Genomic DNA, 72,089 nt, shown 5'->3' with positions numbered 1-72,089 from the left:
TTAATATTATATTTTGTTATCTATCACCATAATATATAATATATATATATATTATTACTACTAATTTATAGTTTATTATTATTATATTATCATTATTATTATTATTTTATTAATAAAAATATAGGGTATTACACTTGTATTCTCTAATTGAGAGACATTATATAAAGGGAATTAATTATCTCATGCAACATAAGATTGATAGATCCCTTATATAAAATGCAGAGTTCGATCTCCACCGATGCTTTGTCTCCTTCCCATTGACCATCACTACCCCTCTCTTTTTGTAAAGACTTTTGTTGGTACCAATAAGGAGTAGGCCAGCCTTAGACCCAAATATATATGGGTTTGCATTTTGTCATTTAACATGACACAACAAACTTTCCTTCACACACAACATTTTGTGAGTCCTACACACTTGTTAAGATGCTCTTGAACCATGATGGTCCTTCCATTCTCTCTCCTCTCTTCTCAATTTCTCTTTCACTCTCTTTTCTCCACCCCACCCAATTCCTTGCGAGCCGAGAGTGCCAAATTTCATCTCTCACTGTGGGATGATCAGGAGAAACAAGCTTTATCACATTCGGAGAAGCTTTTCCACAATTAGAAGGCAAGACCATCAAATTACAAGCTAGCAACATTACTATTGTGCCAACTGCCAAGGCTCCTTAACTTTCAAGAGGATTGGTACTTTTCGACTGAAATTTTTAATTTGAGTTTATTAGTTCCAACAAGGGTTTTCAAGACTATTTTAAGGTAACGATACTTTCATAAGCTTACATTCACACACTCCTTGTATACTTCCATATATCAATGATTCAACTTATACACATACCTCACATAGTTATGCAAGTATGTTTTCCCAAATTTAATATGTCAAGACAAGTTTTCATAGAGCTATGGTCGATTCCCAAACACGTCACCTTTCCTAAATAATAATTTCTATATGTTGGGCCAAGCCCATTTAGAGTTGCATCCATGTGTTGGTTAAGGGATTTGGACCTGGACCTTTGTGTATTGGGCCTTAAGAGTATTTGGCCCATGACACTTGTCCTCATCAACTCTTACTCTCTAAAATAATGAAGCATTTTCCTAAATTAAAGGCTAAGTGTTAGTATCAATGATGGGAAGTGCGGAGTCTTGAGATGGATCCTATGTTGGAGATACCATAATTTGCTTATCAAAGCAGAAGATGCGGTGGCTTATAACACAAACAAATAAACGACACTTTTAAATTTTCAGCCACTCTTCAGGTCTTACGACGTTTGTTATAGGAGAAATTTTTATTTGTCTGGAAATCTCGAATTTCAAAAATATAATTTTTACATTCAGTTTACGATAATATCTGAAAATTTAAAATTTAGAAAAATTCAGTTTTCCGAGAATCCTACGAAATGTCGCGTACCAAACTGCCCCTTAAGTCATTCTTTGTTGTTAGGATTCAAAGAAGAAAATAGGGAATGCATTGAAAAGGCAAAAAAGAAAGGCTGAGATGATCATGATAAATTGGGAATTTTCAATTGCTGGAAATCTTGATTAGAAAGTTGAAGCTACTGTACTATGCCATCTTGACTATACGTTCTTGTTGGGCCCTACTGTCCTGGTGTTGGGTAAAAGGGTAATCTTGTTGATATTCCCTAACTTTACTGGGGCAAAAGAATAATCTTGGTGAGATTCGTGATGGATCCTCTCAGTGGTCTTGGTCCGTCTTTTCTATTTTGTACAATGTTATATGCAGTCTATCATTATTTCATTCCATAAGTAATGAAACAAATCCAAGCATTAAACAATTAAAATTAAAATTATTCCCAATACCATGTCTTCTTGAATGTGTTATCTTTTTACAGAGTCAAATCAAATATTTAACTGTTAAGAATGCATTATAATGGGAATTTTAGGCATGAGCATTAGTTGGCCTGTGTTGGATGGAATAAATATCATTAGACCGGTATTTTTTTATTTTTTAATATTACAAGAATGCTAAAGAAAAATGATGTGGAATCGGACATGTACAGGAAGTGATTAACCCCAGATCTCTAAGGAAAGAGAAAATTGATGAAAGCTGCAATATTATTAGTTTTTTAGGCTATAGACTCCTGAAACAATCAGACTAGAAAGACAAAGGGTTTTATTACTGTTATGTTACATGATTTAAGTGTTATTTTTAACACACACAAAAAATGGAGAGAGAAAGTAGAATGATGAATGAGAAAGAAAAATATGTGGACCCCACCTCTTTAATGTGTGTGTAGAAAAGTAATGTTATATTATGTTACATGATAAACATAAAACCCAAAGACTAATGAAGCATTTAGAAATGTTGTTTTGAATCAGCACGCTAGTGTGGCTAACAGTAAAATAAAAAATGAAAGGTTAAATCAAATTGTAGCCCAAATCAACGGAAAATGTCAAGGATTGAGAGAATTAGAGGTTGAGGGAAGCAGAGATTATCTTCTTCGGATAGGGATGTTCATCAACCAATCCAAACTGATTCAAACTGCAGTGACCGAACCGAAAAATCGATAACCGAATAAACCGAAAACCGAAAAATTGAAAATCGAAAAAAACCCACAAATTTTAATTGGATTGGATTGGATTTCGGATGGATTGATTAAAACCGATCCAATCCAAACCGATCCAATATATTAATTTTATTCTATCTACTTGGGTCTTTTCTCAATCATAACCCTAAATTTTTAAACCCAAGACCCATTAAATTAACCTATCAACTAAACCCAAGAAAAAACTTAATCACATCTCATCAACAAAATTTCATCTATGAAGAGCTTCATATCACATTGTAAAAAAAAACTATATTACCGTTTCCTAATGCTTTTGTATTTTAAAAAAAATAAAAATTACAAAGCCAATATATACAAAAGATGTTATTTGTACAATAATCATGAAACAAATTTTAAGATTTTCAAAAAATCGAAAACCGATCCAATACAAACCGAAAAAAATTGGATTGGATCGGATCGGATTTGAAAAAAAATTCAAACCGAATGGATGATTACATGATCAAACCGAAAGGATTGGATCGGATGAATTTTGCTTCCAAAACCGATCCAATCCAGACCGCGAACACCCCTATCTTCGGATACCATATCATGGGTAGGGGTGTTTATCAACCCATTCAAATCGCGGTGATCAAACCGAAAAATTGAAAATCGAAAAAAAATCCGCAAAATTTAATTGAATTGAATCGATTTTCGGTTTGGTTGATGAAAATGGATTCAATCTAAACCGATCCAATGATTTCCAACCTTATCCTCTACCTAGTTGGGTCTTTCCTCAATCATAACACAAAAATCATATAGCAAAATTTTAAACCCAAAACTCATTAACTCATCATGTTTGAAAAAGTGGGTTGTGTTTGATCTATGTTATGTTCTATTTTTGATGAGATACATTATGTATTTTTATTTCATGAGTTATTGTTGTATAGCAGCTTCTCTAGGATGAAAATTTGAGTTACTATGTATTTCAGACAACCACATTATAAATTTTTTGTTGGACGTAAAAGATGATAATTGAACTTTTTTGTTGTACTATATTGAAAATTAGATTTAAAAAAAATCCAAACCAAATAGATGCTTACATGATCAAACAGAAATGATTGAATCAAATGATTTTTGCTTTCAAAACTAATCCAATCCAGACTACAAACACCCCTAATCACGAGGAAAATTCTAGAGAGAAAAATACAAGAGAAATTGTAGAGAATAAGAATTTATTTTCTTGTGTTAAGATTTCATGTGATTCACTTATGTAAAAATTTTATATTTATCTTTCATTTATTTTTATGTTTAAGTGACAAAAAGAATTCTATAAAAAAATTGCAACAAAAATAAATATATTAAATTCAATATATATAAAAAATGGGAAAATGATTTCAGCATTTACTGCAAAAATCTTCTCTTTGCCACATATATCAAATTTGAGAAAGAGAAACTATATTCTACGAAATGAAGATTTGTATCTGTGATAGAGGAAAAATTTCTACAGTAAATACATAAATCATTTTCCCATAAAAAATATAAGTAGTCTTTATTTTTATTTTAAAAACAATTTGTTACATGAAATTTATGAATTTGACAGAATTTATAGAGCCTAACATGCTTTTCCATCATAAATATCCAATTTACAGTATCTCCTTGTTCCTAAACTGTTCAATTGTTTATATAGGTTGTTCATTTTCATGTTGAACATGTCCTGTTAAATTCTTCAATTGTTCTCGCATGTATGACAAGATACAGCATTAAGTTATTGCGATTTTTATTGTACTAATTGTCAAGAAAGAGAAAATAAAAAAATAATATTTCCTAATAATGATATAATTATGTGTGAGTATTATTTTATATCAGTATAAATCACACTATTAATTTTGATTATTGATTTTATTTTTATTTAATGGCTCTGATTTATTAAATATTTAAACGGTTAGATATAAGTAAATTATTAATAAAAATTTGATATAAGAGTTCTTATTTTTATATGGGTGTAAAGATATCATGAGGTCATGCTATTACACAAAAAATCTCAAATCACGGTCTTCTGTTCCCAGTTAAGTATTTGAATACTGTTTGTCATTTCAGCAGTCCAACAAAAAGAAATTAAACAGATATAAAACCATAAACATAAAAATGGAAACTTTGTAATTGAGTGCCATAATCAATCTAATAATATTTTTTCCAACTTCTATTACTTTAAACGTTCAAAATTCTCAAATCTGAATACTCAATTCTTCGACCCAAAAAATTTAATTTTCTTAACAAATTATAAAACATAATTAAATATACTAATTTTTGCCTACCATTCATATAGGGATAGATTATTCTCTCTCCTATTTAGATTCTGATCTAATGGTCTTAAGATTCTGATCTAATAGTCTTTTAAAGTAGTAGACAAAAATAACCAAAAACAAAATAGACAGAATAACCTATCTCATATTTTTAAAGGGTTCTATTTTTCTCATATTATTGGAGATAAGTGTCTCATATCATAGACACATGATGTGATGTGGTCCACCATCCGTTAAAAAATAAAGTGGTGAGACAATTTTTTATATGAAAGGAACATGAGATAGTTATCTCATGTAAAATGAGACAATGATTTCTGTTTTATAAAACATAATCTCAATACATGAATTGTAGGGCGGACACAAATCGGAGAGATAAACCGACGCGCGATTAAATTAGCTCATGCCATATGAAAGTCCTGGTACACTAGGGTAGTGTTTGGTTGAAGATTTATTTTGGGATTGATAAAAAGTGTAAGTGGATATTGGAAAATATCACGTTTGGTTCAGGTTTTTAAAAAAAATACTAGGCAAATAGGATAGATGGAGAAATTACTTTTGTGTGTGATTTTTGGATGAAATTCACTGTTACAGAATACCACTTGAGATGTGATATTTTGAGATAAATGAAGAAGTGAAAAAACAGGTGCGAAGTTTCTTCTGAACATAGATTTTACAAATTTAAATAAATTTTCCTGGTAATATTTCGGTCAACCAAACAATTTTTTTTACATTTTCTTACCAAACTCACTTTCCAACAATTTTCTTAGTAATTACATTTTCCTACTATTCACAAAATTTCTCCACAATAATATTTTTCTTCGAGTGCAAACGTGAGTTTTGGTGGTCATAGTAATAATGTGGGACACTTGGACTGTTGTTTCTTTTTCTTTTTCTAATTTTTTATCCACTTTAATTTGTTCTTGAAAAAGAAAAGAAAAAAAACTTCGACTTTTTCGTTGAATATGAAGAAACCCTTACGTCGAGATGCCAGCTAAATTCGTACTTTACATTCAAATACTTCTCTTGATATACTGTCAATATAAGTGTGTTGATGAATAAATAATATAAAAATTTGATATTATACACTTACTCAAATAATTAGCGTAAGACTTTTTTTAGTCGTTTACAATTTTTTGAATTATTAATTTAATAGGAAGTACACATGAATTGCCATTATATGCATAATACATGTAATAGCGAGTAACAAAGTATGTGATTAATTAATCAAATAATCTCATCAATATATCTAGAACATCTTAAAAATTTCAAATGTAAAATTAAGTACACAACTTTTAAAATTCATGATAAATTATCAATACAATATTTCATCAAATAATAAAAACCATTTACTTATAACATGTACATTAAACTCAAACCCAACAAATACGCAATTAGCACGCTTACCAATCAAGCTCCAACCCAACAAATAAATATACAGAGATTTCTAAACTCATAATGAATTAATTTCATGATTATATTGACTATTAAGAAAAATATCAAGTTATTTATGATAGAAAATTTAAATTTCTATATTATTGTAGCTACATATTTAATTATCAATTATATCACGTTATTTAATTAAGAGAGGTTATACTTACTAATGAAAATTTTTACTACTCTTACTACTAAATTAATCACAGTAGATTTCCGTCAACCTAACGGTTATAATTTATTGCATTACACTTATTAATTCTGAATAAATCATAATCATTAGATTAATGAATATCAACAGTGATTAATTTAACAGTAAGAGTAGTAAAACTTTTCAGTAGTAAGTATAACCGCTCCCTATTTAATTATTGGATAAATAATTAAGTGATCTGTTCAATAACCTAATTAGATTTCAAAATGAGTATGCGTTAAATGAGCCGGTACCCACATTGGCCCAACATGGTATAATGGGAGCCTCGTGAGCCCAATGATAAGGAATGAAGAAAAAGGTTATGGTCTCCAATATGTCAAATCAGTAAGATGGTTTTCTCCTCCCCATCAAGAGAGAACTTCCGCATAAGGATTCGGCACTCTAGTGATTTGACTGAGGAAGACTATCAATCCCAAAATTCAAAGGCATCAAGAAACTACAATCGTTACGATGGAATCAGATACGCCTTAATTATTTTTTAAGTTCTCAATGATCCAATATGATATATCCGAGGGTTTGCGGTGATGGTTTTCACCATAAGAATTTAGGAATAATTTTCAGAGACTAGTTCATATTGAGTCATTATGATTTATTGTTTAAACTTTTGAATCTGCATAAAGGTGTCATCTTTGGAAGAATTTGACTTCATAATTTATAAGGGTTCGTTGTTTGAATTAAGAATTTAAATTAACAATGATTTCTTTTAGGAAATTATGGACTGGTTTGAAAGAAATCAAATATTTATGGTCTTTGGTTTTGAGATTTTCTTAGATTTGATATTCTTTGTTAAAAACTAAATATGAAATTTTTATTAGTATGATGTTTTCATATATATTTAGAACCAATGGAAAAGGTAATTTTTTGTTAGGTATCGGGCCCCTAGGCATCATACGTGGGGCACCCATGCGGTCAGGATAAAGAAATTTTAAAGGTTCAATGCAATTAATCTTATATCATTGATAGGAAAGATTGATTGTATGACTCTAAAATGTGTTTGTTATTTCTCATTGTTTGCTTTTAGAATTAAGTATGGTGGATTCATTAGCCATAAAGATGTTCAAATCCTATAAAGTTGATTTAATTCCAAACGATTGATCAAATTTATATTTATTGTTCATGCAAATAATGATCGGCTCATAGGAAGGTTATTATTTGGCCGAGCAATAAATGTAGTGTGGTCATGTGTGTATCTATTGTTTATGCAAATAATAGTTGACCCAAAAGAATGGTATTATTTGGCCAAACAATGGATGCACTTGTGGTAATAACTGTATGACAATCATAAAGAAATTTCTATGTGAATAATAGTTGGTCTAAATGAAGGCTATGGTTTGACAGGATTGATTGTCAATGCTTGATACTACACTAAGAGTATCACTTGGAAGTTGATATTTCTTGTTCAAAGACTAGATTTCAAAGTTGTGCTAGGTATCTCATTGATGAACCCATTTTTCTTCGGATTTTTGGTCAATGTCATGTATGTATATTGCATTGTTTGATTATACACATGATATGACATTAATGTTGAGCATGTTTTTCTCGAATTAACAACAATTTGTTGGAATTTTTTAGTAATTTATTTATATTTAAGAATTATTATTGTCAGCAATTAAAACTTTATATAAATACATAATTTTCTACCAGGATTGACAGTCAATCTATTATGATAAAGTTTGGGTAATTTTATTATAATCTCATTTATAAAATTGAAAGCAATAAAATTATGGAACTCAGGTATTTAATTAAATAAAATAAATCTTTGATTTATGTTTGTTTTATTTAATTATTATTGCTTTTAATTGTCTTGTATTTTATAATAAATTATTTGAAACAATATTGTTGCCAAAGTAACCTTTATTGTGGATAATAATTTATTATAAGATATACAGATAAGTATATTTATTATTTATACGAATAATCATCAGCCTAAAAGAAGGTTATTATTTGGCGAAATAATTTATATATATATATATGTGTGTGGTAATAAATATGTGACGATTATAAAGATTTTCCATGTGAGCTATAGTCGGCTCAAAGGAAGGCTATAACTTGACAAGATTTATTGTTAATATTTGATTGCTACCACTTACAAATTGATACTTTTGGTCCAAAGATTAAATGGCAATGTTGTGCTAAGTATCTTGTAAATGGGCCCACTTTGCTTTGGATTGTTTGTTAATGTCATGTATGTGCATTTAATTTTAATTGCGCATTTGGTAAAAGATGGATGTTAAGTAGGTTATGCGTTATTTAAAGAGGATGAAGGATTACATGCTCACCTATCGAAGGTCAGACAAACTAGAGATCATTGGGTATACTAATTTTGATTTCGCTAGATGCCAAGATAGTAGGCAATCCACCTCAAGCTATGTTTACATGTTGGCAAAAGGAGTAATTTCTTATAGGAGTGCCAAATAGACACTCGTAGCTTCATATACCATGGCAGTAGAATTCATAGCTTGTTTTGAGGCATCCGGTTATAGGATATGGATACGAAATATTGTCACAGGGCTGCGTATGGTTAATGGTATTGAAAGACCATTAAAGTTACATTGTGATAATAAATCAGCAGTATTATATTCCAACAACAACAAAAGCTCCTCAAAATCAAAGCACACTTATATTTTGTTTCTGGTTGTTAAGTAAAGAATTCAAAGTGGTTAGATTTTTATAGAACACATTGGGATGATCTCCATGCTTGCAGATCTGCTGACAAAGGGCTTGGTGCCCAAGGTTTTTCTTGAGCATACTGCTCATATAAGTATTATTTTATTTGAGGACATTATGGTTTAGTGGGAGCTCATTTGGGTGTTCTATGTGTTAAAATATTTATTTGTTTGATTTCTGCAGAATAAAGGATATGTTTATTCCCTCTAAATCTATTTTGTTTTCTATTTGCGACTTTTCATTTAGTATAGGAAACTATGAATTGATCTCATAAGGATTAGAGTAGGATCAGTTGAAAATAAGCATGATACAGATCACATTGCATGTAATTCCAATGCCACTCATCCGTACTTGATCTATGTCATTAACTATATTGGGATGATGACCATGGAAGGTTTAGTTAAGTATTGAAAATGACAAAAGTCGTCATGATCTCATATTGATATAGAAGATGGACCAAATTGTACCTAAAGTGAAATCTAAAGATACACGTTAAAGAACATATGATATAATTGTTTCAGGTTCATATGCAGCTCAAGTGGGAGATTGTTAAAAAATTTTATTTTATACATTATTGTGTACTACATATATAATTATCAATTATATCATGTTATTAATTATTGGGTAAATTAAGTGATCTGTTTAGGAACCCAATTAGATTTCAAAATGAGTATGGCTTAAATGAGTGGATACCCACACTGGCCAAACATGGTATAATGGGATCCTGATGGGCCCAATCAGTGGCGGAGCCGGGCTCCAATTTGAACCCGGGCCAAAAAAATTATATGAGTATTTATTTTTCTTAATTTTAGTTACTTCATATCATAATATATTTAAATTATATTAAATACAGAGCACCTGAGCAGGAAGCACCAAGAAGAGTTATAATTTTATTAAATATTTTTAATTTTACTAAAAAATATTTTATTTTTTTTATACAAATGAAAATTGAACACATGACCTAATATAACTTACCCAAATCTTTCACCAAAAATATTTTAAGTTTTAATTAGGGCCAAATTATAAATTGTAGCCCGGGCCAAATTATAATTTTAACCCAGGCCAAATTATAATTAATTATATAATTATATATAATAAGTACAATTTGTTAAAATTTAGTCAGAACCGAGGCCACACCCAGCTTATACGTGGCTCCGCCATTGAGCCCAATCATAAGGAATGAGGAAAATTGTTATGGTCCCTAATATATCAAATCAATAAGATGGTTTTATCCTCTCCATCAAGAATGAGCTTCCGCATAAGGATTCAGCACTCTGGTGATTTGAGTGAGGAAGACCACCAATCCCAAAATTCAAAGGTATTAAGAAACTACACTTTAATTCCTTTTTGATTCCTTGATGATCCAATATGATGTATCCTAGGGTTTGCGGAGATGGTTTTCACCATAAAGACTTAGCTTGAGCTCAACCCGACTTTGATACCACTATCAGACGGGTCCAGGAGAAGCCCACCACCAATAGACTAAGCAACTATACCATAAAATCAAATAGATGTGACATCATGTCTCTACCCACAACCACTACTAAAAAAGGCTCTCGGCATGAAACTTCTCCGTAAGAGGGACAACCCTCAGTAAAAGGTAACATCTACTTGCGGCTATTAATCAAAAGCATAACTATTTGTGTTCCCGTATTTGATTATATCAAAATGAAGCTTTAGGTTTTAATGACATCATTACCGTGTGATAACTTACTTTCAAATAAAAAATGACAGTGATACAAATGAGAAGTTTTGGATTTCTTTTTTAATATATAAATACCCAGTCAATTGTTCAGATTTTTTTATTAATTTTATCTTAATTGCTTTGATTTTTAGAAATTTTTCTTGAGATTCCAGCACTTAAGACACACAACGAGGATCAAGTCGACGATGATGATTGTGATGTCAAGTTACACAAGGATAGTTAATAGACATTGTTTTTTTTTTTTTTTTTAATACAGTACTTGTAAGTTGATACAATTATTGGATACATTTTTTATTTTTGTTTCTTAAACACTTTTGATATTAAGACTTCTTCCCAGCTTACATGATTGTTACTATAATGGTTTATATGATTATAATTATTGTAATTTCATACTACCTTACATTAGTTATCTGACTTTGATGCTTTATATTGGGTGATGACTATTAGGTGATTTTTTTAAAAATAAAAACTGAAATATCTTTATTAAATAATTAAAAAAAAAACAAAATTAGGGACGAAATTTGTTCGTTAATAATAAAGTTATACAAGTCATGTTTAAATATATACGTAGGTTTAAAAATTATCTATACACATGTTAATTTATTTGATTCTTCAACTGAAATCATCAATTAAGGGCCCGGATGTGGTTATGTGGTATGGTTCATCTTCTACTTGCTTATTTCTCATTCCCCTAGTTAGTTCCTACAGAACCTCTCTATTTGATATATTAGTTTCAAGCACCATTTGGAACTGAATTTTTTTTCCACCCTATTCCCATTATTTACCTTGCTGTTAGGCTTTTTCAAGCAAAAAAGTTGTGACTTTATTACTTGTCACGTGAGAGAGGGTGTGGGGTGTGTGAGGTCACGCGTAATGGGAGCTCTTGGCCAGCATTGATTCATGCAAATTAACAGTGCCATGAATGAATAATGACTATGTTGTTGTTTTCTTCATGTATAACGGAGGATGTTTTTTTTGTTTGTGTCCGAAATTCAGTGTGTGGGGCTCAAAAGTTTCAACCATATGTGATTATTAGACACACACACCTTAATCACACATATAAACACTGTTAGAGGGAGCTTTATAAACAAGAATTTGGCTTTCAAGTTTCAACCTTACCCGCTCGAGGTGAAGGGTCAATGAAACAAAACAACAAAGCAAGAAAGCTCGTGGGCAAAGAAAAAGCCTTAAAGAAAGCTGATTACATAAAGCAATAACTTTTTTTCCTCTTTTTCTCTCTCTCTTTCTATCTCTTTTCCCTTCTGTTGTTGCCACTATCATTTCTCATTTTCTTTCTACGAGTAAAGCTGAAACCCACTACACTATTACAAAGTCTCCACACCAGTACTATCTGGTTTGTGGGAATTAACTGTGTTTAAGCTTTCTCAACATATATTCCTCAAAGCACACACAAAAAAATTCCACCCATGTTAGACAACAGTGCCTCTTGTGATGCACCACCATCTTCTTCTGATTCCCCCTTTGCATTATCAGAAAATGAAAATGGAGCAGCTAACAAAAGAAAAAGAAGACCAGCAGGCACACCTGGTAAGATAGCTACAGAAAAAATAAAAATAAAAAGTTTCCTTTTTTTCTTCCCTTAAGTTTCAAGCTTTTATTTATAATCTCCTTTGTATATATGCAGATCCAGGTGCTGAGGTTGTGTCTCTCTCACCCAAGACCTTACTGGAATCTGACAGGTATGTGTGTGAGATCTGCAACCAAGGTTTTCAGAGAGACCAGAACCTTCAAATGCATAGGAGAAGGCATAAGGTACCATGGAAATTGCTGAAAAGGGAAACACAAGGGCAGAAGAGGAGGGTGTTTGTTTGCCCAGAGTCAAGCTGTTTGCACCATGATCCATGTCATGCCCTTGGTGACCTTGTTGGAATCAAGAAGCACTTCAGAAGGAAGCATAGCAATCATAAGCAGTGGGTTTGTGACAAGTGCTCAAAAGGGTATGCAGTTCAATCTGATTACAAAGCACACATCAAAACCTGTGGCACCAGAGGCCATTCGTGTGACTGTGGCCGTGTCTTTTCCAGGTTTCTGTTTTCCCTCTTCTACACTTCTCTCTCTCACACACACATACTATGTCCATTCTAAGTTTTCAACTTTCTCTCTCTCTTTCTCGGTTTGTGTGTGTGGCTCATCAGATTCAGCCCCTGCTGAGTTATTGTTTTTATTCTTAACGGGAAACCAAATTTTTATTATTATTTTACTTCTTAAGTTTTATATATATAGATCATTGTTCTTCTGCAGCTTCATTGGAAGTCAAACCCTAAAAAACTAGTTACAAGGATGGTAGAGAGATTTTTATTTTTATTTTTTCGTAGTTCTCAGATACCTTTCATATAAAAGATTTTCCATCTTCTTTGAGGTTATATTAGTATATCAATTCTTTATTTTCGAAATTCTAAAACATAAGTTGACAATTTTCAAATTCATAAGCACATCTTATGAATAGTACATACACACCTGATCCACCTCATTCTAGGTGAGCCAATGGCTGCTTTAATTTTAACGATAGTGTATCAGTATATCTCCGCATTTTTATTGTTAAACTAAACAAGATACCCAATAAACAGATATATAGGATGGAACATTTTCTTTTTCTTTTTCTTTTTCTTGGTTTCACCCCATTTGATCACTCTGTGTCTTATTTTATTCATTAATTATACTTTTCAATTTGAACTTACCCACATAATCCAAAGACCAGATCTTTGATTGATTAATTTTTATATTGCTTTATGTTTGATTTATAAGCACTACATGAAACCAAGTTAATCTTCCCTAGCCACTACTTATTCAGAGACAATAAGATGAAGCCATAACATATATATTTACATATATCATAATCTAATCTAATATATTATCTGTTATAGTAACATAAACTTTTGTCCTATCAGGGTTGAGAGTTTCATAGAACATCAAGATGCCTGCACTGTCCGGCAATACAGGCCAGAGTTACAAGCACTTCAACCTGCTTGCTCTTCTCGAACAGCTTCAAGCACAAGTCCATCTAGTGAGGCAAATTTTAGCATAACCCCATTGCAAGGACTACCACTGCTAAAACCAGTTGATCAGATACACAATAAGCTCAGCACCACGAATAACCAGCATAACTTAGAACTTCAGCTCTTACCTTCTTCAATAAATTCTCAAGAAAAAAGAAACTCAAAGGAAAACTTTGAAACCCACTTGAAACTTTCAATAGGTTCATGTAGTAATGACAAAGCAAGTGAATCAGAGAGACCAGGGTCAGAAACAAATAGGAGCCCACCAGCTGCAGAAATGCATGTGAATGATTCCACATTGGAAGTAGCGAGTTTGAAAGAGTTTGCTGGTGAAGAACTCAAGTTGGCCATGGCAGAAAATGCTTATGCAGAAGAGGCTAGACGAGAAGCTAAACGTCAAATTGAGATAGCTGAACTTGAGTTTGAGAATGCCAAAAGGATAAGGAAACAAGCACAAAGTGAGCTTGGAAAAGCTGAAGCTTTGAGAAAGCAAGCCATTAAGAAGATAAGCTCCACCGTTATGGAAATAACGTGCCAATCTTGCAAGCAACAGTTCCAATCTTCAACTGCTGGGGTTCCATCAGAAGAGACATCCATTGTAATGAGTTATATGTCCTCAGCCACCACAGAAGGGGAAGCAGAATGACATATACAGTAACCAAAATCTGCCTAAGGGAAAGACAATATTGCTGGAAACGTTAACCACAAGAAGTTCTTTTCTGATTCTTTTTCCTTCCTTTTTTTTTTTATTTCTTTTATTTTTTTTTGGCTCTTGACTCTAGCTGAGATTTGTATTATTTAAAGAAAGTTCACATTCTTTATTAATATTGCTGTTGAGATGCAGTGTTTATTAGGAGTTTGATTCTGACAATTGTTGAAGGTTTGATTAAAGGTGAGTTGTAACTTGTTTTGTTCATTTGACATATTCGGTGTTCATCTGTTATATGAAAAATTCAAGATCATGCTAAGTTAGCTTTACCCTTATGCCTAACGTAATTACATCATGGGCAATTTATCCAATTGTTGTTATTGGATGACAGTTAAAGCTTAATAGCGTTTTATGAGTACTTTATATTTTTCTTCTCGAAAAAAAAATTATATACTAATTCAGAATCCTGGTTTGGTACCACTTACTTGTGGCTTAAATAGTAACTAGAAAACAGCATTAGTTTGAGCAGAAATTTATATTCTAATTCCGGATTAGACTAAGAAAAATTTGAGAGAAACTAGTCATAGTGTGAGGTTATCTATAACAACAATCACAATTGTCTTCCGAGGTCGATTATATCTGGAAATATCCGGTTTGGATTATACGGATTATACAATAAGAGGCAATGCATGCATGTGGTGAGGAAAAAAAGGAGAATTGTTTAATATGGATATCAGAAAAAAAAGAGACAATGTTATTAATGTTGCTGGACTAAAGTATGATGTTTGATATGTCAGTATGCTTGTGAATATGGACCCTTCAGGTTATATTAAATGAATGACACATGTGACATTCATCTGGGTGAATGATAGCAATGGTTGGGGACCATTTTCTGTGTATAAGAAACAAAGGGGGCAGTATCTCCCTTTTGAGATCGAATTCAATGTGGGAAAACAGAAAGGAATAGAGGTGAGAGATGGAGGGGTCGTTTTCATTGCATATGTGTTCCTTTTAAATGCACATATATATATATATATATAAACACCATGTTTTTCAGTGCCACAGTTGAAATGGTTGTGCACAGGCACTCGTCCCTCTCAGCATAAACAAACGCAACATAAGGCTCTAAAGACGCACATACTTTTAACAGGGCAGGGGGAGGGGTAGTGTCAGCAGCATAGGGGGGGTACAGTAGCTTTTTCATTATTTTAGGTGCAAAATACCATGGAAGCCATTTCATTGTTTTAAATGGTTATATTTCTATCCTTTCATACGAGAAAAGTTAAATTTCTATACACATATAAAATCGAGGTGTATTTCATCTTTTTTTTTTTTTTTTATTTGTGAATCTCATTTGTAATATTATTTTTGCTACAATGTAGAATAAGAAAATGATTTCTCTTATTTTAAATTAGAAAATGGACGTTTCCCTTTTGGAATTTGGAAAGGAACCTCTATGTTGTCCAAATTTGAAAGAAAACAAAAATATTAGGTCAAGCTTTACTTTGTAGAGTCAATACCCCTTTTTTTTTTTTCAGAGATATTGGCCTTTTTACTTCTTCTTCATCATCATTATTGTTTTTATCACCTTCGTAAGTTTGAAATCATATCTTTTTAACCAGTAGATTTACTTCTTGAATTTTTAGCATATATAAATGATGGATTTGGTGTTTGTGATTTAAATGACATAAATTATGTCATTTTAAGAGAGATAAATACAAAGAATGGAAATAATGGAAGGAAAAGTGAGTGAGTTTTTTTTAATTTAAATTTTAAATAAAAAAAATATTTTTTGTGTCTATCTCTCTTAAAATGACATAATGTTATGTCATTTAAAATGACATAATTTTATATCATTTAAAATGACAAACAGTTTTTTCAATATACACAAGGGTTTAACTTCATTATAATGTATATTTATCTATAAAAATATTATTCTTAAGCTTTCAAAAATAATATAAATATATGTTTGTTTAATAAAAATTTGATTTAGAAAATAAATCAGATTAAAATATAATTTAAATAATTTTTAATTTAAAAAATTTAATTAAATTTTATTTTCTGTTATTTTTAGTTTTTATTTATTATATTATTTGTTGTAATATTTTATAATCAAACTACATCTAGCTAATGTTATATTTAGAACTATTTCGCATTTAGATATTTAATAATAATATGTAAAAAACTATTAACGTGATAATATTAAATAAATAAATCTAAAGTAACCTGTTAGAGTTACAAGATGAAATACAAAGATAAAATTAAAAATAATTATCAGATATCAATGTGAAAATATTTTATTTTTAGCCTTTATATGCATAATGATTATTTTCAATTTTATGCCATACTAGTTTCATGATATCATATCAGAAACACATACGCATACCAATTTAAAAACAATTATACCTATAAATAGTAAGTTATTATTTTTTTGTATAAATTATATTAAAAATAAATATTACATAAATATATCTGAAAAGGAGGAGGGAAAATGAGTGTGGTGGTGTTCGTGATTGTTCTTGACAATTCAAACCAAAGCAAAAGGGAAGGCAGACAGGGAGGGCGCTCCAACGAGGTTACCCTGTTAATCATATCTAATGTTTGGGACCACGTGCACCTCTTTCCCCAATCCCCACCTTTTAACGCACTCCTTTCCCTTTTGGTTCACCGTAGTAGATAATTTTTTTATTAAATTATTTTTTCTGGCATTATTAAATTATAATTTCAAATGTTCATAACTCATTTGACAGGGAATTTAAAATTTTAATTTCGAGATTCGTTCCGAATCGGACTAGTCGCGAAGGAATACCGATTGAAATATTTAAAAAAAAAATGTTCATATCTTACCCAAGGATTTTATTTTTTATTTAAATTTTTAATAATAATGATAATAAAACCTGAATTTATATCTGCATCTAAATTATCCAAGTATTTTACCTAAAGGAAAAATTGGATCGGTGAAAGCGTGTAAAATAAAATTTGTTTGTATGATAACGAATCATCATCATCTAACAATCATAAATGATGAACCTTTGCTAAGCGTAAATGTGCAATAAACCTCCTTGTCATTTGTGAGTTTTTTTTTTTTTTTTTTTGAAGTATCGACCAGCAAGAAATCTCGTTATCCTTTATAAGTTCTTCTCTTGGTAAGTTACTCTCGGCATGTATATATCGACCTTCCAAACCAATGTTATCAGACCCAACCTACTTATTGATGCGGCTGAAGTATTGAGTTATTGAATCACTCGTTCAAGTGAGTCACTAGTTGAACTACATGACCCAAGTTACTACATAAAAACCTATATTTGTGCATAAAAATGCTTAAATACATGTACAAATAATTTTTGTAGGGATAAAAGAAAGTCGTATATGATAACCACATATAATATATTTTAAAAGAAATAAACAAAGAAAAAAGAAAATTCAAGTATCAGGTAACCACATATAATTCCTCTACCAAATATCCGCAACTAACCATGTCTAGTAATTATAAGACATTTACCAACAACTCTTCCTATGAAAATGGATTTGTAAGGAATCAATATGTCACATTCTCTTAATCTACTATTTCTCAAATTGCTTCAGTCTTAGAAGTTGTCACTATAGGAGAGTATATTTCAAGCAAACAAAATTACAAATTTTTTGAAAAGGGTTCCACACTTTTTAAAACAAGACAAGACAACTTTGATTTTTGTTTTTGTTTTTTTAATTTTTTATAAAAATGCATGACTCTCTGGTTTTGATGAAACAACCGGGTCACCGATTTTGATAAAACTCGACTAGTTAGAACCGGTTTTCAGTGGGTCTGATATACGGCTGATCTTATACTTTATTAGAATCAGTTAGATGACCGATTCACCAGGTTTCGAGTCGACCTGGCCGGTTCGAGCCGGGTCTAATAACACTGTTCCAAACTATTCTTGAGAAGTGATGTGAGAGTGTGCAGGCATTAGGATTTCTATCTTTTTCTGATCATGACTTATGAGACTTATGAATAGAATATACAGGGAGGCAAGAAGAAAACTTAGGTCTTCTTAAAGAAAATCTCATTCTTTATTTGGTCATACACGAGCCTTCTTAAGCCTAATAAGGCTATTGCAAGAGCATAATTTCAACAATTTTCCAGTTGCTATTGAGTACATACATGAGCCCAAAGACTGAGATCATGTAACTCACTAGTCTTATTCATAAGCTTGTAGACTAAGATACGTCCGACCACTTTTAGTCTTGAGATCCACCATCTATTATTAATCAAGGCTCTTAATAATCAACAAATGATTATCTAATTTAGTCTTACACTACTAAAATCCCAAAGTTCAACTCCGATTAATAATACCAATAGCATGAATATGCATTACTCCTTTGTAAAGTATTGATAATTTTCTCACTTAATCAAACATTTATTCTCTTGATTGTAATAGTTTTTGAAATGAATCATATGTACTGGTCAGTGTCTTTGATATACAAGTACGGAAACACATCAAGAGAATATTTCATACAAATTTTATTTTATTTATTTTATAAATACCAATAATCAAATAAATCTTATTCCTGAAATGTCGAGTTATTGGTCGTTAGATTGAATCTCACCCGTTGGAAAATTAAAAAATAAAAACTATTCAATTACATATTTATATAAACTTAGGATTAAGAATAATAACATAACTATTGTTAATTGGAGATTTGACATCCTATGACATAAATTCACCTTTATCAAATCTATTCTTCTTCTTTTTATACAATATCAAATCTATTCTTGGTCCTTTTAATATTAATATTAATTAACACCACTATTTTATAATGATTCGAACAAATCATTTCATAAAATATTACAGCCTAAATATAACACCTAACTTAATTAATAGTTATGAACTTATTCTTTAATTGTAAGATCCTATGATTATGTCCTCCATGAATGCATCCAAATGATTATATACTCCTTAATTAATCTAGACCTTTATGTTTGTAACGCTATGCACATGAATAATGAATAATACAACATTTCTAAAAAATTCAAAGAAAGGACAACATTGTTACATTGTCATGCTCTACGAGCATAAATAAAATGATATCTTACATTCGCTTGATACAAGTCTGGGATCCTTATAAGAATTAAAGAAGTAACATACCTCTCGAATGCATGTTCAGAAAAACTCTTTGGTAAAAGGGTCTGCTAAGTCTACCTTTAATACTATCTTAGTTTAAGTGCAAACCACAACTTGAAATCAACTTGAGTCAATATTTCCTTAGAAAGTTGAGTCTGTCTAACCTATGGTTTTAAAACTCCCATTAGAAAAGACTAGCATATAATCTCTCATTCTTCAAATATATTTAAGTATATGCTTAACAACTATTTAGAGTTCTCCAGGAATTGGATTTGTACCGCGCTCTACTCCTACTATGTGACAAATATCTGGCTTGTTACAAAATATAACATACATGAGACTACTTATTGTCAAAACATACTGTATCATACTTATGCATTATTTATGCTAAGGAGTCTTTTGACATTACTTCTTAGAGATATGAATTCTTTTTCTCATGCGTTGTATCTCTTTTTTCTTTTTTATGTTGGCTGATGAGCCTTATAAATAGAATATATAGAGAGGTTAGAGGGAAAAAAAAAAACACCTAGTATTTGTTTGGGTTTTTCTTAAATACTTAAGCCCAACAAAGTTATTGCAAGAACATAAATCTAGTTCTAATTAATCTACCTTTTATTCATTGCCGATATTAATTTGTATGGATTACAGTGTTGCATTAATTAATATACAAACATGAAAGACTTGAGAAAAAGTGATTACGCCAATCCGAGTCATTCGTAAGCTGCAAATATGAATATATTATATATATAGGCATCCCCCTGCGGTAAGATGTCGGAGAAATAGATGTTGTTCTCCGATCCGAGGAATATGTATTTACGTAAGAAGTTAAAACTGGAATCTAGCCATCTGCTAATTTAAATTGGACATTAAAACTCTTTATAATAGTATGGATATAAAAATATACATGAAAAGTATTATAATTAATGACAAGGATTTCCTCACTTGGTCACTATTATGGTTTTATTAAAATTATTAATAAAATATTGCAACCTATGTTCGATTTTGATTAACTTTCGACAAAAAAATCACTTAAAAAGAACCTGTAAAATTTTGATTGTGAATTATTTTGAGTAATAAATAGGGATTAACATTTCTCATATTAATTTTATTTCAGGATTATAATAATCTTTTTTATTATAATTTTTTAATTTTTCAACTTAAAAGACATCGTTTTGGGAGCGAATGTAGATAACTTATCTACATTCACTTTAGAAACATTAAAACCATATATATATATATATATATAATTAATAATTTATCATTTAATATTATTATTATAAATTACTATTATTTTTATGAAATATTACAATATTTTTGTGGGCTTTATCCTGGACCTTGTCTTGAAGTTACGAATGCTTCGGCCCGTTTGACTTGCCTTTTTACTTTTTAAGCGCAGGTGTGTATCCAGTATCCTCCTGAAACATATATGTTCAATTTGTTACTTTCAGATATTATTCTTAATTTTTTTTTGTCATTTTAATAATTACTCTTCGTAATAAATTTATTAAAAAAATATGTTTATTTTTTCAGCTTTTTAAAATTTAACATTCTCCTAATACTGAATAAAGAAAATATTAAATAAAGATTTAGTATATATCTAGAAAAATAGAAAAAGCATATAATACTTTATTTAATAATTAAGAAGATTTCAATATTTTCTTCATTTAATAATTAGGAAAATTTATAGGGAGGATTTAGAATTATTTTTATTTTGTATAAGAGTGGTTGTTCGGTTAAGGTTTTTCCTAAATATTTTTTTAATAACATAATCACTCTTCACATTACATTTTTGTTATGATTTTTATATAAACAACATTAAAAAATAAAGTTAATAGACATCAAACTAGAACACGAAGCCCGACTTAGAACTAAATAATAATCCTCCCAAATTATTTTGACGCATTTTGATGGTAGGTTATATTTCCATGAGAATTATGTATATAACAATCAGAAAACATACAGTTTTTATATTTGACATAAAATATTTAAGAGTATTGTCCCATGCCTCAACATAGACTTACGTGTATTTAAAATTGCTTATCAAGGAGGAACTCGCTGGTAGTAATAATCAAACCTAAGCAAAGTGATTCATTCGATCCTTATCAACTGAACTAACTCCTTGTTTGAGAAAATTAGAGGCTAATCCAGTGCAGTCAAACTCAAGCCATATTTTCTTAAGAATGCCTCAATTTTTCCCTCAAATCTATAGTGTAGCTTTCCATATGCTGGATTCAAAGATTGTTATAAGTTGAATTTCCCTCAGCATGTTGAATTAGTAAGTCATCATTAATTTTCATATCACCTGTGTGATTGGTGAATTGCCTTAATTGATTGGACATATCAGCTTGATTTTGATGAGTCTCTTGGTTCTGATTTCACATGTAGATTACTCCAATTGTTACTATTGGTGAAAGTTACATTGTATTACTGACAATAAAGACTAAATAACACAACAAATGGAGAAACACTAGGCACAATAAACTCAGTAACAAATGCAGAGAAAATCTTACAATCCTCATATTTATCTTCCCTCACTTGTCATAATAATTATGGACAATAATATTGTTCAAGCACTGTTGCTGCTTCCTTCAGTTGATCCAGGCATAAGCTCTCTCAGCATGGCCACTACCTGCAACATGTTTGGCCTTCTGGAAGGCAAGTCATCAACACACTGCAAAGTAATCTCCAAATATCTGACCATCTCTTTCACTTCTTTGGCTTCTGATTCATCATCTGTTCCTTGAGTTGCCAAAAGCAAGTCAGAGTCAATTACTTCCATCTGTTTCCCTTCACGTACCTTCATTTTGGCCCACCCCACCAAGTTAGTGTCACCAAAGTCCTCCTTATCAGTAGGGCGTTTGCCACTAAGAAGTTCCAACATTACAACCCCAAATGAGTAAACATCTCCCTTGGCAGTGCACCTGAAACTTTGGTAGTACTCTGGTGGAACATATCCAGGTGTTCCTGCTAGTGTGCTTACACTAAGATGTGTATCAAGGGCACTTATTAGTCTTGCCATTCCAAAATCTGACACCCTGGACTCCATTTCATGGTCAAGTAGCACATTGCTTGATTTCATGTCTCTATGGATGATGTGTGGGATGCAATTGTGGTGCAGGAAACAAAGTCCTTTGGCAGCACCTCTTGCAATCTTCTTCCTTTCTTGCCATGTTAAAATTCGTCGATCACGTGTCTTTACTCTCCCATGAAGCATCTCTTCTAGGCTTCCATACTCCATGTATTCATAAACAAGTAGCCTCTCTTCTCCTACTTTGCAGTATCCCAATAAAGGGACAAGGTTTCTATGCTTGATCTTCCCTAAGGTTTCCATCTCAGCCATGAATTCTCGATCACCCTGACAACTCAGTCGAATGAGCTTCTTTATTGCAACACTTGACCCGTCCTTGAGTGTGGCCTTGAACACTTCCCCAAAACCACCACACCCTATAAGACTTTCTGCTGAGAAGCCATTGGTTGCTTCAATCAACTGTGAGAATTTGAGCTTCCTAAGCTGCCTCTGAAATGTTGCAACATTAATGCTTAAGGGCTCTTTCTCTTTGTCAATTTTCCATGTTGTAGCAGCATGGGATGCTTGCAAGCTATTAAGCATCTTGACTTCCTCAGCCTCCCTCCTCCTTACGCGCATTGCAATTGCCCACACTATTAAAATACATATAGAAGCAACAGAAATGAGGATTCCCATGACAATGCTGTTTGCCCATGATGCAGTTGCTGATCTATGGCCTCCTTTGCCAACATCATCACTTGGATTTGTTATGGATTGGATGTTGTCATTCTTGCAATCAGGCAATGGAACACCACAAAGACCAGGGTTGTTTGAATACTGTGTAGCTGGGAGTGTACTTAGTTGTCCCCTGGATGGGATTTGCCCAGTTAACTCATTGTTAGACAGATCAATTTGCACTAAGAATGAGAGGTTTGAGAAAGAGTCAGGGATATGACCCTGAAGTCTATTGTGTGATGCATCAAACACACCCAAATTTTTGAGCTTGCCAAGTGATGAAGGGATTTCTCCAGATAGCTGATTGTGAGATAATTCAAGAACCTGTAGAGCCACCATATCTCCAAATTCTTCTGGGATTTTTCCACGAAGCTCATTGTAGGAGAGATCAAGATACTCCAAAGTCTGGTACTTGGTAAACAGGCTGAGGACAGCACCAGAATAGAGTCTTGTGAAATCACAAGTCCTCAATGTTGGAACCTGCAAGAGCCTTTCAGGTCTAATTCCAGAGAATTCTAACAAACCTCCAACTCCTTTACATGAGTTTCCAACATTTCTTACAAACACCAAAGTGTTTCCTGAGAGGATCCCAAACAATGATTTTGCTCCTTGCTGCCTGCCAAGTCTAGGAGGGATCTCTCCAGTGAGCTTGTTGCTGTTCAAGTCCAACCACACCAAACTGCTGCAATGTGCTAGCTCTTCTGGTATCTCTCCTGTGAAGCTGTTATTTCCAAGCTGCAGAACTGCTAACCTTGTCAAGAGGCCAAACTCACGTGGTATTTCACCACTGAGTCCATTGCTTGTCAGTGATATCCATTCAAGATTGCTGCAATTGAACAACTCAATGGGAATTCCACCAGTGAGGCGATTGTTATTCAGTATGAGATCCTTAAGATTCCTGCACTGGCCCAACTTTGGTGGAATCTTTCCTTCCAAGTCATTGAACCATGCTATTAGCTGCTCAAGGTTTTCAAGTTGTCCAAGCTCATCAGGGATTGAACCATTGAGATAGTTCAGACTAAAATCAAGTGTCTTCAGTTGTGAGCACTTTGACAGTTCAGCTGGGATTTCTCCTGTGATGAGATTATCTGGCATTCTCAGTTCCTCAAGTGAGGCTGCACCTGGACATATATCTCTGGGGATAGATCCACAAACTTTATTTGAGCTGAAATCCACAATCCTCAATTTCTTGCAGGAAGATATTGAAGATGGAAATTGCCCTGAGATAGCATTATTTCCCAGCCGCAGTTCCTGCAATGATCCAAAGTTCTGAAAGATTGAATCTGGTAATTGACCTGACATATTGTTGTTTGATATGTCAAGAAGTTGAAGCCAAGTGCAAGAAGAGAAACTAGTGGGGATTGAGCCTGAGATGTTGTTGAAAGAAAGTTTAAGTTCTAAAAGAGATGCACAAGCATTTCCAAATTCAGAAGGGATCCAGCCAGTAAGTTGATTGTGGGAAAGATCCAAAGTCTGTAGTTTGTTCAGCTGACCTAAAGCTTTTGGGATTTCACCAGAAATGAAATTGTTGGCTAAATCCAAATTTTGAAGGCTGGTGCAGTTTGACAAAGAGATTGGAAATGAGTCTGATAAATGGTTTCCAGATAGATCAAGTTGCAACAAGGACTTGCACTCAATTTTCAGACCAGAGATTGACCCTGTCAAATTGTTGGAAGAGAGGTCAAGGACCTGCAGTTTATCAGAATTTTGCAGGAAATATTCAGGAATAGGGCCTGTCAAGTTGTTGTAAGAAAGATTCACAACAACAAGATTTGGACACTTGGAGAAAAGTTTTTCAGGGACAGGACCTGTAACTCCACCAAAGGATAGATCAAGCTGTGTCAAACTATATGGTAGCTGAAGCAAAGAAGTAGAATTCACAGAAAATACATTCAAAGACAATTTCAGAATGGATAACATATCTAAAGAAGACAGAGGATCAAAAGAAATAGTCCCAGCAAGGTTACTATTCCCACTAAGATCAAGCTGAGTAACTCTTCCTAGGGTGCAAGTCACTCCATGCCAACTGCATGGGTTTCTATTTATCTGCCACCCTGACAAAACTCTATCTGGATCCTTCTGAATCATCTTTTTGAACATTAGAAGACCCTCTGCATCAGTCTTGATGGAAGAAACTGCAGCAGCTTCCTTAGTCAAAGGAAACAAAACAGTCATAGTAAGGAGGAGTGTTACAGTGAGATGAGGAAAAAGCTGAACTGGGTTGTTCTCCATTGAGAAAAACAAGATAGTACAAAGCCAGAACACAGGTCTGGGTAGAGAGAGATCAGCAGAGAGAAAGAGAGATATAGAGTGATGATGATGTGTGTGTGTGTGTGTGTGCAGAGAGAGAGAGAGGAAAGACACAGTGAGTGTGGTGAGTATGATGGGAATTTCTTGTGGCAAAACCTTTGTGAAAAGGAGTTGCTTTATGTGTTTTATAAAAAATTGAAAGGAGGGAACGTGAGAAGGAATAAGGTGGTGTGTGGTGGAGGGTATGTACTTGCAAGTTTGTTGGTATAATAAACAGTGTAGAGTAGAGATAGAGACACAGAGAGAACAGTGAGAAATGAGAATTTAGTGAATGGATTGATTTGGCTTTTGGTCAAGGGTTTTGGGACCCACAGACAAAGGTCTATATCTAAAGAACGGCGCTAATAGTGTAAAGAAAATAATAAACCTGTGACCTTGGCCTGTGCTTGATCCAATAGTCACTGTCTGTCAGAGAGCGTGAGAATGTTTCCCTTATATATATGTATATATCTGTGTGTGATATATAAATATATGTGTGGCAGCACACATGGTACTAGGGGACATCATATTGGCACTATATCTGGTTGTTTTCTGATTTGAAGCACTGTTTCTCCCTAGTATTTGCACAAATGTCTTCAAGACAAATCATGCATAGCTGCTTACTGCTTTGGGCCTTTGGCATATAACATGATGCTATATGTAAAGTACATCCACTTGCAATCAATCACTGTCCCCACACACTAACACGAGATTTTCAGTGTGCTTTGTCCTCACTAGCATATTTTCCGGGAAAACTTCCCAGGAGGTCACCCATCCCAGAATTGCTCCAAGTCAAGCATGTTTAACTGTAGAGTTCTTCCGATCCGGCTACTGAAAAGTAGATGCATCTTGTTAGTATAGGTAGTACCAATTAATTCTTATAAATCATTCCTAACTGTACCGTCCCATACCAGCACAGTCTCTGGAATTCCTCTCTTTCGGGTGTTGATTCGATTCATTCATGAACCCCCAAGCTACAAGATTTGGCATGAGCCGCTCATTGTCCGTGCCCTTTCGCACCGGCGATCACTCCCTGCCCTTGCCAGCTCTTGGGATGTTACATGCCCACCAGCTTCTGCCTGGTCGAACCACACCGTACTAGAAGAGAGGCTCTGCTCTGATACCACTTGTAACGCCCGACCACTTGCAAGAATTAATAACTGTCTCCACTCACTAACACGAGACTTTTCAGTGTACTTTGTTCTCACTCGCACACTTCCCGGGAAAACTTCCCAGGAAGTCACCTCTTGACAGCTCTTGGGATGTTACACTATACATGGTCAGCTAGATTGATAAATAGGCAAGCAAAAATTAACATGAACTGTTATTATTATTTTTATTGTTTCTGTTGTTACATCTACACCACTTTGATAATCTTTACCAGTTGCACTTGAACTATATATGGACTGTATTTGTATAGCCTTTAAAAGAATTGAAAATGTTTTAGTGAGGGGTCCCACGTGTTGAAATCTGAAGGGAAATTCATGATAGTGTGTTATGGTTGAATGTTTCATGGGAAAAAAAATATATAGGTGGAGAGTAAAGAAATGTAGGCCCACCATGAAGCAACATCAATGAGGTCAGTGTTAATGGCATGGGAGGTGATGATGCCCCCTTTTGCGCCTTTGTCATTCTTCCTTTGCAAGCAGAGGCAGAGGCCCTTACATATATTAACTGTTCACTATTGAAATAGTGACTGGGTTCAATCCACCTTAATAAATCTTTAAAGTTTTTGACTTTTTAGCTGGGTTTGGGACCATGTCTTAACTTTGTTACATACTCTAATTAGCAGATTCTGCTTAATGAATCCCTGTTGAGTTGTTATGAATCAGCAAATCAAGATTTTGTGTCTGCAAGTGGTGAATTTCTTTATTGGAGAGAATTAAATCTCCCATGTTATTTAATATCTTATTTATGTGTCACATTAATTTAGAGAGAGGCGCAAACTAAATGTGTGTGAGAAAGAAAAAGAGATTTAATTATGAAGTACTTTTACAACAGCTTTTAAAAGATTAGACCAATTCGATTGTTACTGCCCAAATAAATTGGAATCCCCAAAATACATTTGCAATTCACAAGAAGGATTTTCCAAATGTTCTTCAATTTGTGGCAGAAAAACGGTTAATTAAGAGTCCTAAATTTTATGGAAAGTGATTTTATTTATGAGAAAAGTGTTTCTGCTATCGAAAATAAAATTATCTTATACTGTAAAGAACCTTGAGGTCACCACCCAAAAGCTAACTCAAAGGGTGGGAGTGTCAAAGGCCTTATAAACTCTACATTAGTTGCACATACAACCAATGTGATACTATATATCTCAACACGCCCCCTCACACAAGAGCCCATTGGGCTTGAAAAGTGGACAATGCAACAGGCCCAGCCTACCTGTGCTAAGAAACGCCACAAGAGAAAGTGGGGGGCGGCGAGACTCTGATACCATGTAAAGAACCTTGGGATACACCACCCCAAAAGTTAGCTCAAGGAGTGGGAGTGCCCAAGGATAAACTCCACATTAGTTGCTTATACACGAGAGCCCATTGGGCTTGAAGAGTAGACAATGCAACAGGCTCAGCCTACCTGTGCTAAGAAACGCCACAAGACAAAATGGGGGACGGCGAGACTCTGATACCATGTAAAGAACTTTGGGATAAGCACCCCAAAAGCTAGCTCAAAGGGTGGGAGTGCCCAAGGCCTTATAAACTCTACATTAGTTGCACATACAACCAATGTGGGACTATATATCTCAACACAATTTCGAAACGATATTAATCCCTTATATCGTGAATTTTATTAAAATTGTAAAGAATTAATTCAACCCAAAAGCTTAAGCTGTTGGATGAGGTTGAGGTTACATTAATGATTTTATATATCTCAACACGTTCTCTCACATGAGAGCCCACTCAAGAGAAAGTGGAGGGCGACGAGATTTTGAACCCGGGACACGAGGCTCTGATACCATGTAAAGAACCAATTCAACCCAAAAGCTTAAGCTGTTGGGTGAGGTTACATTAATGATTTTATATATCTCAACAAAAATATCCTTTATTTTTAAACTTAAATCTCAAAACGAAATCGGAGATAATTTGATATGATAGAAAAATATTAATCCCTTTTATTTTTTAGGTTTAATTTTCTCATGTTGCATAAAAATTCAATTTTCATGTTATGACTTAACTAATAGTGGACCCCACAATTATTAAAAAGAAAAAAAGAAAAAAAAATTGCACGCAAATCGAATAGTCACAACATAATAATTAACTTCTTATGCAATGTAAGAAAATATTTTTCCTTTATTTTTATATAATTTTTATTTATTTTTTAAATATTAATATGATTCTTTAGCCAAGCGAGTGTATACGGTGGGGAAAGTGTACCTTGTTTTGTTGAGGCTTCTTTTACATATAGACGGACCCAAGAAACATGTTGACTTCGCTACATATGGTGGTGTGAATTACGCACAACTTCATCATTGCCACTATGTTTGTGGGAATTCCGTTAAGCACTCAGCAACTACGTAGTGACAAGTGTCCAAGATAGGATCAGGGGTGTCAGATACAACATCATTTATACGGAAATTTCTTTAATGAACCAACTCGTACTCCCTTTTATTAAAATATGATTTTTTTTAACTCATATTCTTCTTTCTAATTCCTTTTAAATTCCAAAAATTTCCCATTTTAGCATGAATATACCTCTGAACTTTGGCCAAAATGATAATTGTTATAGTTTAGCTTCTAGTCATTTAGTAAAATAAATAACAATTAAGATTAACCATCATAACTGTCCTTCAACTTTGGAGGATCAGCAACATGGATTGTCTTCGGATTCTCATCATCTTGATTTGTGAATTGTGAATTGTGAATTTAGAGCATATTTTAAGTAATTTACTAAAATAAAATAGATTCATGCGGCAGAAGTAATTAAAATAAGGGGTTTAATTTTCTTATGTAAAAGTTGATAAGTGAATTTTTCTATACAGACAAACATCAGTGAGTCCCATTACTTTATAAAATAAAAAAAGAAAAGAAAAGAAAAACTCAATTTTTAATGTTTGAGCAGAAAATACTATTTATTCTTTCTGTGGCAGAAAAATAATATTTACGTTAAAATAAACACAATTAAATGAATATAACTTTTTAACTTGAATAAACGATAAACCGAGTCTTTAATATTATGGAAGTATTAAAAATATTCTCATAAATTTAACCTCTTGATACTATATTCGAGAAGTTCAAAGTTACAAATCAATAGACGATATTCATGTTAGGTTTTTGGTTAGTCTTTGAGTAATTTATTGAAGTCTTGTAAGAAAAAGACTAATTAACGGGTTACTTACATCTTAAATACAAGTCCTAAGATTGTTTACTGTGTATATAACTAAGATTTAAGTTACTTATTAGAATTTCAATAATCTTGACTTTCCAAAAAAAAAAATTCAATAATCTTCAGCATCTAATAGGAGTATTGTTTTAGGTTTGGATTTTGGAATATCGGATCTTGCTCAATTACTTAGCCATAGTCGTCGCAGTGGCACTAATTACTTAAGAGATCTGGCTAGATCTCACTGAAATGGAGGCATAATCCCCCCAAAGCAGCAAATTCTAACATCTCTGCATTAATAGAATAAAGGAATAAAATTTCTTAATCGAAATAGAATTTTATGTAAATTGCTGTCCAAACAACTAACCTCACAATATAAATATAATTTAATGTCCAGGTTCAGCTTATGATATATGAGGGTTTTTTTTAATAGATTTATTTATCAATTACTTAATTCAGTCAACTTGAGCATCACCATAAAGAGAGAAATATTTTCTCTACCAAAATTTTAACAGCATATTTAGAATTCGAACTTAAAAGTTTTAGATGTGGATTTTTATCCACAATCTTTTTTTTTTCTATACTATTATAAGAATTGAACATATAAACTATCTAAATCCCTCCTTATTAGACCAAACCTAGTAACTTTATGCACAATCTTCTTTCCAAGAATAAATCTTAACTCCGAGTTTCAACATGTCCTTTCCATATCCAAAGTATAAATACACCCAAATTCTGACTGTATTACAAAATATGTATTTTAGGAATGGATTCATGGTATGAACTTCCAATATTAGTTAAAAGTTTATGGGTTTGCTTTTTCTGCAGTTACTGCAAATAAATTATTTGCAGTAAGCCCAATACGACATCGTTCTGGGACGGAAATTATGGTATTTTTGTAATTTTAATTTATTTCAGGGTTATAATAGTCTTTATATTTATAATTTTTTAAGATTTCAATACTAAAATGACGTCATTTTGATAATAAATGTAAATAACTTATCTGCATTAACTGCATAAATATTTTTTCTAAAGTTTATACAGTATTTGCATAATGAATCACACAGTAAATGATACACTTTGGTTGGCATTATTATTAGAGGAAACGAAGTTAGCACTACCACGCGATAGAAAATCAATGTTTGATAATCACAGATAAAACTTCAATAACGGTTTTATTTCTCTTCCTTTTTTTTTCTTTAATTTTAAAATTTTTATGCAACGAAAATGAATATATAAAGTAACAATGTAACATAAATATATCTGTTCATTTGGACGAGGGAAGAGAGAGAACTCACTTTCTTATTCTGATGCTGAAGAAGGATTACATTTTGACCGTGAGAATTTGATGTTACAGAAAAACTGTGTCATAATTATTATTAGTATGATTATTAGTTTTCAATATGGTGACCCATTGTTAATCATTTCGAGGGCCACATTATGGGATAACTTTGGTTTTTAAAAGTGAATTGTTCTCACTTCTCAGCACTACCACAAACATGCATGTAAAGCCTGAAATTCCTTCACAAATTTAAAAAAAGTTTGACTCATACAGATGTTATGCACGTTTTGCGGGCCTTTGAACAATTATACACATTTCCTTACAGATGTGTAATAATGATACATTATTCAATATATCTAATTAGAGGAGGCTATTCTATTATTTCATTTTTTTAATATTATCTACTACCATATACTATAATTATGTATTTTAGGAATTACATAATAATTATAAGAGGAAGATTATATTTACAATTTTTTTGTTTACAAACTACATTATATATTGCTGGAAGTACACTAAGTTATTGCAAAAATTTGTAAAAAAAAATTTGTAAACGGATCTTTCTCCTAATTATAATATTAAAGTTATTTTTTTTCTCTGATTGGAAACCTGTCAGCTGACGTAGAGAGAATTTTTTTTTTTTAATATTATAACCATGTATTCCTGAGAATACATAGTTATAGTAGATGATAGTGAAAAATGAGGTAGTATGAATATCCCTTCTCATGTTATTATTATTTTTCTTAAAATTTTAAAACATTAAATATTTGCTTGAGCGTAAAGAACTATTTCAATCCAACAGCTTAAAATTTTGTGTTGATCTGGTTCTTTACATGTAATCAGAGCCTCAACATTACAGGTTCGATTCTCACGGCCTCTCGTTTAATTAATAAATAATTAAGTATTATGGAGTTTGTTAGCACATGTAGGTGGGTCTATGCATATCCACCCTTCAAGCCCAGTGGACTCTCGTGTGAGGGGACATGTTAGAGAATAATATAAATAATTAAATAGGTCTTCACCTAACAACTTAACCTTTGGAGTTGAATTGATTTTTTATATGGTATCAGAGCTTCAGTAATTACAAGGTCACGATTTCGATCCTCACCATCCTCAACTACAAGGTCACGATTTCGATCCTCACCATCCTCACTTGTGGAATTAAATTATTAAAAAGGCTCCACTCCCAAAAAATCTAAAGATTTTGGGTTGAAGTGATTCTTTACATTAAAGTCATACACGTTTTATTTTTTATAAATCATATGTTAAAATTTTTCACCAGAATACTAAAACTCTAAAATATTTTAATTAATTAAACATAATCGAAGTGGTAGTATTTTTTCCTATTTATGAAATGACAGAAAATTCTGATAAAAATTAAGCTAAGTTTTAACTGTATTGGTAAGAGGCAAATTTTAATGACAGTTTACGAAAATTGAAACTAAGAATTGAGATAGAGTTTTTTTTTTTTTTTTTTTTTTTAAATTAAACAGCTAAAGATGAGAAACAGAATACTACATTTTAACTGCAGGAATCGAATTGATAAATGAAGCATAATTTCATTCTTAGCCGTTGAATTAACTCCCACTGACATGATATTATAATAATATTAAGTAACTTTATATAAATTGTATAAAGTTATTAGCTTAAATAATGTAACGTTTAACTAAATGGTGTAGCTCAGTTGATAATGCAGATTGAGTAAATTGAGAAGAGAACTTGAGTTCGATTCTCACCAAATGTATATTTGGAGAGGGGCGATGAGTTGTGAGTAAACTCCGACTTAAGATTAGCCTCATAGTCAGCTCGTAGAGTTAAAATTTGTAAAAATATCAGAGGGCCGACTCGCCTCAAAAAAGGTAATTTAGATCGATATACCAATAATAATAATAATAATAACAATAATGTAACGTTTCAAGTTGGCACAATAAAATTATCAATCAAAATTTAAAAACTAAATTATAAAATATTGAAGTACTTAGTCAAAAAAAAAAAAATCTTTATTTATAGATATTCTTTATTATATACTTTGGTTATTTTTTTAAAATTTCATTGATAATGTGATAGTAATAACTTCAGGACTGATAACCGCTAACAATTTATATCATTTAAGATAATAACTTTTAGAGAAATTCTTATTTTCTCCATGAGAACACGTATTCTGATTTGGAAAAAATACTGTATATATCTGTATCTTCTTAATTTGTATAATTACTTATATTACAACTTTCTTTTGTCGAGTATAGAATACCGAAACACACATATAAGATTCATATACAGACAAAATTCAATCTTGATTAGGACATATCAGTGGCGGGCTCAGAAAATTTTATTTATGTCTGCACACTTAGTGGCGGGGTTGCACTGCTCCCAAAAATCATTTTTAAGAGAAATTTTTAAATGCATTAAAAAATAAAAGAATATAAACAAGAAGAGAAAAGAAAACTATTCACATATATCAAACTTTGTTATTTCAAGCTATTTCATATATATTTTATTTTTTAAATGTTATTTCAAGCTAGAGTAAAGTACATTTTAGGTCCTCAACAAATATTATGAGGTCCAATTTAATCTCTTAGAAAAAAAAGTCGATCTGTGATCCCTCCGAAATTTAAAGTAGACTTATGTTATTCTTTTTAAAGGACCAATGTGGGTCTTATTTAAATTTCAGAAGGATCACAATTTCGACTAACTGTGTCTATTTTAAATTTCAAAGGGATCACAAGTCTATTTTTTTTCCTAATGAATTAAAATGGGCTCTGTGGCTTTTGTTGAGGACCAAAAGGTAACTTTACTCTTAAAGCTATTTCAAATTTTTTTTTTTTGTGTCGCACTTGCACACATAAAAAACTATGTAGGTCCGTCGATTGAACATACCGTGGCATGGTTTCGGGTCTTGAAAGAGAGAAATTTCTCATACTCTGAGAAAGTGACAAACTGAGAGTCTTTATATATAATTAACTTTTGGGATCTATTAATCTCGTGTTGCATGAGATAATTATCTCATGCAACAGAGACAAGATAGTGGGTCCACCATTTGTAAAAAAACAAAAAAGAAAAAATAATGTGGACCTCACTACTTTGTCTATGTTGCATGAGATAATTATCTTTTGGAATAAGTGGCATTACTCTATTTAATGTGTTATAATAGTTTAAAATGCATAATTATATAGTTTAGAATAAATGGAGTGCTGATAAAGTATTTGTAACAAAGCTTACCAAAAAAAAAATATATTTGTAACAAAAGAAGCATATAAAAATAGAAATGGAAATGTCATGTTACATGACAACTTCTTATTTTACTCATTCAAAAAAGTATGGGACCTATTTTATTTTATTTTTCTTTTTTTCTATGTAATGGGACTCATAATATTTATATATCTATGATATGAAGTATCATACAACATTATATTCATAAAACTCTATAAAAATATAATAAACATACACTAACAAGTAGATTGAAGACTATTATCGCACAATACTGAGCTATGCGCCCATGAAGAAATAAACTGTCAGGGGCTTGAGGAGGATGAAAAATGAAAGATTTCGTGAATAAACAAATAACAATAAAACTTTATTATTAAAAGAAAAGCAAAGCAAAGAAAGTCATGCTTTTTTTTTGGGGATACAAAGAAGAAAGTCGTACTTTAATTTCAGAAGCATTATTCACTTTTGCTTTATCTTTTACGTGATTGCAACTTTGAAAATTTTGACATGCAAGTTGGAACTTATTATGGGAACTTTCGGTAATTTGGAGAAGGAATAGAGTTGAGGCTAATTAATTGAGTTGGTGCTAGTGCTACCAAGTTTTACAAGCTTGATTAACTTTTCAAAATTGAACATATATTTTGGTCACAAGTATATGACAGTGAAGTTCAATTGAATGCCACTATTTATTTGATTTCTTTTAAAACTATTCAAGTAATTACCCTTTCAGAGGGTACTGGCAATTGAGAGGGTCCCAAAGGAGTGGGGCTTTTGATGCAAATATGGAAGGAGTAAGAGTAAGACCAAGTTGTCTTCCATGGCACGCCGGGGACCGACTTACATTACATATCACTTCCCACTAATGTGATTTTTTATTTTTTTTTCTCACAGAATCCAAATCATTGATTGTGACTCAAAAGCCATATCCTCTTTTATCTCTCCAATCCCAATATTTTCTCTCTTTTTCTCTCCCCCATTCATGTCATTTTGTGAATCTTTGCAAAGAAAATGTAACCATGAATGGCCTTTTCAAATGATAAAAAGATAATTCCCTTGGCGTGTAAGACTTAGTCTTTTGTTGGATAGAGTGTTTGCCATCTTTATAACTTTTTTTTATGCATATCACCTTATATATCATACTCATGATGGTATAATGTCTTTGATTTTGGACATGATAAACATCCCTTCATGTATACTTGCTTTTATGTTGTTTTATCTCCTTCAATTATTGATTAAATTCAAGTTGACTTCCTTTTCGTATGTTTGAAACTTTTTTTTTTTTTTACCAAGGAAAATAGATTCATAAATAAAGTAAACTACCACTTTGGTAAATATGCCTTTATCTGAGTTTAAAGCTATTCATAACTTACTCATCAAAATAACGAATAGGAATACAGTCGTGCAATTAAAGGGTTGGAAACTCAATCAATTAGATTAAACCGAAAAATTTAACAAACAATCAAGCTGAATAAAAAAAAATGGTCTGTTCCAAATCGAACTAAAGTTAGCGAAGTACAGACATTAAACTTAAACCTATATTATCTATATTATAGAATTGGAAATTATTTTATACTTCTATTTGTGGTATTGCAAATTCTACATCAATGTCTTTCATCATTAGGAATATAACAGACCTAAAAATGGTAAGCTTCTCTTGTTAAAAAAAAAAAAGGTAACAAGTATTTTATTTTTATTTTTTTGGTACATTGCCAGGAGGTATCCCCATTCAACCTTCTCCGGGCACCATGCCCTCGGGGTACGGCCCGTTTGGGCTAGCCCCTCATTGTAACAGTGGGTGCACTAAGCTTCGCAACCGGAGAAAGGACGAGACTAATCCCCCAACCGAAGATTTTTGGCTTATATTCCTCTGCCCCCAAAGATTTTTCAAGAAACTGCTTGAGGTAAGGTTTGATCCCTGCACCAAGCAATCCCTTGGGAGCTCAGCTACCCTTGCGGGTTACAAGTATTTTATTTTGTTTGCTGTTACGTAAGAACTTTTGCTATTGCTTAGGGGAAATAATTGATTTTTAAGCATGGCAAGAGATAGCGAAGAATCTAAATTATTGAAGTTGGGTCAAATTATTATTTAGTGTCTCACAAATAAAATTTTAACTTCCTACCCAAAATAAAAATAAAAATAGAATAAAATTGTACATTGAGCCAGCATTATTTAAAGAAAAATTGGCGATCATACTAAGATTATTCAACTTTACAAGTTATATATATATATATATATATATATATATATATATATACTGGCGGATCTAGAATTTTTTTTTTATGTCTGCACATTTAGGGCAGGAGTTCGGGGTGCCGGCCCCAATTTTTTTTTTTTTTAAGATCATGATCCAATTTTTGTTTCCACTTCAAAAGTAAAGCTTTGGTGAATCAACCAAAGTTTTAAAGAAATAATCGATAATGATAATTAAAAAATAAATAACACCACAAAAAGATATTTGTAAAAAATAGTATAATTGTAAGGGTTAATAAATCAAAACCCACATAATCCAAAGTTGACCACTTTTGTTTCACAAGAGATCGTGAAAAATCCATTGTGATTCTCCTCCACTCTTTACCTTTTTCCTTTCAATTTTTCTATTTTTTTTTTTTTTTACTTGGCCTGAATCACACATTCTATGTGAAAAAAAATTCTCAATTTTTTTATGTCTGCAAGTGCAGACAATGGCATCCAAATGGGTCTGCCATTGTATATATATATATATATTAGGGATTATTATTTACACATTCTGAGCATCTCCGTCTTTTTGTTATAAAGCTTATATGTAACTGTTGAAAGTGGTGTGATTTTAAATGTAGAATGTAATTTTAAATGAATAGTTTACAAAAGTTTAAGGAGTGTTCGGTAAAGGAAATTTTTTGAGATTTTCGAGCAAGGGATAGTGGTAATTTTATTTACCAATATTTGATTTAAGGTTTTGGAAAAAAAATTCGAAAATTTAACTTTTCCGAGATTTTGTTTGAGTATAATTTTTCTTCCAAAATGTTATTCAAGAATACCATCAAATGGGTAGTATTCTTGGAATCTTATTGTTGAGAAAATTTACACTTTTTTTGGGATCAAATTCTGGTAATATTTTGTCCAACCAAATAATTTTTTGGCAACATTCCTGGAAAAGTGACTTTTCCACTATATTCCCGAAAATCATGATTTCCAAATACGAAAAAAATTTATCTTTTACCAAACACAAAACACATTTAAGAAAATTTTGTTAATTAGTTCATAAGGGAATCTGAGTAAAGTGAAAGTTAACAAAACCCCAAATCTTTTCTAGAATAGGGATTAGGGACACTGAAATCCCAAACGGGATTCTGTCTTTCCTTATAGCAAAAGTGAAGAGGCTCTATACCAAATAATAGCAATAGGGATTCAAAATTTCTACGTGCAAGTGGTGGGAATTTTCTTTTCCAGAGTTGACCCATAAAAGGTGCTAATAAAGATACTAATTAAAAGAAAAATAAAATAAAATTAGTCTAAGTTTTTTCTTGGCTTACAACAATTACAAAAGAAATAAAAAAAAAGAAAGTTGGTTCATTGGGAAGGCCTTATGATGGCCTTTCCATATATTTGATACCCCACTCCGTTACAAAGCGATGAAGAAGAATCATTAATTTGCTTTACTTAGCTTAAAGCTCATACTTTTGTCATATCGTTTTCTCTTTCACCATGCTTTAAACAAATATAACTTGGGGGCATAAAAGAGGTAATTGGTGGATATGCTGTTCAGAAAAAGAAAAAAAAAACCATGTATGTATGTATATATAAAAGAGCTGTAACAAGTTGACAAAACCTATGAGAGGAAGCAGGGATCGTTATCTTGATAATAAGAAATTGATTACACATTGACGTCCTGCTTCAAATTCCTAGTGTTCAAATTTCCTTCGTTATATGTTGTTCAGGGAGATTTCAAACTCAGATAATATTTATTAATACACGTAATTTGAGACGAATTCTAAATAAACAAAAATAAAAAATTACATGTGGTGCGTTTTAAAAATAGTTCTATTAGACATGAAGTTATGATTTGAACATAGAATTAGACATTTGCTAACTTGGATTCTATAAGAAAACACAAATTAAACTCATCGTTCTAAGCCACGGATTTTGAGCTGGACATGATTTGAGAATTATTAATAAGTGTTTTAAGTTTCCATTTGAAATTCCAAAACTATGACTTTAACAATAGCTCAAGAGATATGTTTTTACCCAAATCATAGTTTGAGATTCTCAGAACGAGGAACTGAACTTATACTAACAAGTTGGAATACAAGTTATTCTGCCTTTACCTATGAGTATGACCAATCTTTGTAGAATTAAAAAAAAATCTTTGTAATTAATGTTTTAATTTAATTTCTTTTGTGTAAATACAATAGTAGGAATTGAATACACAACATAATACAAACTACCCAAACCCTCACTACTAAACCAATCCTAGTGACTTTATGTTTTAATTTATTTACAGAAATAATTTTGCGCCACTACCTTGCTTAACGCAATAACTTCTTCCTAACGTAAAATGAATTGCTCATATTTGCAGTTATTACTCGACATCTTATTTGATCTCCTATCCATGTGAGGGAATCATGTAATACTGGTGACCATCATGACTTTGGTCTCACCACTTGAAAAATAATAAATTCGAATAATAAAAAAAAAAACCCAACTTTTATATTTATACCACTATTTTATATTAAATTCAAGTACTATGATCATTTTTTGTGCAAAACTCACCAACCTTTTTACTTTTAGTGAACATAATTTTTTTTTTTTAATTTTCTTACAAACAATATAGAAGAGCTTCAGTATGTTACACATCAATTTTCCAAATAATGAATAAACTCTACACTAAAATGAGTTAGAAGTGTTTGTTCAACGCATGCCAAAATTAAATTTTTATTTGTTCAAACCATTTTTTTTATTTTTTTGCTGGAATAATAAGGCACACATATTTGCTGACTAGATTATATTTCTACATCATAAATAAACAATATAAGAACATCTAGCTGGGTGAGCATAATCATCATTTTCAGAGAGAAAAGCAGAAAAAATAATAAGTACAACTACTTCAAATAAATTTCAGACTAGAGTAATCAAAGATTAAATCCCACGGTTTCAAAAATCTTCCTCTCAAGTGCCAAACCTGTGCAGTTAAAGAGCAGGGGATAACAAGACACTAACTCAGGTAAGGAGTCAAAGGTTCTCTTGTTCTCAAGTACACTATATAACCTAACCTTATGACAGAGAAAAAATAATAGACCCTTTTCTCTTTCACCTAACAGAAAATAATATAAACTTAGCAAGACGTTCAACCAAAGCTACTCACACTTGATGGATCTGTATATGTGGCGGACAAAGAGCAGGGAGGAACGAAAACCTACACTGCCAAGCATGAGAAAGAAGCCATAGCAGATGCAGGCCATGTAACCGAAGAAGAACGAAGTTTGCATAAAACCAGACATATCTGATCGTGCATAGTAATAATACAAGCAGTAGCCGTAGATGAACAAGCCAGTTGATCCACCACAAAGAAAAGACCTATGGAAAAAGAATCAAACATCAATATCAGGAAGAAAACGACCATGTTGAAAGGTAAATGCATGGTCTACAATGTTTGAACAAAAAAGTCTTCATATTGGTTCTTTTCCATGGGCTCAGGCCATGGCCCAATCCTTATAATGAGCTGAAAATTTAGTTAGAGCCTTGGCCCAAACTCCTAAATCCCACTAGACTTTGCCCCAAGAACTAGCCAGTCCATGAATGCAGCTTATACTTGAGAATGTCATCCAAAAGAAGAAAAAAACAAAAGAGGCTTATAGAAATCAAAAACTTTTTTAAGTAGTAATGTATATAAATTTTATGTCATCTTAAACTCCAGTTACATTAGTACTTTCCACCAACTCAAGCAAACAGACCCTAAATAAATCACAGTCCCAGCTCCCCAGGTGTGTAAAGTGCACACGAAGGTCATGGAAGGCAAATTGGGGCTTTTGGTGTATCCAACAAAAGCTGCGGTTTAAGATGTTTGAGTTAAGATATATGATTCATATTTATTTCATAAAAAATAGACAGATAATATATCTATGAAAAAGTCTCAAAAACCCAAAGTAAATTGTAGCCAGTGCAGGAAGTTACCTATTGATGCAGAATGGAAATCGGAAAGGGAGAAAGAGGAGAACAAGAAAAGGGAGAGGAAAAAAGAAGAAGAGAAGAAACTGATAATTTAACTCGGACAACTGAGTTAAAATTCAAAGTAGAGAACCTTTTTATAAAGAACCCAAAAAGTAACCATGTGACAATTAAATGCAGAAATAAGAAATAACCAATATAGAAAAGAAATGATTTAATAAAATCTGAAAAATATGTTCCCATGTTGATGAATGTTATAAGTTATAACATGTATCTTCCATTCCTCGTTGGGAAAACCATCACCTATTTTTTCACAAAGTAACTCAACTTTTTGGAAGACGGCCAAGGGAAGGGGATGAGATCCAAGGAAATGAGTCAAATATACCACCCCCCACCCACCTTTTCTCTCTTCTTTTTCCCCTTCCCCTTCGAGAACCAATTACATAAATTTCCTAACCTAACCCCGGGGCTTTCAAATCTCTGTAAAATTCTGATACATATGCATCACTAAAACTTCAGGCATTAAAATGCTAATATGAAATAAAGTATTGTAACATCCTATATATTCCTTTTTCTGGAATTAACATCGTCCTGAAGATATGACCTGCTTATAGGATGAAGGGCCTTCAAACTATGTAACCTAAATTGGATAAAGATGATTATTTACTTAGGTACAGTTAACACATGTGTTCCTCAATGTTCAGAGGAGTAAAATTAATAGGATGAGAAAAAAGTGGAGAAGATTGGAGAAAAATGAACAATAATTATTAGATAGTACTCATTATAAATTCATATTTATATTTATGATCCTATGTCTTTTTAATATTTTTTTCAGAAAATATTTGAATGTGAATATAGTAAAAAAAAAATTGGTTTGTAGACAAAAAAGTGAATATAGAAAAGTTATTTCTTGTTTTCTTCATTAGTAGTAAAAATATAAATATGCTTACAACTTATTTTTTAATTTCTTTTTGGTCTTTTCCTAGCCTTTGACAATTTCCATTAACCCAAGAACAGACAATGTGAAAACTAATTGAATTCCTGATATGATATGTAGTGAAAAAACAACTACAGTAAAAGGATGCAATAAGTTAAGTTACATACCTCCACCACCATTCATGATCTTCAGCAGCAAGTTGAAAGTATGTCAAAGCCACAGTGATGAAAGCAGTGACAATCAACAGAATAATAAAGACAATGAAAAGTATGCTGTAGATAGTATAAATCCTGTGGCCCCAGACACTAGCAAAAATGTAGTACAGCTCTATGTAGATGGCACTGAAAGGGAGAAATCCTGCCATTGCCATCTGGGGAAGGGTACTCCTGTACCAAGGCAGAGGTGGAATCTCTCGGGGATACTTTGTAGTGCGGACAGGTGCTTGGAACTCGGCTTTGCTATTTTTACCAGCAATACCACCCAACACAAGTAACGGCGAAGTTACCAATGTCCATATTAGAACTATCACCAAAATTGTGCCAAATGGAAGAGCAGCAGTTGCACTATAAGCAATTGCAACTGTGTTAAGGAAGCAGAACATGAGGAAAAGAGGGCCACAAAAGAGGCATCCTGTCAGCAACAAGTTTCTAACCTGTCAAACAAAAAAATAAATGCATAAATCATTTCATTTCATTTCACGAGAATTATATTAATTAATGCAATCAAACTGTGAGCTATAAAGCAAGGAGTCCATAAGTACCCAATTACTCCCTTCAAGTTGAATATAGAAGGAAGTAGCAGTGTAGCCAGCAATGCCAGATGTGAGAGCATATATGACCACCAGTGCAGTAAATAAAGCTCCCCGGTTATAGGGATAAAATACACCAACCAATGCAAGCATAAAAATGAAGATCGTACTGCACAAGCATAAAGGAATAAAAAATGACATTTAGTTAAGTTTATAATTTAGAAAACAAAAAATGAGCTTCAACACACAAGGGAAAAAGAGGTGTCTGAAGATTCTTACAGAGTGAATAACTGGGTACCAGAACCAAGGGCTGCTGCAAACAAAGATTTGTACTTTGGAAACCGGAAAACATCACCATGAATGTACTTCCATCCTGTCTCCTCTTGATCATCAGCAGCTTCCTCATCTTGCGCATATCTGGAGAAAATCAGAGTAGATATAAACAAGAAACAAGGAAAAAAAGAAAAGATTAATAAAACAATATTATAGGTAATGGGCTGACAATCTGGTGATAGATGAGCAAGCGAGACATACTTCATAAAGTCATTCTTCAAGACGCGCATGAGAATGGTTGCCAGAAAACCAGTCAAAAGAAGAACTGTAACACAGGAGTTTATGATTGAGAACCAGTGAATCTCCAAGTGATGTGGCAAAGAAGAAGACTGAGAGTATTTTTCCATTCTCTTCTCAAAAGGAGTATCTGTTTCCTTCCATTTTACAGTATACATAAACTCAACATCAACCTCCTTGTCCTCAGTAAGGTCCACCACAGAATGAGGATCCATCCGGGCACTGATTTCAATAACACGATCTTTATTGTACTGAGCATCAAACTGAATGTGCTTGTACAGAAAATACTTATACTCGCTAGGGTCAGTTTTTCCTTCTTTGTCAACAGTTCCAATAAATCCCCAAATTGGCAAGTCATCATAATACATTTGGAAATAATAGTCCTTTTTAACTGCTTCCCGGAACTGAGCAACTTGCTCCTTTGTGAGCTTCTTCCTGCACACAACCTTAGAGTCTTTCTCCTTTCTGAAATTAAGTTCATAAGGAGCACTAACAAGGCGATCTCCATTTAACACCTCACCAAGTGCTTCAGTCTTTTCCTTCTCATGACCTGGCATTTAGAAGTACTCATTTTAGGATGATATACACATTAAGAACCCATCAGAGTTGGAAAATGCATTAAACAAAGTCATCACACTCTTATATTAATATTCAAATCGAGAAAGAGAAAGGAATAGCTTCCACTAAAACATATAATAATTTTTAAAGTAAAGTAATAAATAACAAAAAGTTGAAACATAAATTCAGATACTCACCAGTTACACAGAATGGCAGGTCTAAGTATCGATACGTTTCACTGGAACCAACCAACAAAACAAACAAACAAACAAACAAATAAATAAATTAGAAATCAGAATGATAACAAACTGAAACAACCTCGTAAAACACTATCTATACCTCTTAACGTTGTAATCTCATATAAACAAATGATATTATCATCATGTGGAACACAAAAAAATTCAAAGCAAGATCAAATTTTGATGACAACCCAGCATCCAAAACGGTTGAAAGAAAGCGTTACACAACAAACCCAAATCAAATGCAGTGGATCAGATCCGTGAATGGAAGAGAGGATACCTGGGGTTGTGAAAGGGACCCACTTTGTTAGCGTAAAGAGGAACTGGATCTCCTTCCTTGTAACGGTGATCGGAGGCATCGGATCTCACATGGGTTCCGTGAAATGAGATCAGAATCGTGAGAACGAAGAGCAACTTGCTCCTTCCCATTACCACTCTCTATGTTCTTCTTCTTCCTTCGCAAATCAGATAAGAAAAGCAAAGAGAGGTAAATGACCAAATTTATTTCCTTTTATGACTTTTTCTTTCACCCTTTTTTTTTTTTTTTTTGATAACAATCTTTCACCCTTTTTTAAGCTCGTGGGTTTCTTAACCAAATTTTCTATTCAATAATTCATTGCTAATTCATTCATGATTAGGGACTTAAATATTTAAATACTAATTTTTAAAGGATATAATGCGTTAAAAAAATTATAATGGGATCCACTTTGATTTTGTTTCACAACATAAGGTACGCTATCTTATGAAATGTAAGATTAGTTTTACCCTTAAAAAAATGTGATGTGTTTTTTTGCTAAAGCTACCGTCAATAAACTATAGTATTATTTATTAAGGAATGATATTGTAACAATCAATTAGTGTTACTACTAAAGTTACTACCAAATAATTTCACCGTTAGATCAAATATGTTAATCCTACGGTTATATTTATTTTCATCTTTGTATATTATGATTCCTTTTTTTAATACTTTATATTTATTTTCACCTTTGTATAGTTATGATTTCTCATATTTAATGATTTCACGTTAAATATGGAGAATCATAATCATACAAAGATGAAAATTGTTGGATTAATGTAATCGATCTAACAGTGAAATTGATTGGTAGTAACACTAATTTGTTGTTATAATATCCTACCCCTTATTTATTTAAAAAATTATTATAAACTTTTTGTTAAAATTTTAGTTAAGACAAATATGTTATACTCTTTATTTGAATAAGGTAAATACTTTCATATGAGCAGTGGCGGACCCAGAAAATTATATAATGGGGAAAAAATTTATATTATTGTTATGAAAAGGCAATATCAATTTTGGTTGAATGATCACGCTAAGAATACAAAAATACATGTTGAGAAGAACCTAATAAAATTACAAAAAAATTGCCAATTTTTTGGTTGGAATGTCAATTTTTTTGCTTCCGGTAACAGTGGTCCAATGCACCTTCTATTTCAATGAGGAACTAGCCTTAAGATCCTATATTTTATTTGTAAGATTAATTTTTTATTATTTACCTTCATGCCTTCTAGTGTTATAATTGCACTTTCTTTGATTTTTTCATAATCTTATTTTCTCACTTAGCTATTATTTAGCATAAGCAGTAGATTAATTAATGTGTTATTTATTTTTAGCATTTGGTCCCAACTAATAATTGATAACTATTATTGACCTTTTTTCTTTGCCAATAAAGTCAAACTTAAATACTCTTCTCCTGAATTTTGATATGACAATCTGTACAGATTTTTAATGATTATAAAAAGAAAATTAGATAATCAATCAATATAAAATCAAATTGTAGACAAATTTGACAAGTAGAGTGAATATGTATTACTAACTGAATTCTTTATTGTATAAAATGAAAAAACCAGCTTTCCACATTGACGGGGAAGGGTAGCATACCAAGAACAAAACCTACTATATATGTTGGCAAGTTGAATCTGGTAAATAATAGTTATTTTGAATTAGGTGCAATGAACATGTGGAACACTTATGAATAACATCGCTTGTCTTTCACTTTTTAAAAACACTTTCAATTTTTTTCTTTTTTCATACCATGTTGCATATCATATAGTAGAACATATTTTCATATTTAAGAAGGGGCGGAGGCCCATCCTAGCCCCATGTAGGTCCGCCCCTGCATATAAGTTATAAATTAAATATAAACTCTTCATATTATGTGTATAGATACAAAACTAAAAAGAATGGCTAGTCTCTTAAAAAAGGAAGGGACTGAAAAAAAATTTAGTAGTTCCAGACCATTAATTATTGGATGATCCTTTTAAAAAATTTAGGATATAAATAAAAAAGAGTAAAGTGGAAAAAAAAAATTCACATTTCCACATAGGACCGCTAATGGGACTTATGTGGAAGGTGCATCAAGCCTCTAATGAGTCTAAACTCGGTAGATTTGCAAGCATCCAACTAAGTGAAATGAGAGTTTAATAACTTAATTTGGTACAACGCACATCATTGGATTATTTCACAGCACAAGAATAAACGTATTCAAATTAACTGGTTTAAATTCAATGAATTTGAATCTTCAGATAAATTTTCATTGCAATCTTCTATAATTAAACTTGGGTTTCCTCTAATGACAGATAATTTGATAAGAAAATAAGTAATGATGAATGCCACAAATAAAAGTCCACGACATTAATATCCAAAAAAAAAAAAAGTCCACCACACATTAAGTACCAAAAGAGAGAATGAGGAATGTAACAGTAATTGAGGATCAATTTTAGAAAAAGGAAATATATTTCCCATATTACATGAAATAAAATTATCTCATACAACACACAAAAAATGGGTGAGATATATATATTTTTTTTCTCTATTTTTTTTTTTTTTTTTTTTTGTAAATTTCTCTATTTCTTTTCCTTAATAGATCCAACTCACTCATTTATGTATTGTATGAAACAATTTATTTTTATGCAACGTGATACATACTCGTCTTTTAGCAATTACCACTACTCGAGATCGTGAATCACGTCATTTGTCTGTGATTTTGTCAAATATCCTTCCTATCATATATCACAACTCTGGAAAATTTCATGTTTAAAAGAAATTGAAACGAGAAAGCGAAATTTATTCAAGAGTTAAATGCATTCATTTACTGACAAAAACTTAAAAAGAAAATTATGGTCAGAAATAAAGGATATTAAAAAAAATCCAAAATAAAAGTTAATAAAAAAATTGAATTGCTTCAGCTCAAAAGGTGTTGAGTTTAATTCTTTTAGAGATTATTTGGTATGGTTCATATTTCTACGCACATAATGACTCTAGTGGCGAGATGCAAAGAAAGTTAATTGGGATATGCAGATATTTGGTACTGTTACGAGTCTATAATTTATTTTTTTATTTTTTAATGATTTGGGTTTGGGCCACGAATAATTGTTGTTGCTTAGATTTTTTAAGTTTATGTATATTCCTATTATAAATTGAGTGTTGTAATGAATGCAGTGAGAAAAATAAGTGAATATTGCTAAATATAACCTACATTGGATTAACCAAATTAAATTGTGTCTATATTTTCTTCTATTCTCTCTTTTCTTACTTTGCGATTGTGTGTGATTGTTGCGATTTTAAGAGAGATCACAAAACTTTCTTTACTAGGGAAACCACACCATTTCCAGTGAGACGATCAACATAAAAAAAGTATATTCATCTCCAAAAACAAATGGCGAAAAAAATATTCTTTAAGTTATAAAAAGTAAGAGCATGTACGGATCTATTTTTGTTTTTCCACTTAAAATGGGGAAGAATATGTTTATAATTTTTTTTACAAATTTTTGCAAATTACATTATGTACTCCCGGAAGAATATAGGGTAACATAGTGTTCTCCCGAGAGAACATAGTGTAGTTTGTAAGATTTTATAAATAAAAAGTTTGTAAATATAACCGTCCTCTTTTAAAATTGTTTCCTGACAGACAATATAAAATCAGTTTGTTTTCAAAACAAAATGAACAAAACTGTGTTTGGGTGATTTATTTTGAAAAAACACATTTTAAAAGAAAAAAAATGTAAAAAATATCGTTTGGTAAAGTACGCATTAAAGATAGGTACAAATACAACAGTGGATAGAAGTTGAATTCCTCCTAATTTTGTTGATTATATGGATAGAAAGCCAATTTGTCAAACACCTTTGTATTAGAAAGAATATAATACTAATGAAGACCGATCACTTACAAGCTTAAATTAATAGATGATATGGTTATTTAACACTTTGTGAGTTGCTGTCCAACTAGTTCCCTGAACACACCCATTTCAGTATAGCCATCATGCATCATGCATCATGCAAGGAATTGGTTAGATATATTTTACCGTTGAACCAGCTTGCATCAATTACAATGTAGATGATGGTTTATTGACAAATGACAATGGTAAAGGTCTAATGGAAGCAACCAGCTAAGAGTAGCTGATGGTATCACCACATCTCAACAACATGGAAATCAAACATTTGTGTTTCACGAGACCGGTGGTTTCAGTGAGGACAAAGTTAAAAGACTTTAGTTACACAAAATTGCCATCGATGTGGTTAGATAATCACAAAACTGCCATTATGAAGACAAAAACCAGAGAACATACTTTGAGCTCATCTTGAAGATATTCTAATTTTCATAATTCTATAATATTTTTCAGGACAACTTTAAAACTTCCAACCAAGAACAGCCACTTCCATACAGTTTATTTTTTAAAAAAGAAAAAAGAAAACTAATTTATGAGAATATAAATCAAACAAGTTCTAAGCTTTCATGAACAATTGTAATGACCACGTGGCATATTTTAATGGTTTGTTCTTATGTACAACGTTGCTGATATAGAAGCACCATTTATTAATTATTACAGACATGCATAATCATAACTGATTTTTTCAGCTCTTCCTCCTCAAGACTGGCGAAAAGATAGCCTGCTTGGTGAATCAATCCTCACAATAATATCTTCTTCGACAGCAGAATCATCACTTGAATCATCTCTATGATGTTCTCTTCCTTCTGTGCTTTGTGAAGGGGGATTTGTAACATTTGGTGTGAACTCCTTCTTCACCTCATGGTCCTTGGCAGTTGCAGCTCCATCTGATTTCACCGAGACAAGTGGACGCCCTTGGTATGACCCCATGTTTGGATGTGACAAACTATGAGATGGTCTAGGATGATTGGCTGACAAACTTCTACTCCGGGGACCGATGTCCACCTTCAAAATCACAATAATTAATGGAAAAATAAAATAAAATAAAATAAAATAAAATAGAGCTTCATGTAGTAAGGGCAAGAATTTAAGATAGAAGCTTGATTGTTACTGTGCTTTGCATATACAGCTAGTTATCTCCTATGTAAGCCCTGGATAATCCACAAAGGTGATATAGCTCTCAGTTGATAAGAAAACCACATTATAGGTCATTTCACATTTGGCAAATTCCTTTTAATAAAGCAAATTAACATACTAGGCAAGTCAACTTAGGATAACAAATCAACTATTTCTAGTAATTTCCCTTGTGCATGCAATATATATGATCCGTGCTAGGCCAGATCCATAAGTTTCAGTGCCTACTGAATCATATACTATTGAGGCATTCATTGGCAACAAAGGCTTTCAGGATGAACTTAAGCTAGAGAAATAAAAGAAGGAAGATTTTCCTTTGAAAACCCTGCCAGAAAGCTATATTCTTTGTATAACCAATCAATCACAGTTTGAAATATAGAATTCTTGAAATTGAAATTTTTTTCATCAATGAAGCTAATGTCATTCTATACTGACATACCATGCTACCATAAATGCTCAGCTGCATTGCCCTTGCAGACAAACTTTGGGTTTGTTGCTCAATCTTTTCAGAACTCTTCTTATGGTGTTTCGGCTTAGAGAAATGTTCAGGCCAACTCATAAGACCACTATGTTCTCTGCGGAAAGATCTATGGGGATGATCAACGCCAAGTGATAACAGTGAACTTGACCTTCTAACAAGAGCAGCATCAGCTTCAAATGCTGCCATGTCAAATACGATTACCCTTGCTCTAGTTTCAACTAGATAACATGATCCTTGATGGGTAAAACTAGCTTGCTTGCTACCTGTTATAATTGAAAGTAAGAGATTAATGAAAATCATTTTCAACCCTTCTGACTTACATTTTCCCAAAAGGGCAATGAAACAGGAAAAGTGAGATAGGGGATTGCATAGGTAACTAGTCAAGGAAAAAGCGTAACGATCAAATTATAAATAAATATTACATGATGAAAAGCTAGCAAACTTAAATTTTGACGACACTATAAGAGGTATAACAGTAAAAAAAAAAAAAACCCATTATTGGACCTCCACTTGACTATTTAAGCTTTTAAAAAAGTTGGTCCGTAACATGGTACTAACTAAAACTTCTATGACTAAGTGGTCAAAGAGGTAATAGGGCATGTGTATTGCTCAAGCTATAAATCCAAAAGACGCTTGTGTGGAAGTTGTGCTAAAGATATCTTATAAACCATTATTAGGCCTCCACTTAATAACTTAAACTTTTAAAAGAGTTAATCCTTAACAGATGCCATTAAGCACAAAGATACAAAGCAAACATACTGACATATTTTTGCACTGTGGTTTCTCTCAAAATAGAGAAAGTAGAGATTATTGAAGAAACATAATGATTAATTTTATTAAAATGAAATAAAAAAATGTCATGACTAAATGCTCTTACTTAAGTTCATTTTTCTCCCAGAACAGTACAGGCTTACGCGAAGCATCGATTTGCAGAATGCTTATGTGAAGGGTAGGTAAAGTAAAAACAGAAAAGCTGCATCTGCCTAGATAAACTAAGTTTCCTCATCCTGCCTAGTATGGTACTATGGTATTTGCTCTTGAATTTCGCTTCCTTGTGCCTTAATATTTCCCAAACTGCCATATAAAACCCTGCATCCCCCACCCAGCTGTCCTAATGGAAACTCAGAGAAAACAGTATTAGATGGGGAACAATATTTGAGACAACATAAATTTAAGCTCAAATACCTGAAATTGCCAAATTTTGGGAGCTTAGATTCCCATATGAAGGAAGCAAGGCTGCTGGAGCTGTTACCAGTTCTTGACGACCTTGAGTTTTGACATATCCTTCTAGTAAGAAGGCAACTGAATGAAGAGGGATTTCTATTGTTTCTCCTCTTATGTATATGGTCATTTCCGATCGTTCGGCAATAAGAGCTCTTAAATCTTGCATGGCCAGTTTTTCAAATATCTGGGGAAGCAATAGTTTGGAAAGAAAAATCGCACTTTCCTACAAATCATGATAAATTTAGTATATGACCAAAACATATTCATTATAATACTTTGAAAGTAATTATGTCATCTACCATTTCTATATTTTCTACAGCACCAAACATAAACAAGACATAACTCTATGAACTATGATATACTCAATAAACAGCATATCTTAAAGATGCGTTTTTCACATTGTAAAACTTAATCCCAGTTGAGCTGCAGAGACATATGAAATTCATAGACAATGCATGCTGAAATTTCAGAATGCAGTGACATAAGCAGTCAGAACTCAGAAGTCATTAATGTGAAAGCAGCAGTAGCAATAATGAATTATTAATGTAACCATACCTGCCACAGGAAGTCTTCCACGGAAGGGTCTGATTTGAGGCATGAAATTATCTTATCAGCTTCAAGAAAAAAGCAGAATACCATGGAATCTGTGATGACATCACAAATATATGGTCTTCGGGTCAACACTTCATAAAGACCCAATGTGCTCCCATGAGTAAAAGTTTGATAAAAAGAGTGCTTGTTTCTTATCGTCTTGCTTTCCCACTGGAAAAACAACAATTTTCAAAAGATGCATCTTGTGTGTACAATCAGAAATTATATGTTAAGCTCCATACTTCAGAGAATTTAATACCTTCACCACTCCATTAGAAATTAACCAAATACCATTTGATTTGGCACCTTCCTTGTAAAGTGTCAAACCACGCAATTTCATCATTTCCCTGGTACTGCTTGCAAGTGGTTCACGAACTGAAGATGGCAGAGCACCCAACATAGGATGTATACTACTTATTTTAGGAAGCTTAACCAAAGGAGGATTTCTAAGTAATTTTTTTAAATCAGTCTGAAAAATAAATGAATCAATTAATAGATGAAGAACCCAATTATAACTCAGAGAAAAGTGAACTATAAGACAACAGACACATAGAAAGTATGAATATCACCACAAGATACCTGGACAGCATCATGAAGATGTAGCATTTCTTTCTTTTCCAATATTCCAGCCTTCTCAAGGTTTTGAACATATTCAATTAAATGATTTAGCACTACATATGTTGCTTGCCTTGTTTTTACAACACGCAAAACCTGAGAATTAGACATTCATCATATAAACAAATTGAAAAAAAAGTTTATTTAACACTTCATAACCAAAAATATAATGCCTATGAACCCTAAACTGATAAACAGAGACGAGACCAATCAATTTGACATTGACTGGCCTAATCCTAATCCAAACAGAGTCCAGTAAAACTTAAAACAGAAAACATTGGAGGGTATGTTTAACAAGGAAACCTGAGGGTATGTTACACGGACATCTTCTAGGAACTTCCGTGCTTCTTCTCCTTCTTCAACACTTTCATTGATGACAGCAGAAGCAACATCGCTGTCACCTACAGAAGAAGTATATGTAGAGGAAATTAAAATTAATGATCCTAAATAAAAAAAAATGTTATCTGAACTGCACAATGATCTAAGAAATTATGTAGGCAACACTCGTTTGTGATAGTCAAGCTGCAGTGCGTATTGCCTCTAATCCAGTATTTCATAAGAAGATCAAACCCATAGAGATAACTTGTCATTCCATCAGAGAAAAGATCTTATCAGGAGATAATGTCACTTACTTCGTCAGTTCAAATGATCAGTTTATAATTGCCTTCACTATGTCTTTGAGTGATCCTCAAATAAGTTACAAATGTATATAACTTAGATGTTCCAGTTTGAGGGGGAGTTTTAGATACCATGTAAATAGTGTCTATGTTCATTGTACATACTTGTCTAAGATTCATTGTATATACTAGCCAGAATCATGCAATCACAGTAATTAGGATAACCATGATATTTGTATTTATTACTTTTTTGTTTATATAATTAAAATCTACTCTCTGTTCTGTAGTTTAGATACAAATTTTCACCAAATGTCTCGTTTCCTCCTTAACAAAATGCATAATTTCCTTACGTTGGTATGAAATTTGCGAACACCCTATTCAACCCCATCTTGGATGATGGTTGCCATGACTGACAATTATGCTAAAAGAGTTAAGTTAAAACAGCTAGTAAGGGATAGAAAACAGAATGGAATAGAGATGATAAAAAAGGAAATTAGAAAACTCAAAATAGTATTAGGAAAACAAATAGACAAAACTAATGAGATAGACTATTACCTATGAAGTCATGCAACTGTTGTCGAGCAATTCTGTGGGCACGAAGAAATGAAGCACAGATATAACATGCAGATTCCAACCTTTCCACAGTGAAGTATGTCACTAGTTTCGGTGGTAACATACTAGACTGGAGGAACTTGTAGTAATTTGGGAAGTGAACATTAGCTTTTAAACCTTTCCAGTCACATAGAGGCTCATATTTAACCAAATCTATTGCTTCGTCTACTGATAGCATTAGGATACTAGCTGTATTTTGAGAAATTCTTCCTTCATCAAGCATCTCCCAGTAAGCAGCTTGGACACCTAATATGAGCAATAAGTTCTCAAATTAGTAATTGATATTAATATAGTTGAAGCAGCCAAATTAATAGTATTAGCAAATATGACTTGGCTTATCAAAGGACTTAGCCAACAAAAGACTACCACCAAAATAAGTTTGTTTAGAATGAGATGAGATCCAAGGTCTCAAGGTTTATGTCAGGAAGAAGAAGGGCAAACAAGAGGAAGATGCTGATAAACATGTGGGAGAAATTGCTGAAGAGTTATAGTGTTGCTGTTTCTGTTAATATGTTGTTGTTAGTAGCTTATTCGGTTATTTCAGTTTAGCGGCTGTTATTAGTTGTGCAAACAGCCTGGCAGTTGTATTGTATAAATAGGGGACTGAGTAATTGTAATAATCACGTTGGAAGTCATTTGAGAATTAGAATCATTCTTGAATATTAGGAGGGAAGTCAGGGCCTCTCGAATTGCCCTAACCGACTGCAATAGTGGTCATTGTAATTCCAATTCTTGCATTGAATAATAAATGAGAAAATCCAGATTACACTCTCTGTCCTTATTGTTCTTGCTGTTCTTGGGTTTTGGGTGAAACGGGGGAGTGGGATCTTATCAGAATGTAATTGTTTTTGTGTATGCCTGTCATAAAACTAACCAACATTAGTTAACAAAAGCAACTTTTGTAAAGCAATTGCAAATATACATCCATGTGAGAACAATAGTGGCATCTTATTAACTTCGGCCTTTAGATGAACACAATCATCATGAATAATAGTGTTTTGCCATCGTAACAAATCCATCCATCAAAATTGTATTTGATCATATGAAGATTTTAAATTTAATTTATATGCACAGATTGGTTGCCAGAAATTTAAAAGTAATGCAAAGCTCTATTCTAACTGGAAAAATGTCTAAGAATGTAGTCACTTAGAAATCTGAGAAACCGTTCAATTTTCCCAAAAGCTTAGGTTGTTGGGAAAAGACACATGAATGGTTTTTATTATATCTCTTAACACATCCCCTCATGCGAGAACCCTTTGTGTGAAGTGCTGAAATTTAACTTTTTTTATAAAAAGAATGGTGCTGCAAGGATTGAACTCTAGACCACTTAGCCATAGACTCTGATACCATGTCACGCAACCAACGTTGGGGAAAGGCACATGAATAGTTTTTACAATATCTATTAACATAGTCCAAGCTCTATCCCTTCATTGCAACTAAAAATGCCAAAAAACTGAAAGTAAAAGGAAAACAAGATGCACAGCTAAAAGGTTAATTGAAAACACATTTCTTTAACTTTGAATTGAACAAGTTTCGAAGAGAATTCTTAAATAAAAATGTGGACAACTAATTGTATGAAAGCTTCAGTTAAATTGAAAAAATCCAACAATGAAATCCAAGGATAATCCCCTAAAATATATTTGTTCTTACAGATGCAATAAGGTTTCTTATAATTATGTATCTTCCCTTTACTTTTTTGTATCATAAATTAAAGGATTGCAAAGGTTTAGAATATTTGAAGCAGTTAATCAAACAGAAACATCAAGTAAAGACTGGATAAGGTTCCTCCTGTTGTTAAAGCTCAAAGAATTGATGCACATGATGAGAAAGTATGAAGTTAAACAACTCTTAGGATTAAACAAATCTAAAAGTTACCATACCATTTAGAAGCCGTACTCGTATATCTTTCAAATTCATAGGATCCAGATTATTATCACTTTCAGATGCACCATGAGGGTGAACACGTTCACCTTCAATGTCATTTAAGCAGGAGATATATCTCTTCACTGTGGGCCAGTCAGCAGGCCCGAGTTCCTCATCATCTCCAAGTTCACCAAAAGCCTCTAATGCTTTGTTCAACATTTCATACTTTGTAAAATCAAGGATACGTCTCTGTTATTACACAAGCAAAACATGAGGGCCAGGACCAAATAGAAAGAAGAGAAAAAGCTATAGCAAAGGGGCAGTTCATAGCAGTAATAAAAGAATTTTTGCAATTCTTATTTTCCCTTCTTAACTCATTCTCCTAATCAACAAAGCTTCCACCTTTGCAAACCCATTTGGAGGACAGCATATTTTCTTGCAAAGAAACTTGACAACATTGTAGCTTTTTTTTAGCCTCTTTGGCTCACTAACTTCATTTTTGCTCTTTTCTATTTATAGTTTCTACTTTATCAAAACAACAGTTGCAACTTGCAAATACAAAATCACTACCATATGTTCACAAGTGAATTACATAGATAAGATATTTTTCAAGGTATTTCCTTAGATTTAAAAGAGAAAGAGAGAGAGAGAGAGAGAGAGAGAGAATTAAGACAAAACATGAAGACATTGGGGCACCACTTAAAATATGAGATATCAAAGTCTTTCATCTATCATAAAAAGAAGATGGGAGAACCCTGACCTTAGCTGCTGATAACTTATCCATGTCAAGGAAGTGTAAAATGAACTGTGTGGTTGAACCATTCACTATAAGTGTTAAAAACACAATTCCACCAGTGAAGAAAACAAACTGCACAATCCAAAAACATTTGAATCAGCTTATAAAGAAAATTATAATATGAAGGAGTTCTGGGTTGTGAACTTGTGATGACCTTGCAAAATGATAGAAAAGAGTTTGTAATTTGTAAGTGTTTTATTAATATAAATAACAAAACATACCAGTGTTCCCGTCTCTGGAGTCAATTCAATTGATCTGCCACTGGAACTCTAAACCAACAAAAAAATTAATAATTAAAAGATTCAACTACAAAAATATGAACATGAATATTAATGATAGCCTCATGCAGGCACACTTATTTCCTCTATAATGTATATTATAGAGGAAAACAATTGCTGTGGACTTTGTTCTGGTGTATAGATAGATATAGAAATATATGAAATATCCTTAAATTTGTTAATTGTGATGAACCATAAATACAGAATACCATTCTGAAATGCATTTTGTTACAACAGTAACTTCAAGATACTATCGCATGTGATGGAGCCTGTTTCTGTAATGAAGTACAAAAAATTTTTAAAAAAAAAGAGAGTAAATACCCTTTTTGGTCCTCAGCAAATTTCACGATGCCCGCTTTAGTCCCTAGCAAATAAAAAGGCCCACTGTGGTCCCTAAGAAATTCAAAATGGACCCATTTAGTTAAAATTGTGGTCCCTCACAAATTCAAAAAAGACCCATATTAGTCCCTAAAAGGACTAAAATGGGTTCATTTTGAATTTCTTAGGGACTACGATGGGCCTTTTTATTTGTTAGGGACTAATGCGGGCATCGCAAAATTTGCTGAGGACCAAAAAGAGTATTTACTAAAAAAAAAAGGAAGCTAAAAAATATAGATCATTTTACCAACGAGAGAAGAAAGAGCATGTATACAGAAGAATTTGATTACTTCTTATATGATACGTAAGCATGAATTTGTTTTGGTTAAAATACACTTATATAGTTATATTCCCTCTTTTCCAGGAAGACTCAGTTTTGCCCCTCAACTTTTCAATTCTCAAAAGCTTTAAGTACAATTATCTTTTAAGTGGACTAAATTTTATCATTTATATAATCTCTATATTAGGTGTGAATGTTATAACAAAATAAATACCAAGCGTTTACAAGGATTTCTACGGTTTACATCCTTATCAATCTCTCCCGTCTTTGCAATATTGATCCCTGATATTCTAAACACATATTTCTTGGGTTCCTCCTAGCCTAGCATATATGCACGGAATCTTGATTTCCTTATCTTGTCATAGCAAACTCACACTTCATGTACTTAATCTTACTCCAACTTAACGTAAATCCTTTAGACGCCGATGTGCTTTTCCACAATTCAACTTTTTTTTGTTAATACTAGCCTTGATCTTATCAATAAACACAATATCATCCACAAATAGCATGCACCGTGGCATCTTGTCTTGGATATCTTTTGTTAGCTCATCCATAACTAGGGCGAAAAGATACTGACTCAATGCAAAACCAAGGTGTAAACCTACTGTTATTAGAAAATAAGTTGATATTCCATTACCAATCTTCAAACAAGTAGTAACACAATCATACATAACCTTGATTGCCTCTATATACTTTGCTGGTACTTTTTTCTTCTTTATAGGTTGTCAGTAGCGGCCCGTAGCGCCGCTAAACAGCTACCGTAGCGGGTAGCAGCGGTCGGCCGCTACAAACCGCGACGCTACGCGACATTGGCCGTAGCGGAAGGTAGCGGCGTAGCGTAGCAGCAATACCTCTACCCGCTACACCACTCGCATGTTGGAATTTGATGGAGAATCCGGAGATAATGATGATTTTCTTTATTAGTTCACTTCTTGTACTTGACTATTTGACAATTTTATTGTTCAGTTGTGTTTAATTTTGGATCCTTCCTTTATGTTCCTTGTATTTGACATTGATTGTGGAATTATGTATTTGATTTTGTGTGACTTCTTATATTTGAGCATTAATACTAAAAGCGGTATTGCCTCGTTTCTTGACTGTTAGTATAATATATGTGGAATTAATACTTCACCGTAGCGGTAATACCGCTACCCGCTACACCGCTATACCATTTTCGGGGTAGGCCGCTACTAGGGGTGGCAATACGGGTCAACCCGACACGACACGACACGTTTTTGACCCGTACACTATTTGACACGACCCTGACACGACCCGTTTTGTAAACGGGTCGTAAAACACAAACCCTGACACGACCCGTTGCGGGTCACGGGTCGACACGACACGACCCACAAAATTTAAAATTTAAAAAAAAATTGGGATTTTTTGAAAAATAAATAAATTTAAAACAATAAAAAATAAAAATAAAAATAAAAAAAGATTAGCTTCTGTTTTTTGAGATTTTTAGTTCCTTCTATTCTTTTCTATACTAAACAATGACTATATATATTAATATATAAATGAATAAAAATAATAATATAATAAAATATTTAATTAAAAAATAAAAAAATGACACTATGCGGGTTGACATGCGAACCCGCGGGTTGACACGTGACCCGACACGGAAAAAAACGGGTCACATTTACACAACCCTGACACGACCCGCCCTAACCTGTTGGTTGACACGACACGTGATTTGGCGGGTCGGGTCACGGGTCAACCCGAGGGTCAATACCTGTATTGCCACCCCTAGCCGCTACCGGCCGCTAACTGCTATTGACAACTATGATACTCACCATAGAACCTTTCTTGGAACCCTATGATACGCCTTCTCGATATCAATAAACAACTTATGTAGATTTTTCTTCCTTTCTTAATATCTTTCATCAACTGTCGTATCAAGAAAATAGCCTACGTGGTAGATCTTCCTAGCATAAATCCATATTGATTTGCAGAGACCTTATTCTTTATTCTCAAAAGATGTTCAATAATTCTCTCTCACATCTTCATTGTAAGGCTTATAAGCTTAATGCCTCTACAGTTCAAATAATTCGGGATATCTCCCTTGTTTTTGTGAATAAGTACAAGTATTCTCTTCCTCCATTCATCAGGCATCTTATTAGTTTGGAGAATCTTGTTAAAAATATTTGTCAACCAACTTATTGTCACATCCCCTAGGCATCTCCACACTCTCGGATACCAAAGCTTTACTATTCTTCATCTTCTTTACTACCTCCTTAACATAATGCACTTTAACTCTATGCACAAACCTTCTCTTTGAATCCTCATAAGCGTCCTTCAATATCACCTCACTTTTATCGCTATCTCTATTAAAAAGCTTATAAAAATAGTTCATCCATCTTTTTTTAACTTTTGCATCTCTTACTAAAAGTTTTTTTATTATCATCCTTGATACAACTAACCTAAGTCAAAGTCTTTACTTTTCTTGTCCTTTATCTTGGCAAGCCTATACATACATTTTTCACCTTCTTTGCTCTCAAGTTTTTTGTACATATCAAATAAAACTTTGCCTCTAGCTTCTCGCACTGCTTTTTTGGCATGTTTTTCTGGCCAATCTGAACTTTTGCAAATTCTCCTCCATTAGACATTAGTTTCATTACTTGTTATAGGAGTTTATCTTATTGCCCCTTCTCTTTATATGTTTCCTTTGAATAAAATTTCTTCTTTTTATCAAAAAAAATAAAAATGAAAATCCAAAAAGTACGTATCTCTCTTGTAAATAATGATAAGGCACTATATCCATGAAGAATTATAGCAATAAGCATAATTTTTGGGGTATAAATATGCATCATTAGTCATTGAATACTTACTTTGACTGATAAAGAAAGTGACAAGGCAACTGCTCCTCGTAATCCTGACCAGATGAGAATAATAGCTTCTTTCCATTCCAAACCATATCCAAAATATCTTAGAAAGGGAAATAATGCTCCAACTACAATGCATCGAGACACTTGAACATATACATAGAGAAGCAAGAGGTTGACCCATGATTTTCCTACAACAGAACCAATAGTTAGTAGTCACTCCTTTAGACTTAGCAAAGATAAGTATTCTAATAAGAAAAGGGCAAGCAGCACCGACAAGAGCTTCTACAAATCATAAGCTAATCAAAGCATCTAAATTGAGTCATTGTTGCCTCTTTGAGAAGAATGTGATCGTCAGAGTAATATTTTTTCCGCAACTCTCCTTGGCCTTGTCATTATGTAAGGTATATAATGTAGAGGGAAACCATTAACTGAAAATACGTCTTTACTGTTGATCAATTTCAAAAGTAAGACTAAAATATTTAAATCATGATAAGATTTTTGCGAGAGCTCTCATGCACAGTAACATGAGGAAGATAGCAAGAGAAACACAATGGACTGACATTGTAGGAGGATATGTTATTTAAGGGTAAAGGTAACAATTTAAAGAAATTCTATCTCTTGAAATCTGTATTGACTTGCCAATTTCCCCCTAGATGAGTCAGAGAGGATGGATACAAACTATGGAAATATAACTTCCTCTTGCAAAATTAAGATGCATCAGCACAATCATACAAGAGTGCAATAAGCTCCTGCTTATAATTCAGCAACATTTTCATGTATTCGCATTTGATATATTACATGGTATGGCTTTGCCCAATTAAATAAAAACAAAGAAAATAATCCAGGGCATACTGAGAAAATAAAAGAATTTAAAATTGATCAAAGTGATTGCTACCATGATAAAAAACTTTGTCATCAACAAGTATTCCTTCAGCTATAACAACACCACTGCAAAAAGAAGATAAGAAGATATTAATGAAAGTAATATACTAGTAAAAATGTGTCATAGAAGCTCAAAACTGTGTTCAACCAGAAAAAACATATTTGTTAGATTTATCAAACCAAAATGACATGAACAGCCTGTTTCACAAGTCAAACCAATAGATCATGATTTAGGAATCCAACTAAGCTCTTACCTCAAAATGAAAATTAATGTATTAGCAATATAAGCAATCATTTCCCTGGAGAAAAATAAATAAAGGATTAAAACGATTATTACATTTGACAACAAAATATAAATATGGGGACAGAAAATGATAGGATCTACTATGACAAATCTAAGACCTTACCTTGCTGCAGCACAAGGCACACAGTGATTCACTATTTTAGCTTTCAGTCAGAATCATAGAAATAATATTAAGACAGAAAGAAAAGAAAGATACATAGAGAGGACAAGTAGTCTACTTGAATTAAACAGAACAGTGACTCATTATAGAGAAAATACATTAAAATAGTAAAAACCTCCTATCTCGCAGTAAGTCAGACCCCACAAAGTGATCGTCATTAGCTGAATACCATAAAGATGCCAAAAATAAAATATTGAAACAACTTAAGGGGAAGGGGTATTCTTCTTGAATATCCCAGCATTCCATCTCAACCATTTTTCTTTTTTCTTTTTTCTTTTTTATATCAACATCACCACTATCCCAAATTAGTTGAAGTTGGCAATCTATGGATACAAGTAAAAGCAAGATTAGATTGAGGGAAAAGAAATAATAGATAAGAAAAATAATACACACACAGAGAGAGAAAAAATCCATCCCTCCACAATGCTAATTGCTTTCCTCTACTGCGTCCTAAGATACCAAACACCAATCTATTTCACACTTCATTAAGTCTTGTTTTACTACTTTATACCAAGTAAGTTTCGGCCAAATTATTCCTTTCTTTATATCATGCTCTAGGTAAAAAAATTCTTTTCTTACAGAACATCTAGGGGTCTTCAAAATATATGCCCTAATCATCTCAAACTATGTTCTCTCATCTTTTCTTCCGTACTTCTCTAACTTTTCATTGAATATCTTAATTTTTATCTCATTCATCGTTGTATGAACACACATTCAGCTTAACATCCTCATTTCCTCTACTCCCATTTTATGCTCACGTTCCTCCTATGCTGGCCAACATTTTAGTTATATCCCCAAATTTTCTATTGCTACTAGTAAAAATAATATATTTGTTCAATTTTGCTTCATTTATTTCATTCTTTTTTATTTCCTACACTACAAAAATAATCATCATATATGCTTATCAACGATGAAACTAGAGTAATCATATTACAAAGTGATGTGAGGGATAAGCAGACAAAACAGACAAGAAATCAACAAACAGAAAGAGCATTATCACAAAAGAACACTCCAGTCCTTATGCATATTAAAAAGGGGACCCTTTTTAATGAAGCCATTACATGAAACCCAAAAGGATGCCAGAAAACCCTTTAATGATGAATGTAAGAATATACGGGCAGGGGAAGGGGAGCCAGTGAAATATGTCTTTAATGTTCTGCAAAGAACTTATGATTCTGATAGATACCAGATCCAAAAAAGAGGAAAATTCAGAACCCAAGAAAAGAGTCTTGTATTAATAGAGCTGAGTTCATAATGGATTCAGCAAAACAAAACAATACTGGTAAAGAACCAATTCAACCCAAAAGCTTAAATTGTTACGTGAGGCCTTTTTAATGATTTATATTATTCTCTATTCTCTAACACACTCCCTTATGCAAGAGCCTTTTCCACTAGAAAGTGGGGGACAGTGAGAATTGAACTCGTGACCTCGTGGTCACTGAAGCTCTGATACCATGTAAAGAACCAATTTAACCTAAAATCTTAAGCTGCTAGGTGAGGCCCTTTTAATGGTTTATTTTGTTCTCTAACAATACTCCACTAATTTTAAAGGAAAATTAAAAGAAAGGAAACATATGAAAACTAGAAAAGAAAGTGATAGTTCAGAGCAATTGGAGAGGCTCTTATTCTCTCCCAAGTCCCCGCCCATGTTCCAAATTCTGCATAAGTCCCAAATGAACCCTGTTGCTCCCTATTTATAGTTTATACACAACCATATTCTGCATCTTGCCTCTAACCGATTCCCCCTCAACAAACACAGGAATATTCTTTCCTAACTGCCCACGTGCTGATTCCAAAGTTGCTAATGATTCTCTGTTGTATCACTTCCTATAAATACTCCTTTATAGCTAAAGGAGGTTTCCTAAGAGATTCCTTTTCTTTGTTCCTTTTTATTGCCACTAAAGTGAGTGTAAGTTGAAAATTAAGAGGGGGGGGGGGGGAATCCACACCGAATTAATCTAATTTATTTATACACAAGACAAGTAAATGGCATACCAAAAGTGATGTAAGCTTTGTTGACTTTCCCCCTTAAAGGCTGTCCTTGCAAATGCTGAATAGAACCTGTAGCAAGATTTTAATAACCAGATTTCCAAATTTTAAGTGTTAAAAGATATTTTGTACGAAAGATCAACTTACATTCCCAATGCCATCACAGTCAAAACACCAGATACAGCTGCACCCTCTTGAGCCTATAAAAGATTTTGGCCATCAATTTTTTTCATCCACAATATGAAAGCAATTCAAAATAACACCAAGAACAAAAACCAAATATGATGATAAGATTTCAAAAGATATAATCTCGCATCTTCTAAAGATGCATCCAAGAAATTGGAGTATAGAGAACAGGTACATCCCACTTGCATAATTATTCATATTGTAAATATAATCTATCAACTTATTAAAAGATGAATCCAAGTTTGAAAGCAACTTACAGTGAAGTAAGCAATGTAGCTAACAGCAAGTGTTAGAGAAATCTCTATCACTGTATCATTAAAAATAAACCCAAGCCACAAAACAGATGCTATCCCAAAAGCAAGGCCAATTCCTACACTGGACCAAGCACAGGGTCACATAAGAAAAGATAACTTTTGCCACTAATGCAACAGAGAAGCAGGTGAAAGTGAAACCTACGCTCCAAGTGAAACTTGTGCTAGAAATTTGATTATGGCAACCCAATTGAAGGTCTCTCCCAGAACCATTCGATAGAATAGTGTATAAACCACAATAGCCGTCCTGAAAAAAAATGAAGATTAAGCTTTGTCGAAGACAAAATAAAAGACCTCCAAAATAATCATCACATAAAAAAAATAGTAACTCATTCTAAGTGTTAACAGCTTTAAGCCACTTCCTACAACCTAGATTCATTTAGCAAACACAGAAATTCATTTGAAGGGTAGATGATAGTTTAAAGAAGAACAAAATACCCATCATTCATCAAGGATTCCCCTTCAATTATTGTACTTATTTTTTTGCTTGCACCAAGATCTTTCAACAAAGCCACAACAGCAACAGGATCAGTTGCACTCAGAAGTCCCCCAAGCAACAGTGATGTTTTCCAACTCCAGTTATATGGAAAGGTAAGCTGCATTATGACAATTGAGTTATAATCATATGAAACGAATGATGAAATGTAAAAACATTGGTTCACATACCTTCAAAACAGATCCAAGACAAATGGTCGAAAGCACAACACCTGGACCAGCTAGTATGATCATTTGTGCAATACACTTCTGCATTCAGTCCAAAAAGACATTTCTGTAAATCAACAGTTAATGAATTATAATAAAAACATCTGTTTTTTTCTCTGTTTAGCCATATTCATTGCAAGCTACTTCCAATCTTGTCAATTTAATTTCTTCCCCTTCCATTTGGGAGTAATGATAACTCCAAGAAATGAGTTATATTATATGGTCCCATTGTGTGCATTAAAGATTTTTATGCCCTTGATATTTGACATAGAATTGTTAGTTTTATGCTTAGTTTTTAAGTTAGTCTTTTATATTTTGAGTTTACATAACTTCGGTCGGATTTTGTTGGGCATTTGGTATTCTTTATTTTAGCTTAATTTTGAAGGTGCAATGGCAAGACGTAAGATAATCAAGTGCTGTTCAGGGAAACTTTTTCTGTAATTTTCATCTTATCACTTTCCCTGGCTCTGTCTGGTTGAGTCTATGAACTTTAGAGGAATTTTGGGCCAAATTACTTAAATTCTAGTTGACAGACCTACAAACCTTGCCCTAGTACGAGCATATTTTTTTTTTACAGACCTTGGATTGTGCTGATTTTGGCTGTTCCAGAAAGCTAAGAAAAAGATATACAACTTTGCTGAAGACATCAAAGCCTAGTTCATGCACATTGAGGGTGAAAACTTGCATGCAAATCATGTGACGCATTGGAAGCAATGCCACGACGCCTAAGTACTAATGATGGGGACTGTTATTTCAACATTCCAAGGGTATTATTGGGAAATCTATAATTATTTTTAAATTTTTCTTGCTTTTTGTAATAATTTTATATCAGAGGATATAATATCCTCTGTTTTCTATGTTTTTTGACTCTATTCACTTTTTACTATGGAGAAAGTTGGGGCTTCATGGAATTTAGAAAGCAAACAAACAAGCACAACAGTTTTCAAATTACATCTAGAAAAGGCACCACAGCTTACATAAATTACATATTTTAGGCAAGAGTTTATATATTGAATATGCATAACAAATTGAATGGGCCTGCACACAATCATGTAAGAATGTGCCAATGCATGCGTACATATATGAGACGGGAACTAGCATAACAGTATGACACAATCACTTAATAACTCAAATAAAAGTTTGTACTCATAGAAGAAACCAAGAAAAGAAACCTTAATTTGGTGAACTTCCATTGAGAATGAGCTCTCGAAAAGGAGAGCAGGAAGAAAAACAGCTAACAGAAGTTCTGGATTAATCTCTGACCCTGCATTTTAAAAAATATCAATCACTTCAATTATTTTTAAATAACAAGCAGTGAAGATCAAAGCTCCACAAGTTGAAACATTTTCTAAAAGCCCAGTGTCTATACATATGTTCCAAAGCTGTACAATGAAAAACCTTTTCCTTGTTTTCTTTTATTGGCAAATACATAATTTTCAAAATAACTGGAATAAAAATAAAACAAACTTACAAATACGAATTCCATCCCCAATCTTTCCCAGCCGATGATGTGTACCATATTCTGTTTAGAAGTCCACCAAAAATCAGTCAAGTTATTTATATTTTTAAGAAATAAAAAGGAAATAAATGGAATATGTTCTATAATATTGAATTGAAAAAAAAAAGAGTGTATTTTGTATGAGGAGGCAAACAAAGAGTACTTTAAATGAGAAGAAACTTAGGACCCTGATCAAAGGGCAAAAGTATACAGTGCAGAAAGTCTATCCATCAGTTGTCATATATATTGGCAGAAAATAGTTTTCAATCTTTGAGAAACCTAGAAACACCACATTCTTTTAAGAATACTTTCCATTGCCAGGATTTGAACTGGGAAGCACAACATTTTCCAACAATAGGAAAGTTTTCAGAGGCCCATGTGTCCTCTAATGAGGCAAAGAATGAAGTAAAATTATAGATAGAAATGATAATCAACATGCATACGTTTAATACTTTCTACAAACCAGAAAAGGGTGTGTAAGAAGCACGTTCTAACTCTTTCTAGTTTCCTTGAGACTGCTATCATCCCAGGTTAGCTAGATGTCATAAAGGGTGTGTATCCTAGCCTAGATGGTCATGAATATAACTAGTTGAAACTACAACAGTCAGTAAATTACAGATGGTTGGTGCAATAACGTGATATTGATACACATAAAAAAGACCCTTTAAAAGAAAAATAGATGAAAAATTGTCTTACTGTATGTTATTAGAGAAGTATAATTGTGTTTTTGTCAGTTATCAAGACTTCATACAACTTGTCTTCACCAGTGTCACTTCAGTAGTAAACTAGCAGTACATCTTAATTTATGTTCACTTTGGCATTACCTGTTTTCCTTTTTTTTATCTAATTTTAATAATGAATTCCAATAGATCATGTATTGATCCTCTGAAATATGTTTTATGTAAGCATGTGTAACTTGGTTGGAATTTCAAATCCTTTTGACTAAACAGTTCAGAATAAAATTTCCTATAAAAACAAAGAGAAGACCGATTAGCCCTTGCATGCAAGAAGCTCAAGACTAGGAGTTTGGAAAATGAGAAGCTAAGACTTGGAATGAACAGTGTAGAGCATGACAAATGAAACTAAGACTAGGCATTTGAAAAATGAGAAGCTAAAAAAGATCAAAGTAGAGTTAATCAAATAATGTATATAGAATCAAAAAAGATAAGAAAGTTCCACTATAAACTGGTTATTTCCTCTTCTTTTGTTTATGATGAATAAATTATCAACAACCTTTTACTTGAAATATTCTCTTTTTCCGCTCGAGACATGGTGAAGAAAATACCAAGATGGCATGATGTTGGCATAAGAACTAGCACTTAAAGTAACATTAAATATTGTGATTTGATCCTTTTTTAAGAATATGATCCGGATCTAAACTAAACACAATATTCAATATCCCATTCCTTCTCAAATTTATTCATGGACTAAAACTAGGAATTTGAGGAGTTAAAATCGTTGCTCTACTGAGTTTCAATTCTCTCAAATGACATGCTAAAGGAGGCAAACATGGATCAAACTATTAATCATATCGGTGTTTCTCCTTTTTGGTACTAAAATCGACAATCTCATTCCTCATCCTTATAAAGCAAGTCAAACATTCCCATATGCCTTTTTGACATCAATATCTTTGACCTTGTGCTTCAATATTTTGATCACACAAACTCATCCCGAGAAATCCAAGGTTAAGTGATTCAAAAAAAGCAAAGCAAACCAATCACAGAATTAATAAAAAAATAATAATAATAATAAAAAGATGAAAAAAAAAAAAGAAAAGAAAGGGAATGAATGAACCTATGGATCCAAGGGCAATGCCAAGGATGAGCAAGGCAACAGTGTAAGGAACTCTGGTCCCACGCAAGAGGTGCCTACAAGCAATCCCCAAAGCCAAACTGAGGCCAAAGAAGATAACAGCATCTGATGGATTCGAACGTTCCTCCAAAGCAGAAGAAGAAACAGCATCAACAACAGAAACAGGAAGAAGCTCTTGCTCCATGATTCTTGAGGGAAGCAGTGATTCCGTCACCGCTTCCATTCAGAGCAGCGAGAGATGAAAAAACTGTGAAGTTCTTATCAGGTGTTTGCATCAACCACGCAACAGAGAGGTAACGATGCGTATTTTCGTCGTTTCGTTGGTTTTTGACTTTGGAAGTCCAACACGACAAATAAAAAAAGCACAGGAGTGAGTGTGTGACTGTGTGTGTGTTCCAAAATATAAGCTGTACTCAAATAACAACTCTAGTAAGAATGATGAACGATTCTTAGGATGTTGTTATTTGTTGTTTGCAACAACAATTGGCATGTTTAAGAGATTTTACGAGAGAGAGAGATAGAGATACGATCCCTGTTTCAATGGTTTGGTTTTATTTATTTATTTAAATATTTCAATCAATTTATCATTTCAAGATAAATTGGATAGTGACGAATTTCGAGATAAAAACTTGACTAAATACTTTTTTTTTTTTCTTAGCAAATTTCACGATGTTCGTTTTAATCTCTAGCAAATAAAAAGGCTCATTGTTATTTTTAAAAAATTCAAAATGGACTCATTTTAGTCCTTTCGATATGGATCTTTTTTGAATTTGTGAGGAACTACGATTTCAACTAAATAAGTCCATTTTGAATTTTTTAGAGATCACAATGAGCCTTTTTATTTTCTAAAGACTAAAGCGGGCATCGTGAAATTTCCTGAAGATCAAAAAAGATATTTACTCTACAAACTTTAAACTTTTTAAAAAAATAATATTTAAAAAAATCGAATACATGTTCTTACATCACGAATTGAATTATCATTGTTTGTTAGGTAGTTTGGAACCTTGATGGGTTATGATGTCAATCACGACAAAAAGGAGGGCGATTGTTAAATTGACTGAAGATTAGGATCAGGATCCACTTTCTGTTAGGTATAATTTATTAAAAAATAAACAATTCACCTTTCTCTTCAACAACGTATCACATTATTATGTTAACATATAACATGAGACAATCTAAAATGTTCTTTAAAATAATAAATGTTACTTTTTAGGTTAAGCATATACTCATTCATGCACCCCAGTACTTAAAAACTTTTTGTAATTAGTGGTCTCTAAATTATAGGAATGCTGACAACACAATCTTTTTGCCGCATTTTTTTTAATATTTGTATGAAAAAAAGTGTGTCATTTTAAAGAATATAAAATTATATTATTTTAAGTGAAAGAAACAGATAAATCATAAAGAAAAGAGAGTGGACAAAATAAAAATAAAAATATGGATTCCACTTTCTTATAAAAGTGAAATAATATAAATTATGTCATTTAAAAAAATAAATTTTTTTTTTAATTATTGAGTAATGTTTTACGAACCAGTGAAAAAAAAAATTGATGGGAATCTTCTCAGTATCGTTTTCTTTCTTTTATTAATTTGTTCTTTACGAACTTTTAAGATTTAACTAAGACTAACCTGTTTTGTTAAACTTCTCTTGTAAAAGCAACACTCTTTTTTGGGACATTTGTAAAGCAACCTTGCGGCAACGAGAGAGAATCTGCGTGCCTCGAACTAGAAAGATATGGTATATCCTTTTCAATTTACATATGCCTCGTGAAATTGCATTCTCTCTCACACACAAGTGGATAAAATATTAACCAAGTTAACAGAATTATAATTTAAATTATCTTATCGCAATTAATTTAGTTTATTTTTATTTTAATTAGTTTAGTTTATCTTAATAAATTTGATTTATCTCATTTCAAATTATGTTACGTTTTATCCATTAAAAAATATAAGTTATTATAAAATAAGAGAAAATGTTTTCTGTTTCTGTTACAGAAAATTTTTATCTACCACAAAAAGAAAAAAGAAGTGGGTCCATTAGTTACCATGTTCTCTCTTTTTATGGATATCTTTCTCTCGTTTTTTTCTCTACGTGACATATAAAAAATTTCTACCACAGATGTAGAAAATATTTTTCCATAAAAAATAAATAGCCCAATGATCACAAATAAATCAAGTGTTCCTTCCAATTATCTCTTATCTCTCCTATCCTCTCCCTTATCTAACTTTTCTCTCCATTTTCCCCCTCCTTCTAGCTTGTTAATCTTCTTCCAAGTTATTTGTGTCATGTGAACACAATATTAGTGAAAGAATCTCTCAATACACAATTTTATTAATGTCAACCTGCATAATAAGTGAGATTCTTTGTATCATGTCATATTAGCCTGTAAAATTAGTGAGTGGTGTTCATATCAACTTTGAGTCAGGCTCCAAACTCATACGAACACAACCCACACAAATTGTCAATAAAGGTGCAAATGGATTGGGTCAGGTTAAGCTTTGATCCGAATAGGTTAGATTTATGTAAAATATTTTGAGTCTAACCTATTAATCTGGTGCTACATTATAGGTTTGGTTTGGTATATATTTAAAGGAGAATGATATTATAACAACCAATTAGTATCACTACCAATATTACTACTAATCAATTTCACCGTTAGATCGATTATGTTGATCCAGCGGTTATATTTATTTTCGTCTTTGTATGGTTATAATTCCTTATATTTAATACTTTATATTTATTTTTACCTTTGTATGATTATAATTTTCCATATTTAATGTTTTCACATTAAATATGGAGAATTATAACCATACAAAGATAGAAATAAATATTACCGTTGGATAAATATAATCGATCTAGCGATGAAATTGATTGGTAGTAACACTAATTGGTTGTTACAATATCCTACCTCATATTTAAAAATAAAAAAATTAGTTTAGATCTATCAATCTGTTTAAGCATATCAAGTCTTTAATACCCATTAAGAATTAGAACAAATAAATAAATAATATTATTTTTGTTACAGACCTTGAGGTCACCACCCCAAAAGCTAGCTTAAAAGGTGGGAGTGCACAAGGCCTTATAAATCCATCATTAGCTTCCTATACCACCAATGTGGGACTCGTAACATTGCCACCCCTTTAAGGGCCGACGTCCAAGGCGGCTTTCACTCTATCGACACTGACCCGACGGTAACCCTTTTCCCCCTTTGGGGGCGGCTTCACTCACCGATCAGTATTCAGTGCCCAAAGACACCTTAATCCAGTCTATAGGTAGCCCTTTTCGTGGCCTCAACTCTCAACGAAAGCACTAATTGTTACGGACCTTGAGGTCACCACCCCAAAAGCTAGCTCAAAAAGTGGGAGTGCCTAAGACCTTATAAACCCCACATTAGCTTCCTATACAACTAAACTAATGTGAGACTCGTAACAATTTTATTAATAAAAATATTAAAATAATTATTTTTTATTTTAAGTATGATATAAGCCTGTCCGTAATTAGGCCTTGTAAATGTAAGCTTATAGCCTGATTTCTACTCTTTAAGATTTAAATATATTATATTTTACTAAGGCAAAATTAATTCTTATGTCGCAGGAATTTATTAATCTCCTGTGGTTCACACTTCGAAAAATGGGCCAAACATTTTTTATTTTTTATTTCACAAAGTCTGGTGGGGTCCAACTTGTTTTCTCGAAAAATTGAAAATCTTCTGCGGCTGAAGAAAACCAAAGCCCACTAAGGCAAAATTAATTCTTATGTCGCAGGAATTTATTAATCTCCTGTGGTTCACACTTCGAAAAATGGGCCAAACATTTTTTATTTTTTATTTCACAAAGTCTGGTGGGGTCCAACTTATTTTCTCTGTGCAGGAAAAATTGAAAATCTTCTGCGGCCGAAGAAAACCAAAGCCCTTTTACTAAATATATTGGGTCAGTTAATAGTCGAAGGTAAATCATTTTGCGGCTATTTACGCCTCTCCTCCAAGGTTGCAGCTCTTCTATTAAAATTTCTTTATATCTCAATAAATTGTAAACATAGCGAGGTCAATTTGTTTAAAAATAAAATTCAGATTAATAGTGTTTTAAAAACGCAATCAAATAAATCCAAACAATAAAACTTTTAAACTAGCATTTTTTTACCGAAGAGAGGGGGAAGACTAGTCGTCGAGTGGCTCCGAACAGAGGGTAGGTTGAGGTCATCAATGTGGATGTTAGCTTGCGGTTTCTTTCTTTGTATGAATTGAGGACAATGGGTAACGTTTGATCAATAAGTCAATATTAATATCCTTTACTTGTTCACTTTAAACACAATTTCAATTTAGAAGAGTCGTGCCTAATTTGACTCAACCCAAAATCTATTTTTAACTCTTATCGCTTTCCATGACTCAGCATAAACTCATTTTCGTAACTCGTGAACACCATTCTGATTTACACTTGGAAAAAGAAAAATGAGGTTGAGTCATAGGTCAATAGTTTGTGTATGAATTCATCTAACTCGAGTGAATTTGATTCACATGTGAGAGTACACTCCCAAACCATAGGCAATCACAATTGGGAACTTAATGAATCTTGCTTAATTTAAGTATCACATCAATATGAAAATCAAAAGTGGCTTATAAATACATTAGTGTCCTGGATTAGCAATCCGTTGGCATTCAATAAGTTAAGAAAATGTAAAGGAAATCTATACGAAATGTATAGTTATGTTGTAATATTAGGCCTCTCTCTTCTTTTTTTTCTTTT

General features: G+C 32.6%; 4 protein-coding genes across 5 annotated transcripts; 1 reads left to right on the top strand and 3 right to left on the bottom strand.

Annotated features, from left to right (window-relative positions):
• Nucleotides 1-12,127: 12,127 nt before the first annotated feature.
• Nucleotides 12,128-14,604, top strand: LOC133310195 (zinc finger protein SHOOT GRAVITROPISM 5). Of its 2 annotated transcripts, none has more exons than XM_061511096.1 (3): nucleotides 12,128-12,363; nucleotides 12,461-12,860; nucleotides 13,725-14,604. In XM_061511096.1, exons 1-3 carry the CDS (start codon nucleotides 12,243-12,245, stop codon nucleotides 14,476-14,478), a joined length of 1,275 nt encoding a protein of 424 aa, XP_061367080.1. In that variant the 5' UTR covers nucleotides 12,128-12,242; the 3' UTR covers nucleotides 14,479-14,604. The 2 variants fall into 2 exon arrangements, with proteins under 2 accessions (XP_061367080.1, XP_061367081.1); XM_061511097.1 differs by having other exon boundaries at nucleotides 12,461-12,866.
• Nucleotides 14,605-22,128: 7,524 nt separating this feature from the next.
• Nucleotides 22,129-25,587, bottom strand: LOC133310189 (serine/threonine-protein kinase BRI1-like 2). The gene has a single exon (XM_061511089.1). It carries the CDS (start codon nucleotides 25,558-25,560, stop codon nucleotides 22,153-22,155), a length of 3,408 nt encoding a protein of 1,135 aa, XP_061367073.1. The 5' UTR covers nucleotides 25,561-25,587; the 3' UTR covers nucleotides 22,129-22,152.
• A 13,856-nt stretch (nucleotides 25,588-39,443) lies between these two features.
• LOC133310198 (transmembrane 9 superfamily member 3) lies at nucleotides 39,444-44,083 on the bottom strand. Its single transcript, XM_061511101.1, has 7 exons — nucleotides 43,904-44,083; nucleotides 43,582-43,622; nucleotides 42,791-43,376; nucleotides 42,536-42,673; nucleotides 42,269-42,425; nucleotides 41,676-42,160; nucleotides 39,444-39,980 (listed from the first exon to the last, which is right to left on the bottom strand). Exons 1-7 carry the CDS (start codon nucleotides 44,050-44,052, stop codon nucleotides 39,761-39,763), a joined length of 1,776 nt encoding a protein of 591 aa, XP_061367085.1. The 5' UTR covers nucleotides 44,053-44,083; the 3' UTR covers nucleotides 39,444-39,760.
• A 4,197-nt stretch (nucleotides 44,084-48,280) lies between these two features.
• LOC133310197 (sodium/hydrogen exchanger 8) lies at nucleotides 48,281-67,670 on the bottom strand. Its single transcript, XM_061511100.1, has 23 exons — nucleotides 67,329-67,670; nucleotides 65,508-65,558; nucleotides 65,209-65,300; nucleotides 64,001-64,078; nucleotides 63,773-63,930; nucleotides 63,480-63,581; nucleotides 63,281-63,398; nucleotides 62,985-63,037; nucleotides 62,844-62,909; nucleotides 60,639-60,683; nucleotides 60,398-60,450; nucleotides 59,506-59,690; nucleotides 55,963-56,010; nucleotides 55,706-55,813; nucleotides 54,963-55,194; nucleotides 53,026-53,328; nucleotides 52,157-52,254; nucleotides 51,818-51,949; nucleotides 51,498-51,707; nucleotides 51,203-51,409; nucleotides 50,609-50,870; nucleotides 49,382-49,686; nucleotides 48,281-48,813 (listed from the first exon to the last, which is right to left on the bottom strand). Exons 1-23 carry the CDS (start codon nucleotides 67,567-67,569, stop codon nucleotides 48,508-48,510), a joined length of 3,453 nt encoding a protein of 1,150 aa, XP_061367084.1. The 5' UTR covers nucleotides 67,570-67,670; the 3' UTR covers nucleotides 48,281-48,507.
• Between the last annotated feature and the right edge of the window lie 4,419 nt (nucleotides 67,671-72,089).

This window comes from Gastrolobium bilobum, unplaced genomic scaffold (assembly GCF_033153095.1).
Source record: "Gastrolobium bilobum isolate Gb01-03AN ecotype WA unplaced genomic scaffold, APGP_CSIRO_Gbil_v1 utg8584, whole genome shotgun sequence".
Classification (NCBI taxonomy): Eukaryota; Viridiplantae; Streptophyta; class Magnoliopsida; order Fabales; family Fabaceae; genus Gastrolobium; species Gastrolobium bilobum.
This window is presented reverse-complemented; position numbering and strand designations above follow the sequence as displayed.

Excerpts from the sequence above, each read along its gene's own strand:
- LOC133310195 (XM_061511097.1), top strand. The coding sequence starts at position 12,243 with ATGTTAGACAACAGTGCCTCTTGTGATGCACCACCATCTTCTTCTGAT. Across the intron at positions 12,364-12,460 it reads AAGACCAGCAGGCACACCTG|ATCCAGGTGCTGAGGTTGTG; the intron begins GTAAGATAGCTA and ends GTATATATGCAG. Across the intron at positions 12,867-13,724 it reads CGTGTCTTTTCCAGGTTTCT|GGTTGAGAGTTTCATAGAAC; the intron begins GTTTTCCCTCTT and ends TTGTCCTATCAG.
- LOC133310189 (XM_061511089.1), bottom strand. The coding sequence starts at position 25,560 with ATGGAGAACAACCCAGTTCAGCTTTTTCCTCATCTCACTGTAACACTC.
- LOC133310198 (XM_061511101.1), bottom strand. The coding sequence starts at position 44,052 with ATGGGAAGGAGCAAGTTGCTCTTCGTTCTCACGATTCTGATCTCATTT. Across the intron at positions 43,623-43,903 it reads GGTCCCTTTCACAACCCCAG|TGAAACGTATCGATACTTAG; the intron begins GTATCCTCTCTT and ends GGTTGGTTCCAG. Across the intron at positions 39,981-41,675 it reads GATCATGAATGGTGGTGGAG|GTCTTTTCTTTGTGGTGGAT; the intron begins GTATGTAACTTA and ends CTTTTTCCATAG.
- LOC133310197 (XM_061511100.1), bottom strand. The coding sequence starts at position 67,569 with ATGGAAGCGGTGACGGAATCACTGCTTCCCTCAAGAATCATGGAGCAA. Across the intron at positions 60,451-60,638 it reads ACATTAATTTTCATTTTGAG|TGGTGTTGTTATAGCTGAAG; the intron begins GTAAGAGCTTAG and ends TTCTTTTTGCAG. Across the intron at positions 59,691-60,397 it reads TGACAAAGTTTTTTATCATG|GAAAATCATGGGTCAACCTC; the intron begins GTAGCAATCACT and ends GTTCTGTTGTAG.